General features: G+C 34.5%; 3 protein-coding genes across 5 annotated transcripts; 2 read left to right on the top strand and 1 right to left on the bottom strand.

The window, feature by feature from the left end:
- Positions 1 to 6710: 6710 nt before the first annotated feature.
- LOC122600078 (serine/arginine-rich splicing factor SR45) lies at positions 6711 to 13775 on the top strand. Of its 3 annotated transcripts, none has more exons than XM_043772735.1 (12): positions 6711 to 6952; positions 7104 to 7172; positions 8349 to 8437; positions 9352 to 9398; positions 9864 to 9944; positions 10023 to 10164; positions 10655 to 10895; positions 11321 to 11359; positions 12082 to 12201; positions 12793 to 12859; positions 12940 to 12977; positions 13483 to 13775. In XM_043772735.1, the coding sequence occupies exons 1-12, from the start codon at positions 6771 to 6773 to the stop codon at positions 13568 to 13570; spliced, it is 1203 nt and encodes a 400-aa protein (XP_043628670.1). In that variant the 5' UTR covers positions 6711 to 6770; the 3' UTR covers positions 13571 to 13775. The 3 variants fall into 3 exon arrangements, with proteins under 3 accessions (XP_043628670.1, XP_043628669.1, XP_043628672.1); XM_043772734.1 differs by having other exon boundaries at positions 10023 to 10206; XM_043772737.1 differs by having other exon boundaries at positions 6712 to 6952; positions 10023 to 10146.
- A 9648-nt stretch (positions 13776 to 23423) lies between these two features.
- On the top strand, positions 23424 to 29666 carry LOC122599211 (glucose-1-phosphate adenylyltransferase large subunit 3, chloroplastic/amyloplastic). Its single transcript, XM_043771675.1, has 15 exons — positions 23424 to 23685; positions 23810 to 23923; positions 24003 to 24176; positions 24609 to 24701; positions 24795 to 24878; positions 25284 to 25339; positions 25463 to 25556; positions 25637 to 25749; positions 26341 to 26413; positions 26640 to 26720; positions 27243 to 27329; positions 27903 to 28007; positions 28571 to 28677; positions 28768 to 28828; positions 29372 to 29666. The coding sequence occupies exons 1-15, from the start codon at positions 23488 to 23490 to the stop codon at positions 29471 to 29473; spliced, it is 1542 nt and encodes a 513-aa protein (XP_043627610.1). The 5' UTR covers positions 23424 to 23487; the 3' UTR covers positions 29474 to 29666.
- A 20281-nt stretch (positions 29667 to 49947) lies between these two features.
- LOC122602283 (serine/threonine-protein kinase PEPKR2-like) lies at positions 49948 to 56189 on the bottom strand. The gene is made up of 4 exons (XM_043774991.1): positions 55997 to 56189; positions 55085 to 55915; positions 52785 to 53081; positions 49948 to 50626 (listed from the first exon to the last, which is right to left on the bottom strand). The coding sequence occupies exons 2-4, from the start codon at positions 55881 to 55883 to the stop codon at positions 50259 to 50261; spliced, it is 1464 nt and encodes a 487-aa protein (XP_043630926.1). The 5' UTR covers positions 55884 to 55915; positions 55997 to 56189; the 3' UTR covers positions 49948 to 50258.
- Positions 56190 to 60948: the final 4759 nt, after the last annotated feature.

Genomic DNA, 60948 nt, shown 5'->3' with positions numbered 1-60948 from the left:
ATTTGTTTTTTTTACCTTGATAATTTCACAAACATTTATTGTGTTGTTCATTAAGTCTTCCTGATTCAATAGATTATTCATGCCAAAAGTTAATGTTTATCCATGTCATCACAAATATCTCGATGTCATTCGGATTTTCATTTCATGTCATAAAAAATATCACACATGACACATTCTTTAAATGGTGCCAAGGCATACAACCTTCTAAACCGAGTTGCAAGATTGTCACCATTAAGCCAATGATCATTCCAGAATCTTGTCTTACATTCATTCCCAACTGTTCTTTAATAACATCTTAAGGGGGCTAGCAATCAAGTGTGCCTCACAGAATGAGGAACATATATTTGCCCATATATTATTACCATTTGTTTTACATAGGAAAGCAAACTCGGAAACATGAATCACATGGATGATTTTGAACATCACGGCATCCATGTTTTGAACCATATGTTATATCCATTTGTACATATCAATGCTAAATTAAGAGCATTCAGACCACCAAAACCTAAACGCCCACTTTTTTACCTGACGATCGACTTACATTTCATTTTCCGAGTTCGACCCCCCTCCCCTTCCTCCCTAATCCCTCCACACAAAAAATATGAAATTGTGATATTTATCAATCGAAATAAAGAAAAATAATATATCCTAAATACTTTGAATTCCTAAGTTAGAATCCATCATAGGCAACGCATTAGTATTGATTTTAAATTTTATTCTATAAAAACTTTGCAAAATTTATGATATATAACCATGGATGGGGTCTGACTCCAATTTTGGTACTATGTAAACTTTTTTAAGGGTATTTGTAATTTTTCCTACAAAATATTAATAAATAAAGAATACATACAAATGTTGACTTTTTTGTCATAATTTTCTTTTTTGAAAGTATATCACTTAGTTTGAAACATTAGTCTTGAGATAAACCTCTCTATTGATAGAGTAAAACTTTTTAGCCTTCCACTCGATCCATACAGTTCATTTTTCGAGTTCGACTCCCTCCCCCCCCCCCCTTCCTTACCACTTCCATCGGGAAAAGAATGCAATTGTGATCTTTACCAATTGAAATAGAGAAAAATAATATATCCTAAATACTTTGAATAATAATGTAACCATCAGTCATTGTATATTTTATTTATGTTCTCGATTATTCCATACAAGCGTGGGAGTTTAATCTAGTATCTAATATAGTGAATGACATGGTTTTTCTTTTATTAGTGATTAATAAATAGTTATTTATGTTAGTTAAATAATAATTAGATAATCTAAAAGACTTGAATGTATATAATATATAATATAACTAAAAGAGAGGGTTGGGGTAGACTTAACACCCCTAATCCTCCTCCTTTAGCCTAATACTCTCTTCTTATTAATCCTTAATTTTTGTAATAGTTATTTAATAAATGGCCGACCTTTAATTAATCTTATAAACAAAATACCATGGCGCTCTATTTTTTGTTTCGTTCTTAAAATACTTCGTATTGCATTAGCCTTTTTCAAAGCATTGCACTTATTAAATCTTATAAAAAAATCTTTATTATTATTATTATTGATCCCCCTCCTTTAGCCTTTACTCTCTCCTTAGTCCTTATTAATCATTTATTTTTGTAATATTTATTTAATAAATGACCGACCTTTAATTAAAAAATCTTATAAAAAAAATTTCCATGGCGCTCTATTTTAGGTTTCATTCTTAAAATACTTCGTATTGCATTAGCCTTTTTCAAAGTATCGCAGTTATTAAATCTTATAAAAAAATCTTTATTATTGTTATTAATCCCCCTCCTTGGCCTAATACTCTTTCATCGCCACCATCTCCCCATTGCCGTCGCATTGCGGGAACATAGGTCTTAAATAATATATATATATAGCGATAATAATAAGAATAGTAATAATTAATAATAATAATATCATCTTTTATAAAACATCTTAAAAGTATAACAAAATATATATAACAATTAAAGAAACATAGTGATCCATATGTAAAAGGAGAAAGTTTTCAAAAAGTTTAAATAGTATATGTTTCTCACGACGGAAAAACAATTATAAAATATCAAATCACATTAACTTTGGATCATGTGATTTTATCTTACATACAAGATCAAAGTTTACAATTTAATTTTTATCCATAAATAGTTAGCAAATTTATGTTACCAAGTATGTCGACATATTATTTACGATTTACAATACATAATTAAGAAGGGGATTTTTTGACTAATTATATAAAGTGAAAGTATTAATGTCGTCATTCTATAAACATGAAATAATTAAATTTGATTTAATGGTAATAAATCAAAGTTGGAACTCATCCAAGGGTTTCTATTTGTTTAGGGATGAAATTAGGGCCTTATTATATATATATATAGTAGATAGAATAAACAATAAACAATTGTTTTGAAATTTTCTATCATATGTCAAAAAATTTTGCTTTTCAAACACTGATGATAACGTTTCTTCTTTTCATGTGCAGGATCTCTAGCTAGTTCTTCCTATCCCTCATTGATGTAGACAATATCTATTTACATAGCATCAAGTTTATCCTGCAACCTTACGGTTTGTCATCATCAAGGACATCAGCTTTCCTTATGCATCACCCAGGCGTTGCTGACTTGCTGCCTTCCCAGGTACACATACTAAGATACAATAATCTAAGTTGTTATAATATTAGTATTAATATATCTGGAAATTTGCCTATTTAATATGAAATTTATTATACTTGAAATCAAATTGAAGAGGTTGTTGGTATTTACATATCATCATGGACCTACTAAGGTTGGTTTGTGGAAAGATTCAATGAGTCCCTTCTAGTGGAACGAAAAGTACCTTAATTAACTTTACGTTTAGTCGATGAACGCGGTTGCCGTAAATGGGTGGCGTTCACCGGAAGTGGGTGTATTCTTTTTGTAAGTATATGTATATACTCATTGTAAAATGTTTTTTTTTTACTTTTAAAGTTAAATTGGGTTCAATCCATTACGTTATATGTTATTTGAATTTGATACGTGTAAGTTTGTAAGTGGGCAAGCAATTAAGAGACATGTTTGCTAGATTGACGTGTTGTACTTTATGCTTGTGGCCTTGTAATTTTAGCTACTGATAGTACTCACATATATATCAGAAGTTGTACATGTTGCATGAAAATATGTAAGGGGCAAGATGTAAAGCAACTAAAAGTTTGCCATGACAAATAAAAAGTCCAAAATTCACTGTACTTTTCACACGTGTAACACTATAGAACCAACTAAGAGAAACTAAGCCAACTAGAAATCCAACTAAAGTTTACTGTAGTAGTTGTAATTGGAATTGTTATATATATAATTACCAATCACTATATCATATCTTCTTTTTTTCTTAGTATATATCGATTATCGCCCCACAAGGCCACAACCGTTTACACTGTCTCTCAATCTTTAAATTTAAATCTAAAAATTAGGGAGATCGAAATCATCATCCCTTAATTAATATCGAACTTTTGAGCAAGTTATAAGCTTTTTGTTCTTCTTTTTCTTGTCATTAATTGGCCTTGTTCATGCTTAAACATTCCCACCCACGGTACTGCTGCTGTCACACCACCACCACTTCTTATCCATCTTTATTTTTTTTTTAAAATCTTTATTTTGATTCGTTATTGAGGTTGGTGCCCAGCGGTGGTGGTCAAAACTTTTAGGGAGACGAATGATTGTCAAATGTGATGCGTGGAGACCAGAGTTCCGTGGTGGTCAATGGCAGAAGTTGTTCCCGGCGGGTGTCGCTCCCGATGGTTATTTCAGATCTGGTGTATGTATATATATGTATCACGTATGTAATATATATGTCATGTAAGGATGTGTTCTTTTTTTGGTGGGCTTTTATTTCGCCATAATTTTGGTGGTAATTACGAAATTGACATGAATAAGACAGAAACACAATTTGGATTGTAATTGTAAAAGCCAAAAGTTGTACATTTAGCTTTGACAATTGTAACTTGTACTTTTAGCTTAAAAAGTTGTAAAAATCAAGTTGGTTTTTAGTATACTAGAAAGGTACCCGCGCGTTACAGCGGTAATTTCGGAAAAAAGATGGTTAAATGTGCGGTACCTTTTTATTGCGTGAATGAACAAACAAAACACATGGGTTGTATACAATAGAAATACAAAGGCGATGCGGCTAATAATCTTAATCAAACGTACATAATGTATTATTCAACATACAAAAATGCTCATTATAGAAAAGATTATACATATGTTGCATAAAAGATTCATCAGGATCAAAGTTGCTTTGCTCAATTTATTCAATAAGACCAAGATGCTTCCTTGAGAAACAACCATGAACCATCCTGCAAAGTCTTCCACCCCCATTTCATTTTCTAGACCCATGGGTGATGACGAAGGCAACTGATGTACTTTTATGACAGATTGAAATCCAACAGTCATAAGAAGAGAAGAACTTGGGTCATACAATATTACAATTATAGCCAAACTCTCTGCCTCTGCTCAACATATAAGCAAAATTGTTTACACTCTTGTTTTATCTTTAATAAGACTAAGACTATAGAAGAAGAAGACTATAAAAAATAACTTGCAAACTGTCTACATTTTATTTGAACTTACATGTGCTTTCTGATTACTCTAAGTTGAGTTCCATATCCAGTTTCAATTTCAATTTAGTTTTTCACGTGTTAGATTACTAATTTATGTAGTGACAGTTGATTATAACGAGTTACTTTATCTAATGATAAAATTGTTATTAATATTATTATGAGAAATGTCACTTTTCTTGAAGAGAAAAAACCCCTTCTTAAAAGCTACTCCAAGTTCAATATATGTGGCATAAATAATAACAAAATAATACAATCACTTTACCCAAGCAACCAAAAACTGGTTACTACTGGGTGCTTATAATCAGTGCAAACACAATAGAAGGGTGGGAGGGTGAAATACCTTTCAAGAGCATAATTGACCTCATTTATCAAATTAGGAAAAGAAAGAGTTGATGCAAACTGAGATATTTTCTACATGCCAACATTGATATGATTTGAAAAGAAATTCTGTCTCCCCGGAAGATCTGTAGTATTTGGGGTGAAACTGGGATCAAAAGCATCAAGAAATCTAAAAGGTCCATAATCAATCATGAAACCCAATACGGGCATGTTGTTGGTATTCATGGCACACACTATGCCAGCTAGAAAGTATTGAAGTAATGTTTAGCAACGTCTGCCACCCAAGCTAAAACCTTTTAAAAATTACTCTTTATGTCCTATTACACAACCCACCCCAGTTTTCTACCTAAGTGATATTGCAAACAGAAAATTTGATGAAATGAAAAAATTAATCACATTATCTCCTGCCCCATATTATGATTCAGTAACAATAACAAAAAATCACGTTACCTTATCTTGTTGACTTGTTGGTTGAAAATAACTTCCCCTGAAAGAAAAAAATGCAATGAGTAAAATGAGCACCCATATGGTAATACAGAAGACTAAATATATGACTTACAGTGGATAATAAAGCAAAAATTAAAGAGTTAATCCTTGGGGGTGAGTAACAAAATCTATTGAGATTAGAAGATGACCCTACATTATTAGGCTTACCAAAAACAAATGACGATTCAATTAAGCTACACGGAAATGACGATTCAATTAAGCTACAACTTTTAGAAAAATCATTATATCGTTAAATATGAAAGTTAAAAACAACATGAGCAAGGAAAAAGACACACTTATTAATTTCTCACATAAAGATCATTTATGAGAATTTAAATCTCACATGGCATGATTTCATTACCAAGCATATACTCATATAAAGATCATTTGATTTACTTTCAATTAGCATACACTCATGAGTCATAACTCATAACCACATATAAATATATTGATTTTCGATTTTTAGGTTTTAATCAAAATAATACATGGAATAAAATATATTAATAAAAAAATGTATTTTACCTTTAATTCATATCGATTTTCGATTTTTAGGTTCTAATCAAAACAATACATGGATTAAAATATATTAATAAAAAAGATCTATTTTACCTTTAATTCACATAGATGGTGGCTCAATCGGCGGCGGCGGTGGGGGAAGTATACGGCGGCGGCGGGGGACGTATGTGAGGCTGAAATAACAAAGAATCAATCAAGGATAATCAAAATAAAACATGGATTAAAATATTTTAATAAAAACCCCTGTTGGTGGCGATGAATCCGGTGGCAGTGGTTGGTGGTGATGAATCCGACGGCGGTAGTCGGTAGTGATGAATCCGGCGAAAGAGAGAGGGGTTGCGATTTAGTGTGTGTGTGTGTGGATTTGGTTAACATATTGGTGGCGATGAATCTGACGGTGGTTCGTGGTGATGACTCGACGGCGGAGTTTGGTGGGAGAGAGAGAGACAGTAAGAAGATGTGTGTGTGTGGAGAGTAAAAGGGATAATGAGGAAGGGATAATGAGGAACGGAAAAGGGTATACGAAAAAGGAAAATGTCCAAGGACAATATTGATATTTTAAAGGCAGAAGTTACTAAAAATAGAAAAGGGTATTTTGCTTTATTAGGTAGTAGAGATAGGGTAAATTTATTATAAATATTATCATCGTGGTTTTCATTAAAATATAAGAATCACAAAAATGGGCCTAATAAATTTCCAACAATGGGCCAATAAACCCACAGAATGAAACAATCTTTCGTAACTCCACCCTCGTATAGTCTCTCCTATCTCTTTATCAATAAAAATCCCTTTTCAAGTCTAGGGTTTTGTATTGCCTGAAAACCAAAAAAAAAAAAAAAAAAGGATAAACATGGCGAAACCAGGCCCCCGTGGTCGCCCCTCCAGGTCCGGCTCCGTCTCATCCGGCTCACGCTCACGCTCTCGCTCCCGATCAATCTCCAGCTCATCCCGCTCATCTTCTCGGTCCAGATCTTACTCTTCTTCTTCTCGCAGTGCCAGTTCTCGCAGCCGCAGTCCCCCTCCTAAAAAAAGGTTTCTTTTTTTGTCACTTATCTCACTTTTTTATTGAAAGTTTTTGTATTTAATTAAATTTAGTGGTTTTGTAGTTTTAATTTTTTAGTTATATACAAAATTGTATTTAGGGTATTTCTTGGTAATGTTTATTTGTATGAATTTGTAATAGTTCTGGTGATGGAGCGAAACGAGGCCGTTCTCCCGTGCCGCAATCGAAAAAGGCGTCGCCTCCTCCAAGGTTACTATCTATATCTTGTATTTTTGTATGTATAGAGCTACATTTTGATTAATTTGATCGAACAATGCCACAATGAAAATTTACTCGATATTATAGGTGTTAGTTATTTTTTAAAATTGTAGTAGGTTCGGTGTGATATTGAGTGAAAATTTGACCGTAGAAGTTACGTTGTTGTGTGCTACTTTGTGAAGTTGTTAGAGTAAGAGTTTGTGTTGGCCTAGCTCTTTCTTTATATTATTTTGTTCTTTCGGAAGGTAAATCAAGGAGTAAATAGCTGGTCAACTATAGGGTAACTCCGTTATATGCCCGAGGTCAAAATTCGGAAGGGTGATTTTTGAGCTCATCAATGTAGGGAGTTTTAACATTATTAAATACGTATCCTCCATTTTATGCTTCTTATATTGCGGTTTATCACTTCTAATAAAATTCTGTAAGTTGAAATATTTAGTCGTTTTAGAGAATCCCCTGCTTTCAAAACTCTTCACTCTGCTTCGTACATATATGAAAATGTAACTAAATAATTATTGGAAGTTATATATGCGAACCCCTGCATGGGTCTGGAAGGTGGGCGTACGTGACATTGCTATACATGTGTCTCGGGTTTGAACCCGGTTCCCTTCATTGGCAGTGTCACCAGCTGCTCATTATCTCTGGACAAGTGATCTTGAATGCGAGATCTAACCAAGAGATCAACCCAGATACAATAACGTGTTTTATGGATAGTCGTTGATGATGTCTAGCAAAGTAAATGAGGAATAGATTATAGTGTTGCAACAATTTTGTGAGAGTACTATGGTGAATGATGATATATCCTGTAGATTCATGAGAAATAGTTTATAATGTATAAGGATATACCGAAATAGTTTTTAATGTATAAGGATATACTCCACTTGCAGTTTCGCACCAAAAGAGATGGACATCTTTTCCTAGTTGCTTATTGTTTCATTCGCATGCCTTCATTTAGGACTTATTATTTATTCAGATACAGAGCCTATATGTCTGCAGTCCATTTTTTCTGTAGTCATATGGTTTGCGCTTCACAGGCTTACCAATAACGAAATATTGTTATTATGATCTGTTTGTTAATTTTGTTGTTATATTTGTACATGGAGCTATTGTTACTGCTGTTTGTTTATTAAGGTTCTATAGCTAATTTTCAGATTTGGTTTCTTACAGGAAAGCTTCTCCAGTGCCCGAGTCACTTGTTCTTCACATTGGTCAGCTCACTCGGAATGTGAATGAAAATCATTTGAAAGAAATTTTTGGTAATACATATGTTTTGATTACAATTTGGATTCTTATATTTTGAGTTGTTGGTTTTTGAATGTGTATACAGCCTTTTAGTGGGGCACACTGGCACAGAAAATTATGAATTTTTTTGTTTTTATATTTTACTACAGTTTTTTAGTGGGGCACACTGGCACAGAAAGTTATTTCTTAGATTAGAAGCTTGCTGTTTTGGACTTCAAGGCTGCTACTTTCTAGTTGTTTGTCTTCAGATTTCAAAAAGTATTTTTATAACCTAAAGCAAAAACTTTTGGTGTTGCATTGACTTTAATTAAAAAAGTATTAGTTTCTTTAATCATCGTTCCAGTTATTAGGGAAGCAGCTACCGGAGATTGTTTTTTCTTGTCCAGTTGGCATCTGGTCCATATAAGTTAGCACTTGTCCTGCATAGTTTCATAAGGGACTTCCCAAGTTTATATTTTGTGTTAACAGCTTGTTAGTTCTTTGAGAAATTGACTTAGAACCCAAGTTAAACCAGGATCTTTCAACGTTCTTAATGTGAAAGGAAATGCAAGTACTCATTATTGGTCACATTTTTAATTTTAGACATTTGTATTCATGCATATAAGATGCCAGACTCATTTTTAGTGTGTATCTGCTGAAATCAATGTTATTGACCAGACCTCGAACTGTTCCAGTGGTCTGCTTAAGGTTTAACCAGTCTAACTGGTTGGACCTGACCATACCAACACCAGTCATTTGGCGTGCTGGCCAGATTCATGTACTCCCAACTTGGTGGTCTATAGGTTGAATCCCATCATGGCATTTTTAAAAGTTTTAAGAAAACTAGAATATGTGTATATAAATATTCATCATAAAAGTTTGAAGTGCTGTATTGACACTGTTTTCACCTATTGTTGGTTTCATTTAACATGCTTTTTCTTTATTACAGGAAACTTTGGTGAAGTTGTACATGTACGATTGGCTATGGATCACATTGTAAGATTTTAGCTGTACTTTCTTTAGTGACTACTAGACTTGGCAGGTCAATTCTTTGAAATGCAAATTGGACATTCTGGGTTCTAGTTTATCTTTAACATATTAAAACGGATAAATTGGAAGATTTATTTAAAATGAGTGTGTCAAATGGGTCAAGCTGTTCAAGTGGGTCAAAAGTGATGAAAATAATCAAAACATAAAATATTTAAATTACTTACGATAATCAAGAAGCATAACTTACCTGCCTTAATTTGCCAATATTGCCACTTCGAAATATAGAAAGGAGTTCGTGACTTGCCCAATCTGACCCTTCTGACATGTACTAAAATGTTTGTTATCATGACGCGTTAACTTACCTGCCTTAATTTGCCAATATTGCCACTTCTAGTGGAGACACCACAGATGCAACTTTTTTGTTTTTTTCAGTTGGCTGATGACAGGTTTTTCTGATTTGATTATTCTCAGGTTAACCTTCCAAAAGGCTCTGGATATGTTGAGTTTAAGGTCCGAGCTGATGCAGAAAAAGCGCAATTATACATGGATGGGGTACGTGTGATGTTGATAAATACTTGGTTTCGGGAACTTTATTCTTCATAAACTCATGTTTCTGTGGCTATATTGCAGGCCCAGATTGATGGGAAGGTTGTTCAAGCCAAGTTTACTTTGCCTGAAAGGAAGAGGGTATCACCACCTCCCAAGCCATTGCCCACTGTTTCAAGGAGAGATGTAGCTAGAAATGATAATGCAGGTAAAAATGATAATGCAGGTATTGATGCTGAAAAAGATGAACCAAGGCGTGTAGCAGCTGGTATGCTAGATGCAGGAAATGTTTTTTTTTATGAGGAAAAGGGGTGTTTGGATTTCCGTTTCAAGCTAATTATTTGATAGTCACAATAATCAGATTTTGATGTTTGGCTAAACAAATATCTGTATTAGGTTAAAATCTATCTAGGGGTGAATAGCTAAAAAGGTTAATTAAAATTACCAAACATCTCTTAGTTTACAGGGCATTTTTTCTTTCAAAAGAATGTCCTTTCCACTGATCATTTGATTTTGATTATTAAAAACACAATCACTTTTAAAATGCTTCAAAACAGTTGATTACCAGATTATCACCACGTCGAGCAACAAAAGCATGTTCAAACGCTGTCTTTAATAGCCTGTCCTGTTATAAGTATCTTATTCTGATTATTCAAATTTATCATTATAAAGTAATATGCGTTCTTTTTGTTGGACTAACAACGCTCTCTTAACAGGGTCTCCTCGCCGCAGACCTCCATCTCCATTACGCCGCCGGTCTCCTGTAGCTCGCAGAGGGTCTCCTAGGAGAGATCTGGAATCTCCTCCCCGCCGTCGTGTAGACTCCCCTCCTAGAAGACGGCCAGAATCTCCTTACCGTCGTGGGGGTTCGCCACCTCCTCGAAGGCGGCCTGCATCACCTCCAAGAGGCCGCTCACCTTCTCCTCCTGGAAGACGTTATAATAGATCACCTCCTAGGTATAGTATTACTGTTATTTATACGATGATGGTATTACAGGTGGCATAATGGGTGGTCAGGCAGGTTGGGTGACGGGTCATAACTGTAACTTTAAATGAAGGCTGAAACTCACAAACCTATTTGACTAATTTTTTTTTTAAATTGATGCTTGCTAGTTTGGCGTCAAAAAGTGTACTAGTACAAAAATAAATGGAGCTTTTTTTAATGAAGTGGTTTTCGAGGTTTATATGCATTTGTGTATGTCGGATGACTTTCATGGCGTTCAAGCCTTTTGCCTAGTTTCTTTTAATTGTAGTCCCTGTTAACCCTCTTTAACATGTTACAAATGGTAATGGACCCATTATTAAGTAAGTTGGTTGAAATTGCCACCTCTAGCTATTATTATTTTGATATAATCAATCCTAACTAAATGTATGTTTAATAGGGGTCCAATTCGAAGGCGTTCACCCCCACCAAGACGCCGGTAATTTTATTTTTAGTATTTAGCATATGCCAGTGTTTTATTTAGTTTCAATTGTTTATGTTAAACATTTGTTTATCATAGTATATATACATACATCCAGTTCACTTGTTTCCTGCTTAAATACATTAAATCTAAATATAGGAAAAATTTATATGAGAAAATGCTTAATGCCGACCTCCTGTGTTTTGGAGTATTCCAAATTTGTGCCTTCATTAGACTTGATTATAGACAAGCTGCTTCACAACAATTGTTTCACCTTTTGCCTTGCTTGTAAGTTTTGGTACTGGGTAACAGGTAATTATTAAAAAGTTGTCAAATTCGCTGGGTTGGCTTGGGCTGATTGGGCCTTCTGATACCTCTCTTTTTCTCTGTATGGTAGATGGTTATATCATTAAATATGACTGCAAGAGTTGTACTGATAAGGTTGAACTGATAGAACAATTTAGAGTATTTCTATTTCTACTCAAGGTTTTAATTCTGAACTTTTTGATTTTTTGGTGATAAAAAAACTAACTTGACCCATTTCTAAATGAATGAGTTGACACTGCTAGTCTGCTACCTATAAGTTTAGATAGCCTTGGAAATTAGCTCTTTAATCTGATCAATCAGTTCTGTATGCTTATATATCCCGTGTTTTAAAGTTTCTGTCATGTAAATGATACACCACTTGTGGGCATATTAACTAATACACTATAATTGAGTTTTGTTGATTTTGGGTGCAGTTCACCTGGACGAGCAAGGAGTCCTCCTCCCAGAAGATCTTCGTTGAGTCGCCGACGTAGTCGCTCACCACCTATCAGAAGGCCTGGCCGTTCACGTTCTAGATCAATCTCACCAAGAAGGTAGTGATAACTTATTTCTTCTGTCTGCTCTCTTTTGAGGGTTTTTTTAAACGTAGAGGTGTTATTTTAGACCAATCTGTGGATAAACAGATCAATTTTGTTATTAATTCGAACGAGTCAGACGATTCTAAAGAATATTTGCTTTGCATTAACCTCATTGAAATTTTCATGTTCTGGAAGTTAGATCATCATTGTAACAAAGCATTTAATCTAATCATTTTAATGAATTTAAGAATTAGAAAACATACTATGATGATTGTGGGTCGATCCGTCCTGTTCTGAGTCATACTAAAGCTACGTTACCTGTTTGGCTCATTGTCCAATGCTGAATAATCCACTCATTTTCCATCTGTAGTTCAAATTTTCTGATTATTATCCATCACATTAGTAAGTTTGCAGGACATTATATATGTCTAATGTTTTTTTGTTTTTGTGTCTTTATTGGGGGTTGATTTATGTGGTTATATTGACTAAGATACCTTTATAGCTTTGTATGTGAGGAATGGCTGGAAAAGCTTGAAAGTTTACATCTTTCATTTTCAATGGTTTGTAGAATATTGAATGACAGTGTTTGATTTTATATGTAAACAGGGCACGACCTCCTGTTGGTAGGCGTGGTAGGTCATCATCTTACTCAGATTCACCAAGTCCACGAAAGGTCTGACTCTTGTATCTAGCTGCTTCTTGCTTTGCCAATTCATTTAGTTCACACAAGCTTATCTTTTTTAATTGCAACAGGTGCCAAGGAAGGTATCAAGAAGTCGCAGTCCTAAAAGGTAAAAAATTGTGTTATGAAGTTCTTTTTCTTATGGGGAACATTGAAAGTTAAGGTGGCATGTGACATTATTTGGATTTTGGTTTTTTTCAAATAGTTTGATTCTATTTAGTAATCTTACTTAGCACACAAGCTGTTCATATAACAGGGAAAAATGTTTTGGGTCAACATTGACTGCAACCTGTTATGACTATTTATTCTACGCATCCGCTTTGCTACTCTAGTTTTAACTCCTTTGAAGTGCTGTGCGACTATGTTCCTTGAAGTTGACATTAATTATGTTTCTGGCTAATTTTAAAGCCAATTGCTATTTAATTGTAGTATTGGTGTTAAAATATGTTTATATTTTTTTTAGTGGTTAGAAAGCTATCCAATTATTATTTCTAGTTGTATATGATTGGTTTTGGTGTATGATGAATGATTTACTATTTATTTAAGTTTTGGTTTCCCCTGTTGTTTCTATCTAGTAATTTGATTGATTTTTGATGTGGTTTATGGTGGTGCAGGCCCCTAAGAAGAAGAAGCAGCAGCAGCAACAGCAGCAGTAGCAGCTCACTACCACCTCCACCTCCTCCTCCTCCCCGTAAACCTTGAGTCACCATGGATGGAGTTCTTTCCGGAGCATTGATTGTGATCTTATAATGTAAGCTAATATGAAGTGGGGATTCTGTTAGGTTTGTTCAGATAGACAAAACAAGACTCTGGTAACATGTCTGTTAGAACTCATGCGCTTAAAGTCTAGACCATGTGTATACTTCTTCAATCTTTACTATCTGGATAAACATATGAAAATTCTGAATGTCTAGGTCTTGGTCAAATTCTATAACTGCCCAATCATTTTTCATATGCGATTTTAGAAACATCGGCGGGGATGTGATTGTTGATTACTCTGAGTATGGTATTGTAAGTTGCATGATATGAATTCCTCCATTTGCCTCCCCTCCCCAAAATCCAATCTATTGCCCTTCGGCAAGGATAAGTTTTATGAGTAATATGTATTTTTTTTGTAAATCCAAAAAAGTATTCAACATTTAAAAATTGAATCTTTCCACTTTAGTCATTTTTAAGTTTCAACACCCATCCTTAAATTTCAACATGATCCAATTTGGAAAGAAAATCTGGCAAACCTTCAATGGAAATTTGGAATTTCTTACAGAAGGTTTTATCCGCGCTACTTGAAAAAATTGACGGCTCGTCACTTGGTGGTTCACAACTCTGAACATCTTTTTTTTTCTTGAGCCGCTGCCCCTTTAATGAAAAGGACATGAAAATACTGGCTAATACACCCGTCAAGCTCTATGTTGAATAGGGTTTTAGTTTGACAAGCTTCCATTCTTTATTGGATAACTCATCCCGATAATTAGCCTTTAGAAAAAGTTAATTCAGTTGGTGATTGCAAGTAAATATAGGTTTACCCTCAAATCAAATTTATTTCTGCACGTTTTTAAAAAATTTGCTTTGCTTTGTAAATTTAAACTTTGAAAAGGAGAAATAGAGAAATGATATATACCGTTAAAAAGTTAGCCTAATAATCCTTTTAGCAGTTAAATGTTTGACACTTGTTAAAATTTAAAGATTAAATTAGAGAAAAAATGAGTGAATACACTTTTCATGTAGTAAGATTGTTAATATCAAAGGATAATAATCTTTCTTAAGGTTAACACTATTATGATATATGTAATTAGTGAAGGTAAACTTTAAAACGGTAGATTGACAGGAATCGTCTGATCCCATGTGCCTTTTTGGCACCCGCATAACCCCGTGTTAAGATAGCGTCAAATTTAATAACCAAATACGATTTTTCACAGCCATGGGTTTGGCGGGATTCGAACCTGTGCCCCGAGGGGAGGCAGGCCACGCAAATGGCAACACGGTGAATAAAGATTAACTTTATGATATATGTAATCCGTAAATTTTTTCCATTATCATATCTCTTGATTTTAACGGATGTAATTATCTTGATTTTAGCGGATGTAACATATTTTACTAATAGATACTAATCAACTATATTATAAAATAAATAGCCCTCTTGTTGAAAGTCACATGGGAAAATTTTCTAAAATATTTTTAACGATTAAATTACACTATTAGTCTTTTATTTTTAAAATATTCTCATTAACCCTTTACATCAACTTTTATATCAATTATCTAAACCACTTGACGCCACTTCCACCACCAATGGCTGCCCTCACCACCATATCGTCGCCGCCACAACCACTACCGAAGTGCACGGGTACCGTGCTAGTTATCTTTTAGAAGTTATAACTTTACGACACATGTTATGTTATGGTTGTCAATTGATATCATCAAAATTTTTTTTTGTTACTTTTAAAATCACAAGTTATATGTTGAAGACAATGCATTCAATTTTAAAGCTCTAAGATTAACTGGATCTGAAGATATTTATAGGCAAAGAGCTTGAAAGGTGTGAATACCTTAATAATCCTTGCCAGCTGGGTGATATATAGTATAATGCCACTATTCATTTTTTTTTTTGTCAATGAAGGTCAGTTCAGGTCAAGAACACTTATGGTTTTACTCAAGGTCTTGAGTTTGATTCTTAAGGATGTTAAAAACTTTGAGGTTTTTCTCTCTTAATACTTGTAATGGCTCATGACCAACATCTCGTTGTCTAGAGTATGTGCAAGGCTTAACCATTATACGGTGAGGTTTCTGCGATATCGTATACCAACTAAATGTTTGAGAAAAAAATGATCGTTCTATCTTCAAGATGTACTTAGTGAGATTAGAATATAAAAATCTTTATAAAATGTTAGGAGGATAACCACTTAAGGTGGTTAGTCATGGTTGTTAATCTGTTATGTGTGAATATATATAGAACTTTCAAGATTTTGAATGTTACACAAATGACAATGACAAAGATTGTAAGTATAATGATAGTGTTGCATTCAAGTCCGTATGCAATGATAAAGCTAAAGCAACGTAGCCACCATGTTAAATTGTTGAGTCTTTATTCATAGAGTCCTATGGAGATATTTAATGCATTAAGACGCAGTGCTACATTTAGACTATGAGAGTATGAGGCGCAAAGTTCTTTTATTTTCTTTTCACGAGGGCATCTCCATGTGGTATCTTAGTTATTATGGAGCTTTCCATCTTATTTACTTGCAGCAAGGTCTTCAAAAATAAAAACTTTTCCTAAATTTTTTTTATTTTTATTTTTCTTTTTGTTTTTATGTTTGACTTTTTTTTTTTGGTGCACCCACGGCTCTTTTTCTTCTTCAAATGTAGAGTCCATTTTCACACGCCCTCCCCATCTTTTTGACATAGAAACCCCTCGGGGTAATGTTTCGGACGTTCTGGAGCAAAAAAAGTGAAAAAAAACCTTACTCCGAATAGTCTTATTTTTACGATTTATTTCTATTTTATCTTCGATGGTGACATGTATACAAACTCGTCTCTCACTTCATCTCATCTTTATATTATGAGACATATCATGATTATATGAATAGAGAAGAAATATCAATATATCAATTCTCTTAAAACACATCTATAATATAACTAAAAGAGGGGTTGGGGTACACTTGACACTCCTAATCCCTCTCCTTTAGTCTAATCCTCCATCCATATTAATCATCTAGTTTTTTAATATTAATTTAAATTAATTTACACTTTTTGGTTTTCCATCACCAATTTACACTTCAACCCCAATCTAAAACAATTAATTTATACTTTTTGGTTTCCCATCACCAATTTACACTTTAACCCAATTTAAAAATAATTAACTTACACTTTTTGGTTTCCCATCATCAATTTACACTTTAACCCAACTTAAAAATAATTAATTATACTTTTTGGTTTTCCATCACCAATTTCCACTAATTAATTTACACTTTTTGGTTTTTCATCACAAAATTTATAATTTCACCCAATTTAAAAATAATTAATTTACACTTTTTTGTTTTGTTGGTAATCTATAATATAACTCACGTACGACAATAAGAAAAGAAGCTATGATTAACTACAAAAGGTTTTTTTCTTTTTATATACTTTGCACATAATTAATCATCATTATTATTTTTTAACATTGAATTCTTATGTTATTGTTATTATTATTAATTCTTTTAATTTAGTTTGAAGTTCGTTATAACTTTTTATTCAACAACAAAAAATATGACCACATTAGTTCATCTTGAAGATCTTAAACCAACACATGTTAACCATCATTTACGACTCCGTGTTGTGCATGTATGGACTGTTTCAGAGTGGAACAACCCGAAGAAAATCAAAACGTTTGAGATGATCTTTATTGATGAATTGATATGTGTTTTTCAAATTATATAGTTTACACTTTTAGAATATAAGAAACTGTAAATTTTTTATTTAACTAAAGTTGAAAAAATGGGTAAATTGGAATCAATATTTATATGAAGTTAATTTTCATATGTTTCTTCTTTAGTTTTCGCATTGATTAAGTTGTGATATATGACTTAACTAATCTAAATATTATATATTAAATTTTGTATTTGTAACCTATATTAACTCTTAGGATTTATGATTATTTCTTTCTATAACCTTTTAGATATAAATTCTAAATTTGCTATGAGTAGGTTTTCGATTACTTTAATATATTGACTTTGATTATTTTGATATCGTTTTGAAAGTAGCTCATTAATGGTGCATACTTAAGATTTACGATTATATCTTTTTATAAGCTTTTAGAGAAAAAGTTAAATTTTGCTATGAGTAAGATTATGATTATTTTAATATATCAACTATGATTATTTTGAATCTGTTTTGAAACTAGCTCATTAATGGTGTAATTTTTTAGCCGCTGTTATTCTATCAGGGGAAAATGCTACATATTGAGATGGTGTTGAATGTTTTAGTATGATTATTTAACATGGTGGAACAATTCATCATTTTAGTTTGTGTATGCCAGATATACTTCGGATCTTATGAAAAACATGATATCAATTTTAAATAATTCCTTTTAATAAAATCCTTTGATCCACGTTATGTTTAGGATTTAACACAACGGCTTTGCCAGGTTTTTGGCTCGAGTCCTTTTTTTTATCAACAATTTGTTTCCCTATCTTTCTTGTATTAGCCGATAAAATCATTTGATCGACGTTTGGAATGTCCTTGGTTGGGTTCCTTTTTTATCCAGAATAACTTTCCTGGATCTGTATGCAAAAATGTTTATTCGATTCTTACGGTTAATTTGTTTGGGGTTTATTTTTTAAAATTGGATTAAATACATGAAAACACAGTAACAGAACTTACCAATTTTTTCCATGTATTTTTTGCTATTTGCAGGGCACTATCATACATGGCTCGACCAATGGTGAATGGACGGAAAATTTTAGGAGTATTTTGACCGATGGAGTGGCTATTCAGCTAGCAAATTTCCATGTTAATTTCGGTATATCTATTTAATATATTTGAATTTCAATTTTTTAGTTTTTGATTAATATATTTTGAGACCACCCGTCCATTGGACGACCCTGAACACTAGTATAAAGATATTGTACATTGTACATTAAATATAAGGAAAATGATTAATCAACCTAATTGGTGTGCCTAAAAATATGCCTAAAACCTTAAGAATTTGATATGTGGATTCCACTAATTCTCTTTTCTAGTCTTGCCCCCTGTTTTTCCACATGTCATCATCTTACAATTAAGCACATCTTTAGGCACACCATTTAGGTTGATTTATCATTATCCTAAGTATAATAATACATGAGATGAGAATTTCATTCAAGTACGACATATTTTTGAATAACTTAAACAAAATATCACTATAATTTGGAATAACATAAACTAAGTATCACTTGTCACACGCCTGCGTGGTGACAGCTGTGACAACAAGTGTAACATCCCGAAACTTTTATTCCACGGTTGACTTGAGTCGTTAAGTCAACATCGCGTGTCCATTAAGTCTCTAGGAGATTTAATGATTATATGTGTGTAATGTGCTATATGTGTAAGGCTTTAATGCCTTAATGATTGATGTAATTATGTGTTTAAGGTGTATTTTAAATGCCTTAGAGGTGCTTCAAGTGTTTAATGTGTTGTAAGTATTCCTAATAGGTCATTTTAGCCTAATATCAGTCATAAGGAAGTTTAGGGACTAGTTTTGACATATGTAAAAACTAAAAAACGGGATTAGGGCTTACTAATCAGATCATTAGCCCCAAAATCAGATCTCACTCTCCTACTTTGAACCCTAGAACCGCCCCCCTTTCTCTTGAGCAATCATAGTACGTTTCTTGCGATTTCGGGTGGATTTATGATCAATCGATGCACGTATTCGATCCATTAATCATCCTCCAAGGTATAGATCAAAGTCTTTGCTGAAAATCAGCCAATTCCATCCATATATTTCATCCATACCTGGAGTTGTTGAGTTTTGATTGATAGGAAACGTTTTTGTTGTTAGATTTGACGATTTCGGGTCATTCGGTGATTGTTATTCCAATCAATTGGTATCTTGAGATTTCCTACATGTATGAAATTGTTGTCAATTCCATTTTTATGTACCAATAGAACCAATATAGGGTTCACATCTGGTCTTAAAGTTTGATTCGGATTCGATTGCGTTTGTGAGCCGATTTAGGTCAAATCGGGTGTCAAATCAATTGTATACTGTGTGTAATGAATCTATAAATCAATTGATGATTTCATAAAGTAAAATGATTCATATTTTGGTATTTATGAACTGTAAAAGTCGTGGTTATCAGCCATGGATGTTTGATGGTCGATATTGCTTTCAAAACGAATTGGATTTCAGGCCTGAAACCGTTGTCATGTTGAAAAATTCATATCTTTCTTATATGAACTAGTTGTGAGATGAATATTATATTTTTGAAAAGGTCTATGTGTCCTCTTGAGTCGATGTGAATAAAGATTGTGGTGATTTTGCCCATAGACAGGTGAAAAGTGTCGATTTTCAAAAGTGGCCGAATTTCGGACGATTTATGCAAGCCTATCTTGTAAACGTCATAAATTATTCATTAGAGAACTTAAAGAGTCAAAATTTATATTTATGGAAAGGTCTTTGAATTCCCTACATTTCTTAAGAACTAAGTTTTTACTCATTTGGTCGTCTTGAGGTCGAAAAGTCGCCTGCAATTGAAGGGCGCGAGTCAGTCTTTTGACCAGCACCCCATATGCGGCGCATATAACTTATGTGCGGCACATATCGGGGCCTGGGAGGGTTCTGGGTCATTTTTGAAGCAAATATGCGACGCATATTCAAAGCATGCGCCGCATAAAGTGTCTGTGAGTCCGTTTGAGGTCCGAAACAAGCGTTTAAGGGTCCTATAAGTGTACTTAAGTTAATGTATGGTTTTATAACCTTATTAGGATGGATTTATACAAGCTTAATGACTATGAACTCGATATAGGTAGTCGGGATCACAAACAAGATACCTTAACGTTGCTTGTTGATCGTTGTGCTGGTCGCGAGGTAAGATACACTATTTTGTCACGCTGAGGGTTCAACAAAAACATAGTTTTCATATAATAACTTCCCCGAATGATATTTTGTTTTCTTATGGGTATTCAAGATTATATTGGAGGTAATATGGACTATGTAGATAGATAATGAAGCCTGAAATGCTACCCCAATGATATGAGATGATATGTATTGTTATGTAATGACTTGAGATGATATGTATTGTTATGATATGCTATGATATGATATGTTTTTAGATGAGATGCCATGAGATGCTATGATATGCTATGTAATGTCTTGAGATGAATTGAAATGTGATATATGTTTGATGATATGTGAAATGTGCATGATTACATGGCTTGTTCATCTAGTTCACTGGACTTATTAAGTTGCCATGACACGTGCACGTTTAAGGGCCCAAACGTAAAAGATGATTATGTGATGATGTTTAGGTAATGTGGACACCGAAACTATATGAGATGTGAAATCGAGCTCGTAATTTAGATGTGAGAGTGTTAAGCTTAACCCGTACTTGCCCTTGCCCGGTGGGTGCGTAGATGTGGTTGCTTGGGTGGCTCTTTGCAACATGGTCAAAGATGTGAAGAGTAATACGAGAGGTCTGACCCACCCCACTTGTCTTGAACATATGGATTACTCCGGGATTGGCTTGTCATTCCTTAACGACACTGATGTACAACCGTAAGGTTTGTCCATCTAGTCGGGTGTGACTTATGTCACACTTAATGATATGTATATGCTATATGATGTGTGTGACTTATGTCACAATTCCAAAGATGTTATATGATATGAGTGACTTATGTCACAACTACAAAGATGATTAGATGTTATATGTGAAGATGCAAAAGATGACTAGGCACATTTAGGATGACCTATCCTATATGAAGATGTTTGATGTGATGATATGTTATGTGAGATGTATTGTATGATGTGATTTGTGCCTTAACAATTCAAATGACTTCTCTATAAAGTTTTAAATGGACAAATGTTTTATTAATGATGTGTTATCTTACTTGGCTAATTTGTTAGCTAACATTTGCTCTTTTGAAATGTGTTGTGCTCTCAGGTCCAACATTAGTGAGCAGGTAGATGTGAGAAGTTGTGAGACATGGGTAGATGATCTTGAAGTTGGCTATAGTTACCCATAATGGCTGCTCGCATTAGACATTGATATATGATTAGACGTTTATGATTTGCATTTACTATGTTGTCAGTTGTTTAATGTTGGAAAACCGACGGATTTCCATTTAAACTTGTTTTGATGATGTGGCTAGTAACACCAATTATTAAATGAACCAAACAGATTTCTTAGTTTGGACTTTTAAAGTTTAATTCCGCTTTCTTTTAACACCGTTGGGCGAAATTTTTAGAAATCCATATTTTTAAACGACGGGTGTTACAACAAGTGTTAACAGCGATGGGAGAAGGTACGTTAGCGGCGGTGACGGTAGCGTTGTTGTTATTAAATATAATTGATATAAAAATGGTAGTATAGTTATTTTAAGAGTTGATATATGTATTCTGTAAATCATCTTTCAAACCAACTCGTTTGATGGGTTTGAAAAAACATGCATGTTACAACAAGTGTTAACAGCGATGGGTGAAGGTACGTTAGCGGCGGTGACAGTAGCGTTGTTATTAATGTAAATATAATTGATATAAAAAGGATAGTATAATTATTTTAAGAGTTGATATATGTATTCTGTAAATGATCTTTCAAACCAACTCCTTTGATGGGTTTGAAAAAACATGCATTTCACCTATGGTTTCAAACCCATTTATAATTCCAATTTTAACAAACAAAAAATTATGGATGACGCGCGTAAAGTCGATATGCTTTAAGTTCGAGACTAATTTGTTTTTATTATTATTTTTATTGAATTTCAATAAACAATACCTCTTAACTTTTTGTCATATTTGAATGATTTAATGATTTATATTAACTTTTCAAAAAGATGATTTTCACTTTAAATCATATAAAAGGCTAGAACATATTGATATTTTAGTTTAATTGGATTAATTTATCATTTTAATCATAATAATACATCATATAAGTTTGGTGGTGCGGAGTGCACACTTATATGAATTTCTTATGACCTTAGGGGCGAATGACGAGGGTCTTGGGGAAACGCTTCTGGGAGCGGGGTCCAAGGGGCAGATCCCTGGATGGGGTCGAGCTACTAGGTCAGCTTGGAAATTTTTTATTTTCATTAAAATTGCTATGGCAAAAACGTTTCAGAAAATTTATTTTCGGAATTTGAAGGGCTAATTTTACCAATCCTGCAAACTCGGATTTCAACTGAGGCAGTTAAACGCCATGGATCCTCATTCTGTTGTTACGAATACTTATAGAATTCTCCCTGATTCATCAAATTCTCTCAAACACAAGCATACAAAACGTTCTCTAATATCTTATTGTATCCGATTGAGTAATTTGGGATGAACCACCGAATTGATTCAATCTGACAATACTACACGCATTCAGATATTGAATAGATATATCCTGATTTGTTCGTTATTTACTATATATCCCCAACAGAACAATAATTTGTATTGTATTAGTTTGAAGTTGAAGTTTTTCACCAAATACCGTATAATAATGTAGTACAAATATTATATTATACATGGGGATATACTAGCTGCATTCAACTACACATTTATGGCTGCAGTTTGAGAGAGATATACATAAAATTACTATTATACCCTTTAAAAATTTTGATATTTAAAAAACTAACCCTCCATTTTCAACACAACTTCACCTATCATAGATTTAGTCAAATGCATACTTTATTTTTTCATTATACATACATATAAATCACATAACAATGAACAAGACAAAATGTTCACGAGAATATTCGTTAAATATAATACAAAAATGTATAAAGTTATATTTGTACATAAGATAAGGATGGCTGCATCACACATATTTTCCAAAGAGAAATGTACTTGTGGATACAGATTTATATGGATAACATAGCTGACCACACATACCATGCAATGCAACTACATGTAAATAACATAACATTTTCATTGACTTAAAAACTTAAAACTTACAGACTTAAAGAACATTATGGCTGTGTCACTCTCTGCGACCGGTGTCCGGCAGTTACGTGGCGGCTCGGGATTGGGTCCAAGGGACTGGAGGTCTGTTAATGGAGATTTAATGGGAAAAAAACTAAATTTGACTCAAAGTGTCCAAAAGAAAAACAATGTTGTTAAGTCAAGTATATGCATGACCCTTACTACTTTTGTTGCAGGGGAGGCAAAGGTGAGTTGCTAATCTCATTTTTCACAAAAAAAAAACTGAAAGTTTAGAAAAGCCAAAGTTGATATATGGTGTATATCAGTATATCAAAATTATATGATGACTAGATGAATATATATATGTGTAGCTGAGGGACTTGGAGATGGAAAAAAGGGACCCAAGAACCGTTGTGGCGGTTATATTGGGAGGTGGAGCCGGTACACGCCTTTTTCCTCTCACAAAGCGACGTGCAAAACCTGCAGTATGCATTTTTTGGTTAAATTTTATTGAAATTTAGCGATTTGTGACAAATGTGGTTAGTTGATGTATGGTGATTATAGGTACCGATAGGAGGAGCATATAGGCTGATTGATGTACCAATGAGTAACTGCATCAATAGTGGGATCAATAAAGTCTACATTTTGACTCAGTTTAATTCGGCATCCCTTAACAGACACTTGGCTCGCGCTTATAACTTTGGCAATGGCGTTACCTTTGGAGATGGCTTTGTTGAGGTACTTATGATTTTATTAGAAGTGGCAAATTGGGCCTATGGCAGGGTGGATAGTGGGTTATATACGGAACCTTTTGGTGACGATGAAATGGGTCAGCTTGTGTTGACTTTCCAAATGTCTTAAAGCTTCATAATGAGTATAAAAATTTGGTGTGTCAAATATGAAGTTGAATTATTCCAACAAATAGTTTAGTTTTGAGTATTTAGCGGGTCATAAAACTAGAATGTAGGTGAAATTCGACTCATTTAGTTATGTTCTTCTTACTCTAACCTGAATCAACCTATTTAGCCCGTTTCTTTTTACTTTAATTTTGAGTATCTAACTATATGGTACTTTACCAATTTGGCCAGTTAAGCGTCAGCCGAATCAAATCATCAGTAGTACATGTTTTGATATTGCCATCTCTAATGCTTAGTAATTTTATGATCATAGGCACTATCGGCAACTCAAACACCAGGTGAAGAAGGTAAAAGGTGGTTCCAGGGTACTGCAGATGCTGTTCGACAATTTCATTGGCTCTTTGAGGTACCCGACACTTTTATAAACATCTACATTAATATATGTTAACCAGAAAACTTTAAAATATACCATTACTATAATTAATATTTGGCTTTTAAGGATGCAAGAAGCAAGGATATTGAGGATGTTCTCATTCTATCAGGAGATCACTTGTACCGAATGGACTACATGGACTTTCTACAGGTGGAATGATAAAATAGTTTGCAAATTTTATGCTCTTACAAATGAAGTACTGCTAGAAAATCATAGAAGTGGAAAATGGGTGGACGTTGTACGGGTCAAAATATGTTAGAGTCGAAATAGCTAAAGTTGACCCATAACACTTCACATTTCTAAACAAATTATAAGCACTTAGCTAGTCAAGTAGTATGTTTTTAACTTAAGTTATTCGAGTTAATAGAACAATTAAGGAGGTATTTTTTGTTATGCATTAAAAATACACTTTGGGTAATTCATTTGACCCGTTTCCTTTTAAGGCATTTTTACCTGTTGTATAAAACATAAGTAAATTGTTTGAATTTCTCTACCTCTACATATACACATCTAACAAGTTCATATAGATTTACGTGTTAAATGTATTTCCTGTAGAGTCACCGGCAAAGTGGTGCAGATATCTCAATTTCCTCTGTGCCCATGGATGACAGGTTATCTTAACTATAAATTAACTAAACTACGAGTCTACCATATTAGCATTTACATTTATATATCCTCACAACCTACAAAACCGATGTTTAAATTGATATGATGAATGATCCAATTTATGACAGCCGTGCCTCAGATTTTGGATTGATGAAGATTGATGCCAAAGGAAGAGTCATTTCTTTCAGTGAAAAGCCGAAAGGGAAAGACTTAAAAGCAATGGTAAGGTAGAGTTTATTTTGAGATAGCACAAAATTAGCATCATATGTACACATTTCTAACATCATAATTTACTTCCATAGGCAGTAGATACAACTGTTTTGGGATTGTCTAAAGAAGAGGCTGAAAAGAAACCATACATTGCTTCCATGGGAGTATATATTTTCAAGAAGGAGATCCTTTTGAACCTTTTAAGGTACATACGTTTGACAAAGTATATCATTATACGACTTCAAGATAATGCGGGATAGCCACTCATGCATAGGCAAGAATCAACTGAGCCTGACAAATTATTGAACTATAAGGTAAAGACTAGAAAACCTAGAAAGGGCCTTTGTAAAACTTTAAATTACGAATAAAATAGATTTCAGGAGAGTTCCACTCATGGTTAACTCATTCAACAGATATCTGTTTGGCTAAAGTTTTTGGTTGGACTCATTTGAGATAAAATTCATAAAACACAACCCAAATTGATGCATTCATTAGTAAAAATGTGTCATTGTGGGATTACCCCACTTGGTAGAGGCTCTTGCCTCTTGAAGTAAATACCAAGGTTCAAATCTTGGCATGAGATAGACGGGTCACGGGTAGTTTAGAATTATTTGGGGTATTTAATTGTAATATTTGCTGTTAGAAAGTAAAGGTCAAAATGGCTACCTCTAACTTAAAGCTAAACAGTAGGAGATTATAAGACCTGACAAGAAATACAAGCACCAAGGTCTATATCATCTATCTTTTCACAGGAGCTTATTACCGCACATGATAAACCGAGTTAAATATTTTACAGATGGCGTTTTCCAACAGCAAATGACTTTGGATCTGAGATTATCCCGGCTTCAGCCTCAGAATATAACATAAAGGTTTGTTGAACATAATTCGAATGTTAAAAGCACAAACTTTTCACTTTTCTTCTTAGATACAAGTACAGTTTAGTAGCATACCCATAAGACAAACCATGTGCAGCTGTGTGTGTGTGCATGCATGCATTGTAGGGTTCGATGCTGAAAAAAAATGAAGTTCATATTAAGCCGAAATATAATTAAACATATGTCTATTACTATTTAAGGCACAAAATTTCTTCTGCAGGCATTCTTATTTAATGATTACTGGGAGGACATCGGTACAATCAAATCTTTCTTTGAAGCAAATCTTGCACTTACTGAACATGTGAGTAGCATTCCTTCTACCATGTGTTTTAACCTTAATTTTTCTGTTAATCTGGCAAGTTGAAAAAAATACACAGCTTACATTTATACCCTCTGAATAACTCAAAAGTAAGAGCCATTGTGTTTAGTCCCTCTTCTGAAAGCCACGACTATGTTTGCAAATACCTTTGCAAAATTTTAAATTGTAAACCATACACTATTAGTATAATAATACATATTTTGTATCATATTCATCTACCAGCTTATCTTTTTACAAAATGGATGGAAAATGTTTGAGTTCTGACTAACCCGCATTAAAACTGCCCACTTTTACTTGAATCTGTTTTGGCCTGTTATCCAACCACCCACTTTGCCGATTATATATCTTTTAATACGTAAATTGAGAAGCATAAATAGATATCCCATATTCAACAACTTATGACCCGTTTGATATTGATACTTTCTACATCTACACACATCAATACCAGTCATCTTGAATTTAGACTGTGTATAACTATGTCTCACATTTAATTTTGAAATACAGCCATCACGATTTAGCTTCTATAACGCAACAAAGCCAATGTATACCTCTAGAAGGAATCTGCCACCATCAAACATTGACAACTGCAAGGTTAGTAGAAGGCAACATTCAAGATTCTTCATATGCTTCCAACATATGTATTGTTTTTATTCCAGCTGAATCAGTTCATAAAATTTAAATATAGTTAGCATAGGAAATTAGGAATACAATCACTGTTTCTACTTTCTACACTGCTTTAAGCTTATATCCAAAACTACTTCGTAACTAGTAGAGGTGACAAGACGGACTGGCAACATGTCGGGACAAGTCCTATTTTATAATTTAACCACGGCTCAAAACACGCCGGGTATGGTTGACTGAGTGCTTTTTTTATAATAAGTAAATAATGGATTAAATACTATTACAAAACTATCATTACAAGTATAGTCTAAATCATTTAATAACATGATTTGGGAGGTTTTATGCTTTAAAATTACATTTTAGATAGCTTATAAAACATTTGACGCATTCCATATTTAGCTGAAGTTTTTCATTTACACTTTTGTGAAAGTGACATCAACTCATTCATTTAAGTCGAAATTGCCTCTATCATGTAGCCGCAAACTAGTTCATATGTGCCTGATCGAGTAGGTTCTCATTCTCTTCCCTCACATTGCTATGCAGATCGTTGACTCAATCATATCACATGGTAGCTTCCTGACCGATAGCTTTATTGAACACAGCGTTGTTGGGATTCGATCCAGAATTAGTTCTAATGTTCACTTAAAGGTTTGTTTTTGCATTCAAATTGGTACTTTTGATCTCCTAAAGTATGCTTGCATTAGCTAGAGGGGGATATCCTCTGAGCTGTAAAATTTGGACTTCTCATTCTAAAGGAGTAAAGGGTGTACAGATTTGCATTTTTTGGAAGTAACTATCTGATCACTGTGACATGTAGGCGCAATTATAAGATTATAATATAATGTATGGATACACAGATTGTGTTACTAACTATATATTAGTGGGGGTAAGATTATCAGTTTCAAACAGTTTATTTCTTATCAGCTTCCCCTTCTTTTAATTCAAGTCAAGTTACTCCCATCTCTCAGCTATTGTCATTAGTATTCAGATACTTGAATCCAAAATTTAATCCAAACCTAATCAGCCATAAGTCACTAACTAGTTTTGCTACAGTTGGAATTTCTGAAAATTCAAAATCACAAAATACTTACCGTGTCCAATATACTTTCTTATGTGCTTCAATAGATACTAATCAACTAATGTGGTAGTTTTTGCTTACTTGTTTGAGCAACAGTGTGACTTTCCTCATGCTTGATTAGTAAACAATGCAGGACACTGTGATGCTTGGTGCTGACTACTATGAAACAGACGCTGAAGCTAAATCATTGTTGGCTGAAGGCCGTGTTCCTATTGGAATAGGAGAAAACACAAAGATCACGTAAAAAAATCCCAAGTCTATGTCGATTCAGCTAAGTTAATAAATTTTTATTGTGTCAAAATAATAACTTATACCTGTTGTATTTTGTAGAACCTGCATCATTGACAAAAATGCCAGAATTGGGAAGAATGTGGTCATTGCAAATTCAGAGGTAAGCCCATCAAAGATTTCGTATATATTAAGTGAAAGACTAGTGGTTGACACAAAACATTAACAGACCATGTCACGCACAACCAATGTGTGCTTGTCTTCGCGTAAAAGAGCATATCAGATCACTATATATATTATATGAGCATAATAAGAGAAATATCCTTATAATTTTAGAATACCTCTAAAGAGCATAATAAGAGAAATAATATTAGTCTCAATCCATTTACTTATAAATGGATGATCAGATAATCTTTTATCTCTATTGGGTAAAAGTAAAATGTATAAACTCAGTTAAAAATGTAATAGGTTAAAATCTTTCACATTGGTTTTATAAGCATAGTTTTTCGAAATACATGTTTCAAATCAATACAACCTAGCCCGAACCATTTTGCGCAGTACAAACAACCGAATTGACCTTAACTCCTTTTGACACGTTACTTGCCAAACCCATTTTGCCACATCTGCTACTTTCTGGATTGAAAAGAATCTAAAGTCCATTGTAGAAGGCTATGAACTAAACAAAGTTTCATGCATGAAATTACAGGGTATACAGGAGGCTGACAGATCTTCAGAAGGGTTTTACATTCGCTCAGGGATTACAATCCTTTTAAAGAATTCAACAATTAAGGACGGATTAGTGATATAATTCATTTTGTTTTTTTTGTTCTTCGGCATGAAGATAAAAATTAAGAATGTGAAAGATGAACATCTCAATATGTAGAGAAGTATCAACAGGCTAATATCATGCCAAGCTTTGTACATGTGAATACATTTCAATTTTCTAATCTTTGCGATAAATAAATTTTGGTCGACTTACTAGAATTGTCGATTTTGAACCATTTACGTATGAATGTGTCTTTTTGAGTTGTGTTTTCGCATGCACGGACCAAATCAAAATGTCCAGGGGAAGTCAGATGGATCGAAAGTCGCCCAAAGTCTATGTTGAACGCATACAACCTCGTAAATCGTTTTCTTTTTATAAGTATTCATAGAGGTACAATTCTCTTTTGGAATTTTGTAAAGGAGTTAGGTAAATTACATTACATTATATTACAACTTTCTATGAAGAGAAAATTTTATTACATCGTCCTGTGGTTTGTCATTTTTTCAAGTTTCATCCCCGTATTTTTTTTTTATTATTACATCACCCTGTAATGACTTTTTGTATCATTAGACACCCCTCCATCTAACGTCCGTTTAATTGTTTAATGTTATCCGTCAACCCTCATGTGCATTGCACATGAGGGTACATTAGTCTTTTTTATCTCTAAACATTGAACTCGAGAACTGAGCATAACACTGTGTCCTTAAGTTAACTTAAGGAAAGAAAGGAAAAAGAAAGGAGAGGAGAGTAGAGGGAAGAGAAGTTTTCCTTCCTAATCACCTAAAAAATAAGGGGAAAACTTTTGATACAAAAAACAACTAAATTTCTCTCTAATCCTTTCCACTCCTTCCCTTTTCACACTTAAAAAAAACTTAAGAATGCATTTTATAATTTTTTTCTCTCCTCTCCTCTCTTTTCCATTCTTAAAAAAAACTAAACAATACAGTATAAGATTGAAAGTAGCAAAGTTCCTTTCTTTCGAATATTCATACGTGAGTTTGACTCCTTATAAGGTTTTTTTTAATTAATATTTTTGATTTTGTTTTGTGTTTTAAATCTGGGTTGTTGTTGTTGTTGATGCTGATGAAGATACATAAATGAAGTTAGTAGCAGGTTAGAGAAGAAGGCAAAAGAAAGGGAGAAGAACATCTGGTGTTTTAGTGATAAAAAGACAATAATACTCTCATGTGCATAAGCTAACGGAGTCATAATAACATCTGTTAGGATAAGGGTTGTCTAATGAAGCAAAAAGTCACCATAGGGTGATCTAACAATAAGAAAAAAACATAGAGCGAAAAATGATAAAATGACAAATGACAGTGTGATATGTAATGAAATTTTCTCATCTATCAAATATGAAATAGAAACATCAAGCAAAATACATGACCACTAGGTTACTATCATGAGGAAAAAAGATGTATTATTTAATTTGGAGTTAATTACAGAAATCGTTCCTGTCGTGGTACTCAGCTTGCAGGTTTCATCCCTAACTTTTAAAAATTATAGTTTTAGTCCAAAAAACTTTGCTCCGTCAACAGTTTTAGTCCTGGCCATAAACGTCCGTTTAAAACCAAGTCATGTGATTCACACGTGATGGGTAATCTTGTAAATTGGCTTAATAATACCCAGAGTTAATTACAGAAATCGTCCTTGTTGTAGACGGTCACTTGCAACTTTCATCCCTAACTTTCAAAAAATTACAGTTTTGGTCCAAAATTTTTATCCTCAATTTATATGAAAAGAAACATTTAGACACACAAGAAAAAAATCCTAATTATCCAACTTCTTCTATTTTTATCAGATATAAATTCACAAACAATCCTAACTCACACCCTACTCTCTTTTTGAAAACTAGAGATTCAGACTCTCTTATATTTAAGTGTTTATGGGTTTTAAGTAATTGATATATATATTTTTTTTACTTAGTTTATTTTTGTTTTGAGAACTTATAAAAACAGAGGAACAACTTAGAATAATAAAGATGGTGGGATTTTTCTAAGATTTTCTTGTTTGTGAGTTAATTGTATATAAAGAATAGATCTAATATATATATATATATAATTATATATTATGTTTGTATATGTTATGCATTAGAAATCCAAATGATTTTGTATTTAATTTTATTTTGAATTTTTGACCAAAACTGTAATTTTTTTAAAGTTAGGGATGAAAGTTGCAAGTGACCGCCCACAACAGGGACGATTTTTGTAATTAACTCTGGGTATTATTAAGCCAATTTACAAGATTACTCATCACGTACGAATCATGTGACCTGATTTTAAACGGACATTTATGGCCAGGACTAAAACTGTTGACGGAGCAAAGTTTTTTGTACTAAAACTGTAATTTTTGAAAGTTAGGGATGAAACCTGCAAGCTGGGTACCACGACAGGGATGATTTCTGTAATTAACTCTTTAAATTGAGATACTGTACACATATTACAAAAGTCAGCTTTAGATACAGATCTCACGAATCAAAAGCTATCTTTTCAAACAATAAATAACTAATTATCCAAGCACAATACTAATAGTCATGCAATAGAAGTATAAAAAATATATACTATACTAATATTCATGCAATAGAAGTACAAAAAATATAAAAGAAAATTACATTTTTAGTACTTCAATTTGGCAACTTTTGCACTTTTAGTCTTCAACTAAAAAAATAGCAGTTTTCATACCTAAAGTTTTGTGTTTTTTTAACTTTTGGTACCACATTCATACGGCGTTAATTTTTGTCGTTAACTCCCTCACGTGAAGGGTATTTTAGTCTTTTCAACCCCTCCTTTTGAGAACATTACACTTTTAATACCTCAAGTTGTTAATTTTTTCATTTTTGGTACCTCAAGTAGACAACATATTTTTATTACACTCTCCAATTTCCATCTCACATATTAGCATCTGTCAAACAACACACTCAAAAATCAACACACATGATTTTTTATTTTTTATTTTTTTTTACCTTTTTTTTACGGCTCTTAAAAAAAACACCCAATGTTATGTATCCATTCTTGAATATTATATGTTGATGGTGTAATTACGGGTGATGGTGGAGGAACTGAATGCATTGGTGAATCGATGGCCGGAAAAAACTCATGTTGCCGGAAAACGCACCCACCATCGATCTCTTTTCTTCATATTATTGAACACCCTCTCACCCCTAAATTACCCTCTTCTTCGATCGGAAATGAAACTTGAGCGGAATATGCTACAAACGAGATCTGAACGGAATCTGTTACAGATGAATATATTTGCTACAAACGAGATTAGATCGCAATTTGTGTTGATTTTTGAGTTTGTGTTGTTTGATAGATGCTAATATCTGAGATGGAAATTGGAGAGTGTATTAAAAATATGTTGTCTACTTGAGGTACCAAAAGTGAAAAAATTGACAACTTGATGTATTAAAAGTGTAATTTTTCAGAAAGAGGGGTTCAAAAGACTAAAATACCCTTCACGTGTTTGTCACGTGAGGGAGTTAACTGCAAAAATTAACGCCGTATGAACGTGGTACCAAAAGTGAAAAAAACCACAAAACTTTAGGTATGATAACTGCTATTTTCTGAGTTGGAGACTAAAAGTCAAAAGTTGCCAATTTGAGGTACCAAAAATATAATTTTCTCAAAAATATACTATATAAAATGATATATTTTCTACCGAACCGAACCCGAGAAAACGGTTCAAAATTTTCAACTAACCGAACCGAACCAGACCGTTTATAGCCCTAACTAACATAATGCTGTTGGAATAAATATGGTTTGGTTCAAGGGAAAATACTTACCAGATGATCCTGTGAAACCTGTAAAGGCATTTAACATGTTTGCCATTGATTTCGGGTTCCCCAAACAAGGTGATTGATTAATAATGGGATGATAGAATTCGGCTGTAAGTGATGTACGAATTTGAGAGGAGAAAACACACGAAATTAGGGAGAAATTATGTGTAGGGATTCACCTAAACTTAGGGTTAGTTATCTCTATTTATAATGAGAGTAATTACACATTCTACCCTAAGAGTAATTACACATTGAACCTCTTTGGTGTTTAATGTGTGTACAATTAGTCCTCTTAGTTAATGAGAAACCCTATACTACGTCTTTAAGAGTAAATACATCTATCATATATTTACTTAGACATAGGGATTTCATTATCGTCAATTATCATATCATGAATGATAAACAATCAGTGACGGTCACACTACGTGGTTCCAACATTCTCCCACTTAACCGAGCGATATTTATCTATGAGTATTCAAATAAGTTCCGGAATAATACTCATTTAGTTTTAAACAGAAATCATAGCCAATAAGTACAGTCGTAGAGAAGAACATCAACTCAAGACCCCCACTAGTCAAACTATGATTCAAATTTATAACTAATAAGTAATGATCAATTGACTAAGACAAATTTTGTTACAATAATGTCAATACACTAATAGGAGTACTCAAAGTGTAATTAATAGACAAACAAGGTGAATACAAGGTGCACATTTGATCAAGAATCCATGCCTCCACACAATTATAATCCATGCCTCCACATAATTGTATAACGGATGATAATTCATGCCTCCACACAATTATAAACTTCAAAATTACACATAAGTTATTCAGAAAACAATCAAAAAATAATTTTCATGTAAAAAATAATCATCGGTTGGGCTTGGTTTGAAAAGTTCTCAAAGGTTCTCGCAAAAAAAAGGTTCTCAAAATAACTTTTCAAAATATATATATATATATATATATATATATGTTTTAAGGTGGCAACACTTGTGGCTAGTTGTATGCATTTGAGCAAACCCAGGCTCAGGCTTGCTTACTCGGCTAATCCTGTCAACATTTATAGGAGTATTGAACATTTCCAAACTAGGCATAAACCAAAAAGAAAATCTACTTGAGAATATGAGTCCAATTGTAACATGCAAAATATCAAGTAGTCAAGTATGTATTGAGGCAAGTAACGCAAAACCAAGGGACTCAAATTTTGTTGAGCCTTTTAAATTGAAAGCAACTATCGAATTCAGCTATGCTTGCCTAGAGCTTTAGCTCATGTGGTATGTGTGATGCCTCATCTATCCATAGGTTGTGGGTTGTAGTTTTACTGTGGACATTTTGTAAATATGTATGAAACTTATGTGAATTTATCTTGATGTTTAAATTTTTTTTATCTTGGTTTTTAAACTTTATGGACATGAATGTACCACATATATGCATGTATATGAATTCTGAAGTGACATACATAAAGGCCATGGTCTGAACTCTACAGTTGATCCATTATCCATATGTATGTATGGACATAAATTTCAAGTTGCTGTTAATTCACACATGTATGCATTGACTCCAGTTTTTATCTCTGATAGGCAGGCTAACCATTTAGTTGTCTTTACAGAGTTTAACGGACAAACTTTTGAATCATGCAACAAGTGGGTTTTGTGAAATGAGACAAATGACTTCCACTGAGATATACAATTTTCAATTTAGTGATTCTAGTTGGTTTAAAACAGGGATGCACACCACAGCTCCTAACCCGTAATAAAGCTTTACCCGAAATCCCATGGTCTCAAGTAACAGTTACACTATATAACCGATGATATCAATATCGCCAACATCAAATGACGACCAAAGATACAAAGCAAAAGCCATATCCTTACCAGACTTAATGGACACCAACCATTCCATGGGACCAGACCTTTGCCGACGTGGTATGAAATAACAAATAAAAGCCTGGATTAGCGTCAAGTATCCCTACTGATAAGAGAGAAGATTTAGAGAGAGGGAGAGATGTGAATTCACACACAAAATTGATTTCCATATATGTAAAATATGAGATACAACGGCTATATATAAAACGGTTATACCAAACTAACCGACCTAACAACCCAATTTTCATTTTGACAATTTTAACCCCTCAACTTCTAATATTGACACAAATAGTCCTAATGACTTATTACACATAACAATACTCCCCCCTTAAAGATTGTTTGTCCCCAAACAATTGCAAGAAAATAAAAATAAAAACAGAACAACACACAAAAACACACAAAGGAAACAATTTCCCAACTGCAATGAGTCACACTACAAAGTCAGGGAATCTCAACTGAAAATCATCCACATCCTCCCAAGAGGCCTCTTCCAAAGGTAGACCCTCCCAATGAACCAGCAATTTCACTGAAGCACCATCACCTTTCTTGACCAATTTCCTGTCAATAATTACCCTTGGCTGCAGAAGAAATCTGGGGCCTTGTGGAAGTGGAGTTATCACTGACACAGGACCAGATGCTTTTTTGAGTAAAGAAACATGAAAAGTGTGATGCATCTGAGCTTCTTTTGGCAAATCAAGCTGATAAGCCACCTGACCAATGCACTTAAGTATCTTGAAAGGGCCAAAGTATTTAGGAGATAACTTCCTGTTGTGGTGTTGTTTCAAAGAACTTGAGCAAATGGGTGAAATTTTACCAGAACCCAATCTTCCACTTGAAAAATCCTGTCAGTTCTGTGAGAATCTGCATGCTGCTTCATTCTATTTCTAGCCACCTCCAAACGATGTTTCGACTGAGTAATCATGGCCTCCCTATCTCTGTGAAAGTCCTCAACAGCCCCTATGTCAGTGCTATTAGGAAAATATGGCCATAGGACAGAAGGTTTGACCCCAAACAAAGCTTCATAAGGTGTCATTTTGATACTAGAATGCCAGGTGGTATTATACCACCATTGAGCTAATGGTACTCACTTAACCCATGCCAGAGGTTGATCCATACACATGCTTCACAAATAAGCCTCCAAACACCTGTTTAAAACCTCAGTCTGACCATCACTTTGAGGGTGATAGGCTGAAGAGTATGCCAGTTGGACCCCTTGCAATTTCATAAATTCCTTCCAAAATGAACTGAGGAAAATCGGATCCCTATTAGAGACTTTTGTTTCAGGACAGCCATGAATTTTAAAGATTTCATCCATAAAAACTCTTGCAACAGTAGCAGTTGTATATGGGTGAGATAGGATCAAGAAGTGACCATACTTAGAAAATCGATCAACCACCACCAAAATAGTATCTTTGCCATTCACTTTAGGCAGCCCAGAGATGAAATCCATAGAGATATCAGAAAAGAGAGATTTAGGAACAGGCAAAGGTTGTAACAACCCAAGAGATGCAACTCTCTCATACTTGGATTTCTGGTATACCAAACAATTGTTGATAAAACTTTGAACTTCCTTGTGACACCCTTTCCTGTAGAACAATTCTTGAATCTTATGCAGAGTTGGTGTAATGCCAGAGTGACCACCTACTGAAAAAGAGTGAAATATCTTAATTATTTTCTTCCTTAAATCATCATTTTTGACAATGATGATTTTGTTTTTCCTTTTCAGTAAGGTACCATCCCAAGTGGTATGTGGAATAACTACACCTTGTTCCAACTGTTGAATAACGTTTTTGGAGTTTTCATCATGTTTCCAAGAATCCACAATTTGCTTCCACAAATCAGAATTTATGGAACTAATGCCCATTTCCAATAATGCTAACCCTGGCATTCTAGATAATGCATCAGCAGTTGTGTTATCCAATCCCTGCTTATAAGAAATCTCATAATCAAATCAAAGTAATTTTGAAAGCCATTTTTGCTGCAGTGGAGTGATAATTTTCTGCTCCAACAAATATTTAAGACTCTGGTGATCAATCTTTATCACAAAATGAGTGTTCATCAAATAATGTTGCCATTGCTTGACTGCTATTATGACTGCTAAGAGTTCTTTCTCATACATAGACAAAGCTTGTTGTTTGAAAGATAGGGCCTTACTCACAAAGCCTAGTGGATGTCCATCTTGCATAAGTACAGCTCCCAAGCCTTTAGAAGAGGCATCAGTTTCAATGACAACAGTTTTTGAAAAATCTGGCAATGAAAGAACTGTTGGTGTACTTAATGCTTCTTTAAAGAGCTGAAATGCTCTCAATGCATCTTCAGACCAATGGAATCCTTCTTTCTTTAATAATGCAGTTAAGGGCTTAGCAATGCTTCCAAAATTCTTAATAAACCTTCTATAGTACCCAGCTAATCCCCAAAACCCTCTCAACTGTTTCACTGTGGTAGGAATAGGTCAATCTTGTATGCACTTTATTTTAGCAGGATCAGTGGCCACACCTTCTTTAGAAATAATATGACCTAGATATTCCACCTTATTTCCAGCAAAAGTGCATTTTGATCTCTTGGCTTTCAATTAATTTTTTCTCATTATCTCTAAAACTACCACCAAGTCACTTAAATGCTGCTGCCAATCACCACTATAGACTAGTATATCATCAAAGAAAACCAATGCAGTTTTCCTCAATACTCCCTTGAACGTAGTGTTCATCAAAGATTGGAAAGTGGCAGGAGCATTGGTAAGGCCAAAGGGAAGTACCAAAAATTCATAGTGCCCCATATGTGTTTTGAAAGTTGTTTTATGGATATCTTGCTCACTCATCCTAACTTGATGGTATCCAGATCTTAAGTCCATTTTTGAAAACAGTACAGCTCCTTGTAACTCATCCAAAAGGTCCTCAATCAAGGGTATAGGAAATACATCTTTGACTATTGCCTCATTTAACTTTCTATAGTCCACACACATTCGCCATGTGCCTTCGTTCTTCTTAACAAGTACAACTGGAGCTGCAAAGGCACTAGTACTATCCATAATCACCCCTGTATCCAATAATTCCTTAGTCATCTCCTCTATCACATCCTTTTGGTGTTTTGGATACCTATAGGGTTTCAAATTGAGGTTTGGTGCATCTGGTTTGAGAATGATCTTGTGGTCAATGGATCTAGAGGGAAGCAGCCCTCTGGGAGCCTCAAACACATCAATATATTTTCTCAATAAATCTCCCAATTCCTTATTTGAATCGATACCTCCAATCACTGGCTCGTATAATGGCCTCTCACCCTCAATTGGCTGTAACACAAATAACTCAGCTTGTGCTACTCCTTTTTCCTTGTGTAAAATGGAAGTGATTTTTTCCATGGAACAAGAACTAACACTATTGTCTCTTTGTTCCTTTAAGTACAAAATTCTGACCTCCCACAGAAAACCTCATTGTTAATTCCTTAAAATTCCAAATAAAATCATTTAAGGTCTCCAACCACTGTACTCCCAACACAATATCATAATTGGTAAGCTTAATGATCTACATGTCTGCTGTGAAATAATTCCCATGCATAGTCCACTTAAAATCTTTGCACAACCTTGCACAATTAGTATCATTTCTAGAAGCTACAGCCACCTTTACGTTAGGAATTCCACTTGTAATGCATCTCACCTTATTTGGTACTAAATCACTCATGAAGTTGTGTGTAGAACCACTCTTCACTAAAATATGTAACACTTGGTTCCTACAGTACCTACCACTTGCATAGTGGAATAAGAAGGTATGCCTAGCATAGAATTTAAAGAAATCTTTGGTTCTCCTTGTATTAACAATCCAGAATCCAATTCTACAATCTCCAAAGAATCATTTTCCTCACCGTTATCCTCTATTTCTACCAAAAACAACTGTTTCTTCCCCTTACAAACTCTATTATGCCCTGTCGCAAACTTCTCATCACAATAAAAACACTCTCCTCTAGCTCTCTTATCCTCCAACACCTTATTACTTATTTTATTAGGTACAATAGCAGTAGATGTGGAAGGTATAGCAGTGATAGGATTGGGCAATAAAGGCTGTTTAGAGCTTCCAGTAAATGTGGAAGATCTACCTATATTAGACCTATAACTAGAGGAATATCCAACACCAGAGAGCCTTCCCAAAGCCTTATTGGCTTGGTCCTGCATCTTAGCTAAGGAAATGGTCTCTTGCATAGTTTTAGGTCTAAACATTCTAATATGACATTTCAATTCTGTTGGGGAATTTCAAGTTACAAGGGTAAGAAATCAATAACCGGATATCTCTTTATATCGTGATATCACTTTCCGAAAACAACAATTCGACCCTATCTGCCTGGGTTACACGAATTTTGTTTTGGGATAATACAAAGAGTAATGTTCAAGATTTTGACAGAAATCAAGAATCCGTTCGCTAAAGAGTATTTCGTGTTTTGTATATATTTTCTCATGTATCAATTCTTTCTAAGACACCCAAAAGATTGTAATAATAGAGAGAACACAACAATGCACGTATATTCTCTGTGTTTTCTATATCTTCATGCAACTCTGCATGGATATATTTATAGTTGAAAAGCTCACATGTTAAAACTAGATCACATAATATAATATCATGAAATATGACTTTTCCATGACAGCATGAGAAAATGATTTTGGCTTTTCCACCATGAGTGTGATTGTGAATAAGAGAAAACAATTGTCCACAGTTGCTAGCCTACAATTGCTATTCATTTTCAAAATTACTGCACATATTGCTCTTCCATGTTTTACGCAATTCATTTTCAAACTTATCATGCTTGTAAATTTCACACGTAGATTTCATTGAAAAACGTTTTTATTATGTGATCAAATATTGTCAATCCGATATTACAAAATCAATATTAGTCATTATTACAATGTTTTTGAGTCAAGATGTCATTCACTTAATGGGTGTACACTCCGTACCTCCAAACCCATTTTCAAGTATCATAACCATATCCCTCAATTACACTAAATTAATAACAATCCTCCCCAATTTAGTGCAATTCCGATACATGAGAAAATATTCAAAACAAAACTAATGCGTAAATGAAAATGTCTTAAAGATTGAATTTTCATCTTAGTATATTACACATTCCAAATATTCGAGAATCGGGGTGTTCTAAGAATTGAACCCTTCAACCCATTTGAATACCTGAAGATAATATACACATAAGCTTTCAAACACTATAAAGCTATCATGACGCTATACAAGCCATGCGTCCATATCCATTCATGAATGTATCCAAAGTTAAAAGTCCAAAACTTTCTTGAAGCGGCAAAACTTCACATTCATATAGGTAGTTCTACTTTATTCATGCACCTGCTATTGCACTTTTTCAAAGGAACTATTAAGAAGCTATACTTCAGCCTAACCATCTGCAGATCTGAGCACATACCTTGGGATGATATGTAAAACATGCGCTCCAATTTCTAAGTGTAAGCTTTCCACATTGAATTCAACTTCTGATTAATATCAAAAGGGAATTGGGTATCTCACAATTAGAAATTTAGGTGGACTTTAAACCCATCCCTTCAGCAGACTTATTAACCAAGTCTCTAGCTAATCCCTTCGTTAAGTGATCAGCTAAATTTTGTTGAGATCTTACAAACTCTATAGAAATCACCCCATTCGTGATAAGTTCACGAATCACGCTATGTCTAACACCTAAGTGTCTAGACTTTCCATTATACATCTGGCTGTAAGCCTTTGCCAATGTAGCGGCACTATCACAATGGATAGAAATGGGTGCTATAGGTTTAGGCCACAATGGAATCTCATAAATCAAGTTTCTTAGCCATTCTGCTTCTTTACCAGCAGCAGCTAATGCAACAAACTCAGATTCCATTATTGAGTTGGTAATACAAGTTTGCTTCTTGGAAGCCCATGAGATAGCACCTCCCCCAAGCAAAAATACCCAACCAGATGTAGAAGAATGATCTTCGACATTGGTTATCCAACTCGCATCAGTATACCCTTCTAAAACCGAAGGAAACCCAGTATAAGATAAACTATAATCCATAGTTCTCTTCAAATACTTTAGTACCCGCCTAATTGCTTGCCAATGATGAGTACCAGGATTACTAGTATACCTACTCAATTTTCCCACAGCAAATGCAATGTCAGGCCTTGTACAAGTCATGGCATACATCAAGCAGCCAATCACCTTAGAATACTCAAGTTGTGATACAGCTTCACCTTTGTTAGGCATCAGCTTCATACTTGGATCCATAGGTGTACTCACCAGAGTACAGTCAAAACAATTGAATTTCTTTAGCACCTTTTCAATGTAGTGAGATTGAGAAATTAAAATTCCTTTGTTTTCACGTTTGATCCTTATACCAAGGATAACGTCAGCCTCCCCCATATCTTTCATGGAGAACTTTGATGACAAAAATTCTTTTGTTAAGTCAACCTGATTATGGTCAGTTCCAAATATCAACATGTCATCAACATATAGACAAATGATGACTCCTTTACCAAAATCATCAAATTTGCTATATACACATTTGTCAGCTTGGTTTAAATGATAACCATTTGACAAAACCACTTCGTCAAACTTTTGATGCCATTGTTTAGGTGCTTGTTTTAATCCATATAAGGATTTAACAAGTCTGCAAACCTTGTTTTCATTTCCTGGCATGACGAAGCCTTGAGGTTGGTTCATATAAACCTCCTCATCCAGGTCACCATTCAAGAATGTTGTCTTCACATCCATCTGGTGAATGACCAGATTGTGAATTGTTGACAAAGCAATCAGCAGTCTAATGGTAGAGATACGAGCCACTGGAGCGTAAGTATCAAAATAGTCAATTCCAGACTTTTGTCAAAAGCCTTGAATGACCAACCTTGCCTTGAACTTTTCAATAGTTCCATCTACCTTCATCTTCTTTTTGAAAATCCATTTGCAACCCAATGGTTTGCAACCAGGAGGTAGATCAGCCAACACCCAGGTGTTGTTGCCCATGATGGATTCCATCTCATCATCAATTGCTTCTTTCCAGAAGGCAACATCCTGAGACTTCATTGCTTCATCAAATGTTTTTGGATCATCCTCAACATTGAAGCAATATGAATATTGGGTAAAAGCATCATCTTTGGAACCTTCAATTAAGTATAACTGAAAATCTGGTCCAAATGATTTAGGTTTCCTTTCTCTTTTGCTTTTCCAAAGCTCAAGTGACTGATCAACAGCCTTTTCAGAGACTTCAACATTACAATCCTTATCGGTTCCATTGGAGCTAGAAACCATATCCTTTGGTCTAGGTATAGATGAGAAACGATTCTCATCAAAGATTGCATCCCTTGAATCAATTACGGAATGAACCGCATATGAATCATTAGGTTCAATAACATAGAACCTATAAGCCTTGGAATGTTCAACATATCCAATAAATATGCAATCTATACCTCTTTCACCTAAACTTTTCTTCTTGGGATCAAACAATTTTACAATAGCCCTACAACCCCACACCCGAAGATAATTCAAGTTTGGTTTCTTTTTATTCCAAAGTTCATAAGGTGTAATCTTGTTCCTTTTGTTAGGAACTCTATTAAGCAAATAACAAGCTGTAAGCACAGCTTCCCCCCAAAATCCATTACTTAAACCTGAATAGGATAACATGGAATTAACCATTTCTTTAAGAACCCTATTCTTTCTTTCTGATATACCATTTTGTTGTGGTGTATACGGAGCCGTAGTCTCATGGATTATCCCAACGGATTGGAAATATGTTTGATCAATATATTCACCTCCCCTATCCGTTCTAAGCCTTTTTATCAAAGTCTTTTGTTACAATTCTACTTCAGCTTTAAATATTTTAAATTTATCTAATGCTTCATCCTTAGTGTGTAATAAATAAACATAACAATATCTTGAAGCATCATCAATAAATGTCACAAAATATTTATTATTCCCTAAAGTAGGAGTTGCATGCAAATCACATAAATCACTATGTATTAATTCCAAAATTTCAAAATCACGTTTCACATTTTAAAATGGTTTCTTAGTGATCTTTGTCAACATACATGTTTTACACTTTTCATCGTTTATGTCAAAGGCCGGTATTAATCCATCTTTAGACATTTCTTGCATTCTTTTAAAGTGTACATGTCCTAGTCTAGCATGCCAAAGAGTAGAATCATTTATGCTATAAGTTGACATAAAAGCAAAGTTGACATTCATGTGATTAATGTTAAGTCTAAACATTCCATTGCACAAATAACCAAAACCAACAAACATGCCATGTTTTGACAAAACAAATTTATCAGATTCAATAACTTGTTTATAACCACAATTATTTAAAACACTACTTGAAACCAAGTTCTTACGAATTTGTGGTACATGCAAAACATTAAATAAAGAAACAACTTTTCCAGAACTAAAACTCAAATCCACACTTCCACGTCCAAGTATTGGGGCTGTTGACTCATTTCCCATATGAAGAACTGATCCATCAGTCACTGACTCGTAAGTCTTGAATCAACATCTATCCTTGCACACATGGGTATTAGCACCCGAGTCAACCCACTACGCAACATCATCATCCTGCACAAAATAAGCCTCAGTTATATATGAAACATAATAATTCTCAAATGAATCATTATATATATACTGACCTTTCGAGTTTTGGTTGTTAAAACCATTTCCCGAACCGCTTGTGCCAGATCCATTGGTATTTTTATTACCAATATTAACTCTGCAATCCCGTTTCAAGTGTCCGGATTTGCCACACTTCCAACAAGCCAAGCTAGACTTCTTGTTGAGACCAGCTTTGTTAGCTTCTTGATGTTTACGTTTCCCCTTCTTGTCATTATATCCGGTGGATTTTTTATGTTCCACCATATTGACTGAAGACGTACCAGCAACATTGTTGCCTTTTGATTTGTCAATATCATGCGCCCTGAGAGATTCCTCAATACGCAAATGACTACCCAACTCAACAAAAGTTAACTCCTCCTTCTTAGGTTTCAAAGAATGCTTAAATTCTTTCCATGACGGAGGGAGTTTATCAATGATACTAGAGACTTGAATAGTCTCATCCATATTCATTTTATGTTGTGTGAATTGACCAAGTATGCGAATGAGCTCATTGTATTGTTCCATGACCGGTCTAGAATTGACTATCTTGTAATTATTAAAATTACTCACAAGGAACGTTTTACTAGAGGCATCCTCAGTCATATACTTGGTCTCTAAAGAGTCCCATAGTCCTTTAGCAAAAGCATGGTTTTGGTAAATATCAAAAAGAGCATCAGACATACCATTGAGGATTAATCCTCTAGCAATGTAGTCATCATTCTCCCATTTGCTCCTTTTCCGAATTTGATCAACAGTAGCATCATCACCATCTTCTGGACAAGGAGTGCTCAGCACATAAACCACCTTCATGGTGGTGAGAAGAAAGTGCATCTTCCTTTGCCATCTACGAAAATCCATTTCTTCAAACTTATCAAGCTTGGAGAAATTAGTAGTCATATGCTTCATCGTAGCCGCCATTGATTTCACCAAGATTGTTGTTTTCGATTGTTGGGGAATTTCAAGTTACAAGGGTAAGAAATCAATAACCGGATATCTCTTTATATCGTGATATCACTTTCCGAAAACAACAATTCGACCCTATCTGCCTGGGTTACACGAATTTTGTTTTGGGATAATACAAAGAGTAATGTTCAAGATTTTGACAGAAATCAAGAACCCGTTCGCTAAAGAGTATTTCGTGTTTTGTATATATTTTCTCATGTATCAATTCTTTCTAAGACACCCAAAAGATTGTAATAATAGAAAGAACACAACAATGCACGTATATTCTCTGTGTTTTCTATATCTTCATGCAACTCTGCATGGATATATTTATAAGTTGAAAAGCTCACATGTTAAAACTAGATCACATAGTATAATATCATGAAATATGACTTTTCCATGACAGCATGAGAAAATGATTTTGGCTTTTCCACCATGAGTGTGATTGTGAATAAGAGAAAACAATTGTCCACAGTTGCTAGCCTACAATTGCTATTCATTTTCAAAATTACTGCACATATTGCTCTTCCATGTTTTACGCAATTCATTTTCGAACTTGTCATGCTTGTAAATTTCACACGTAGATTTCATTGAAAAACGTTTTTATTATGTGATCAAATATTGTCAATCCGATATTACAAAATCAATATTAGTCATTATTACAATGTTTTTGGGTCAAGATGTCATTCACTTAATGGGTGTACACTCCGTACCTCCAAACCCATTTTCAAGTATCATAACCATATCCCTCAATTACACTAAATTAATATTTTCTCATGTATCGGAATTGCACTAAATTGGGGAGGATTGTTATTAATTTAGTGTAATTGAGGATATGGTTATGATACTTGGAAATGGGTTTGGAGGTACGGAGTGTACACCCATTAAGTGAATGACATCTTGACCTTCCGGTGAGTACACCTATGGATCCAAGTATGAAGCTGATGCCTAACAAAGGTGAAGCTGTATCACAACTTGAGTATTCTAAGGTGATTGGCTGCTTGATGTATGCCATGACTTGTACAAGGCCTGACATTGCATTTGCTGTGGGAAAATTGAGTAGGTATACCTTGGGAGGAGTATTCTAGAGCAGTTGCTGCCAGATTTAGCTCGACTGCAGTAGATAATGCCATGGGAGCTCTTAAAGCTCTTACTCAAACTGGAGAGCTTGATAGTTACTGTGATGAATTTGATCGGCTCTTAAACAAGGTTAACATATGTGAAGAATATTCTGTTAGCTTGTTTATTGAGGGATTAAAAGGCTGTTTAGAGCTTCCAGTAAATGTGGAAGATCTACCTATATTAGACCTATAACTAGAGGAATATCCAACACCAAAGAGCCTTCCCAAAGCCTTATTGGCTTGGTCCTGCATCTTAGCTAAGGAAATGGTCTCTTGCATAGTTTTAGGTCTAAACATTCTAATATGACATTTCAATTCAGGCTTTAATCCCTCAATAAACAAGCTAACAGAATATTCTTCACATATGCTAACCTTGTTTAAGAGCCGATCAAATTCATCACAGTAACTGTCAAGCTCTCCAGTTTGAGTAAGAGCTTTAAGAGCTCCCATGGCATTATCTACTGCAGTCGAGCTAAATCTGGCAGCAACTGCTCTAGAATACTCCTCCCAAGGTATCTCCTCCATTTCTCTACCAGCAGAGGTCATGAAAGCTTGGTGCCATGACAAAGCTCTGCCTCACATATGTATAGCAGCATATCTAACCTTACTAGCCTCCGGTGTATCATCAATACTGAAATAATGAGTGCATTTGTACATCCAGGCTTCCACATCATCACCGTCAAACTTAGGGAACTCTAAACGAGTCAATTTGCCTGAACTTGACTCGGCGTGATACACACGCGCCACCACGGACCTCTGTTTCAATAATTTCTCCATATCGAGTTTCATAGCATCAACTATGGCATTCAAATTAACGATTACTTGATTCTGATCCTTAATCTCCTTCTTTTGATCGCTAATTTCCTTCTGAAGTTTTTCCATATCCTAATTTCATGTTGATGTCATGGTTTTGAAAATTAGGATTTAGAATTGGGGATTTTCGATGAAATTAATCAATTACAATTGAATTTGATGAATTAACACTATAGTAATGAAGAATTAGGGTTCCAATTGAAGAATTTGTGATTTGAATGAATTTTGAGTATTATTTTCGATTTTTTTTATTCTGATAGGTTCACCGGAGATGAGATATCGCCGGAGAAGAAGAACGGAATGGAGTCGCCGGAGAGAAGAAGCAGTCAAGCTCTGATACGAAATGATAAGAGAGAAGATTCAGAGAGAGAGAGAAATGTGAATTCACTATTCACACACATAATTGATTTCCATATATGTAAAATATGAGATACAACGGCTATATATAAAACTGTTATAACAAACTAACCGACTTAACAACCCAAGTTTCATTTTGACAACTTTAACCCCTCAACTTCTAATATTGACACAAACAGTCCTAATGACTTATTACACGTAACACCTACCATATCATTCAAATTTATAAAATTTCTATATTCGGCTAAAGGGTTACCGAGTTAAAATTTTATACAAACAACAAACAATAACATTTAGTACAAGTAATGTAACTAATCATCACATTAGTTCATATGTAGGACATGTCGTATGCCCGTATATATGTAATCAAGCTATTCTGGCACAACCACATAAATTTAAATCATCATTTAAAATCAAACCTGGCACTATGTGAATTTAAAAGACAAGATAGAGTGCCCTGGAACATCTTATTTCGCCAGCACCTTTGGCATATTCCACTCTTCAAGCACGCACACCACATTTTGATTTTTGAGTTTCATAGTAACAAGTTTCACCCGTATTATATCAACATTTGTATCTCTAACTTGGGTTGCGGTACTGCATCATTAGAGAACATGCGCTCATTCCTTACTTGCCCAAATATAATTAGTAGCAGCAGCCACGAGAATCCTCCCAAGTACACTATTAATCGATCTTTTCTTGGACATAAGAATTAACCAATCGATAATATCATCCCGTCTGGCAGATAGGTGTTGCATATCCACCACTGGTCCTACCATACACTATACGTGAGAATCAAAAGGACATTAAGAAAAATAAATGGTCGTGTGAATCTAAGCCTGGCTAATACTCAAACTAGATTGTAAGGGAATCGGTGTAGCAAGAATATATGATGCTCTCAAAGGCGGTATCAGGTCAGGGTTTGTAATGCTAAAAGATTTTATCCATGTCCATTTCTTCTACACCTCAAAAAATAAAAGTTTTGTGCAAAATATGAATAAGAAACATCAATTAAAATGTATTTCAAATATTGCCGTTCAATAAAAAAAAAACATCAACTAAAAGTTGATTTCCTCCACCCCACACTTTTTTTTTATTTTTTGAGTAATTTACACTTTTCGTCCCTGAAGTTGGTACGTTTTTCACTTTTCGTCCCTATGTGAAAAAATTACAATTTTGACCTTAAAGTTGGCAGATTTTTTCGATCATCGCCCCTCGCCAAACGTCGTTAAGTTTCAGCCGTTAAGTCGGACACGTGCAACACACGTGAGGGACTGAAACTGCAAAAAATGACAAGTTCAGGGACGAAAACTAAAATTTACTTTTCTGTTGTCATCGTCTTCATCTTCTCCGGCTGACTTTCGTCGAAAAACTTAAAATGCCGATATCTCACTCGTTTCTTCGAATTAGACCACGAAACCACCACCAAACTTCTCAAAATTAATTTCCGCACGAATCATAACCAAAAAAAATCTTTAAATGTCAATATTTCATTAAATGTAAATGAAAAGCATCGTAAATGAAATTGTAACCAAGACCCAGTTGACCAAAAAAATTAACAAACTAGCATGGAACTTGTACGAACTGGCAATTTTAAGTGCGAATAACTTGTAACCGAAAACGAGATCCAATGAATCGGTTGTCACACTCGAATTCTTTGTACCTCAATCTACTAATCTAACTATTGTAACAACTTAATAACCTTGACGATTGACCAATAAACTATATCGAAAACCTTACGATGAAACTAACATCTAACTAAATCGCCAAAAATGAAAGGTAACGAATCGCTATAAAACTTAACACAATACTAGATGCATCAATAGTAAACTTGTAACAACTTTCAAAATGAGATTTCGACGTAAGGATTTCACGAACAACGGCTTTAAAGTTTCTATACAAAATATAGAACAAGAGCTATAATCAACTAAATGACGAACTCTAAATTGCTTTGAACTTCTATTACATAAACTAAGAATCAGGTGACGATGATCGGAATTTTTGATTTGAAATATTTGAGTTGAAGGGACTTGTCAGGCCTCCTGGTCCTTTCGTCCCTCTTTGCTTCCTCTTTATATATATTTCTAATTTTTCGATCTTATGTCTTTGTCTCAATGACAAAAACCGAACCCACATGAAGGTCTCTCCCCATTTTGTACTTTTCTTTTTGGTGTAGAGCTTATGGAATAATAGATGAGGCACACCATTAGTGTCTTAGTGAGGAGCACGTACACCTAATCCATCATGGATTTATTTGCGAAAACAGAAATATTGCATTCTTGGAACAAGCTAAATCGTACAGAATTATTGCTCAAAATCCATGTTATGGGTATTTTGAGTTTTCCGGCAAGTGTTGAATCTGAAATCTTTTGGTTAAGATTCGTGCAGAAATTAATTTTGAGAAATTTGGTGGTGGTTTCGTGGTCTAATTCGAAGAAACGAGTGAGATATCGGCATTTTAAGTTTCCCGGCGAATTTTCCAACGAAAGTCAGCCGGAGAAGAAGAAGATGATGACAACAGAAAGTAAATTTCAGTTTTCGTCCCTGAACTTGTTATTTTTTGCAGTTTCAGTCCCTCACTTGTGTTGCACGTGTCTGACTTAACGGCTGAAACTTAACGACGTTTGGCGAGGGACGATGATTGAAAAAATCTGCCTACTTTAAGGTCAAAATTGTAATTTTTTCACTTAAAAGACGAAAAGTGAAAAACGTGCTAACTTCAGGGACGAAAAGTGTAATTTACTCTTTTTTTTGATTTAATAATTATTTTGTAAGCTTGATATACCAACACATGGCTGAAAAGTCTTGACTAAGAAACTAAGTTGGTTAATCTGGCTAACCTCTATATACAACGTCAATGCATGCAAATGTTAACTTAAATCTTTGGAAATTACAGAGAGTAAAATGTAGAAACATCTATCAAAAATGCTTATCAATACACAAAAACCTACCGTTAAAAAAAAAATACACAGAAACCTAAAGAAAGTACTTCATAGCTGCTAATCTGCTATACTACCATTCCACATTTAGAGGCTCAAAGAAAATCCATGATCAATGTAAAACTCATTATGAAATTTTATTCATAGCTTCTGCTACAGTTTCCAGATTTATAAAAGCTGAATTCAAACCATAGTCACGAAGATATAGCAGGCAAACATCATAGCGTTTATTTGCCTACCAAAACCAATGTACTTAAATCACCATCATTCAACATTCACTATCTACTCATTATATTTACATTCACTATACACCTGTTTCTCACCATTTCTCAGCACTTCGTTAGCCTTCTGTTACATCATGGGTCAAAGTCAATTCTGATCATCAGCACTAGTAAAGAGTAGTAGAGTCAAAGTCAGCAGTCAGAGGTCAGCATGCTTTGCAAAGGTTATTAGACGTAACATTAGAAGAACATTGCTCTCTGATTGGACTTGTAGATACACATAACCGGCTCCTTTTAGGTTCAGAAATTCTTACATTGGAGATAGCAACAGCAAGTGCATCAACCAAACCAGAATCATCATATTCTTCTGAGTTATCATGGCTTAGACTTCGAGATGTTAAAACTGGAGATGAATATTTGATTACAGAACCGTTAATGGTCAACCTTTTAGTTAACTCAAGTACAGATGTCGTTGCTGCTGTTTGTGAAGATTGTCCAGCTTGATGTTTTGACTTTGACTTGAACGATAGAGATTTTAAATTGCGTTCTGTGTAGAACATAATCCATGGATGACCTGAAATAACCAGAGGACGCATTGTCAGTAAGCTTGAGTAACAGGCAATAAAATAGTTTCTGGTGGCTGTTTATATATATAAAGCAACACACGAATATGTGGTTGTTGAGCCAATAAGGAAACAAGGGAGGTTATTACAACCTACTAGAATTTCAATTATTGCGTAGGGGAAGTCAAATTCGCTCAACTAGTCAACTGATCATGGATAAGGATGACAATCTAGGTCTTTTACTGATTCTGTAGTCATATTGTAATTTGATTCAAGCTGATACGATGTAGTATATATAAGTTATTACAATATAATTTGTTTAACTGCATATTTAATATTCAGTTCTCTTCATTTTCTCCATGCATCTATTATATGTTTTTGATAATCATAAGGTGTCTCTTCTTATTATTCCATTATCAGAACTAGAGATTTATCTATTGGATCATCCTATACTCCACAAACATGAGATTATTGTTGCCAAGTCTTGGGATTGCATCGCCTTCCCAAAAAAGTCTTGGGATTGCATAACTATTACTTATTAAAGATGCTCTCTAATTTCTATGATTACTAATTTATTAGACACTCTATCAACAGTGTTTTGCATCATCTCCACTCAAAAAACTTTAAAAAGTTTAGCATATTTGGAGCAGCCACTGAGCGTTACAGGATACTATTAGCAAGCAAAGACGGGATAAGGTCTTCTAGTTTCAATACATATGTTTGAAGTCAAAACCACTTTAAGTGGTATTTTAACAGAGCGATACTTCTTATTGTGCCTCGTTTGTTTATGGTAATCCCCCACATCAACCATTCTATATCTTTATATCGATCAATGGCTAAATAATCTCCGGATAGCAAGTACACATCATGTCTCTTCCAAATTACAGGCAGGAAAATCACATTATCACAGATATAATTGGTTTCTGATGAAACTTGAACATTGTTCAAGAATACCTTTAGTCTACAGTAAGTTTATAAATTTGTTGAGGGTTATATCATAACTTAATTCTATGTTTCTCTTGCAAGACATGACACATTTAATAACACCATATATACTTTCACTCGCTCCAGAACAAACAGATCAACTATCATGAGTGGTGTTCTCAGCTAACTGTAGTGTGATAAATGACACGGTTCCTTGCAACAAGTTTGCTTAAAAAAAGTTTTCAAGGGTTTGGAAGATACACTAATACTGATTTATCTGAAGGGCTTCTATAAGAGTGTGCTTCCAAATCACAACTGCTTTCAGATGGTAGAACCTGGTGACTAGACATGTTACTTTAATCTACTGTAAATCTCTTTATCCTGGTTCTGAATCTTATCAGGTTCTATACTTCTATGTGCTTGTGGTCTTGTGGATGCTTGTATCAGTAATACCTGGCATGCTACTTAGGGTAAGCTCCTTTCTTTTCTGCATTTAATCTTTCCTGGTTCCAGTAGATAAGCTTTTATGAGGATTTAAAATTGCAGAAGAAAAATATATAGGAATCAGGTGTGCTTTATTGGTGAGACCGTGAATTAGCTTTCTAGTAGCCATTTGGCCCTTTTCTGATACATTTACCTCGATTTTAAGTTTAAATATAAATGTACAAAGTGCAGTAGGCGAGGGGTAAATGCCTGAGATCTCCACAGGAGGCCTCAGGCTCAAACTTCGTCAGCTTCAAGTTCATGGATGGGGTGACTGGGTGAATCTATACTTCATGTCAGATAACTCGCTACTTCTCTTTCAAGTCAAATAACTGGCCGCTGCTTTTTGTTCTTTTTGGCTGGAAATATAGGTGTAAGCAGAGTGAAGCATGTGCGCAGGTAAATATCGGCAGGTCCGTCAGGTAGAGTAACGAGCCAACATGGGTTACAGTCAAAGGGGTAACTTTTTAACACGGTTCGATTCGGTTGGGCTGGGTTGGGTGCTCAGGTGATACTTTTTTGTGCAGATAAATGACCAATGTATCACACATCAATAAAAGAGCTATATCATCTGTTTCAATAAAGTAAATTTAGGAGGTTCAAATTATTCAAATACCACTATAGGCAACTTCTAACCAGACAGATGTCACACATAAAGCATATGTAGTGCATACAAGGTGAATGAGTTAAAATTGCCACCTCAATGGGAAACAATTTATAAGCTAATAGTCCAAGTTATTATATTCAAAATAAGTAACTTACTCAATACTTCCTCGGCCGTTATTCTAGAGCTGGCATTCCTTGTAAGAATATGCTCGAGCAAATCACGTGCAGGTTTGGAAACAGATTCCCATACTCCCGTGTGGAAATCAAGTTTCACAGTCTTGATCGCCTCAAAAACATCCTCCAATGAGTCTCCTTGAAAAGGCAAAACGCCAACCAATAGAGCATGTAAAAGAATACCAGCACTCCATACATCCGCTTTCTCCGTATAATTCCCTGTTATAACTTCTGGAGAAACATAAGCTGGACTTCCAGCCAAACCAGCTAAGCTCTGACCTGTTCGATAACATGCAAATCTTAGTAAGCGAAAGTAAAGTAGCATCATTCACCTCTAAGTTACTTTCAAAGTGGTTATTAGCATAATGTATACTACAATACAAGCAATACACAAAAAAAGTCTGTTCTCCCAAAAGAATCAGGATAAGCTAAACATTAAGCATACAAAACTTACAGTACAGGAGTAATTTTCTTGACCATGATGTCATTCAGTTTCATTTTATGGAATAACCCTACAGTGTGCACCACTTAGCAAAGCTAAGGCATGCTGCCCTAATTTTAATACTTGTTCTTTGACTGTTTACTTCATATTTGATTAGATACTTGCCACGTTTTAATGAACCATATGTTTTGCATACTGCCCTAGTTTTTAATACCTGTTCTTTGACTGTTTACTTCATATTTGCTTGGATACTCGCCATGTTTTAATTAACCATTTGGTCTCTACTTTCTAAATTACAATAGAAATGATTTTTTCATGTCTGTTGTGTTGACATTAGAGCATAGTTTTTTTTATCTCGTACTCTCGTAGAAAGATTACAAGCTATCAACTAATATTAGCAATTAGCTATCTGTAAGCATCACTAATGTCAAATAAAATACACAGTTAGCCGAGCTGCATTATCACTAGCAGTTTTAGGCCAATGAAGGCCATAGTTTCAAAACAGTTGGGATAAACCACGCAAAAATGCATCGTTGAAGTACTCCTACTGATACTTTGATTTCTTGGAGGTTTGCAATATAAAAAGAAGCATAACATGTATACATCTTTATTTTGTTTTGTTAGTGAAGCATAAAAAGCAACTTCTTTTTAAACCTATCAGGCTAGGCATATAAATTATTGGCAAAATATAACATAATCAAGACAATTATTATGTCTGTCATGGATTGCTATACTGAAAGTTAGTGACACCTCCAATGAAATTCTCTCTGACTCTTGGACCAACTTAAGAATCACTAAAATCTCACGCTGACTTAACAGCTTTTTGTAATTAAGATAGTAGCTTCCATTATTACTAGTCCCCATATAACACCACTCAATGTGTGCATACATGTTTGAGATGTGTGCTTTATATTCATTAGTTACAAATGCAAGATGAAAGTGATACATCCATCTCCAGAAATAACTAGCAGGCCCACTAAATTTGTCAACTTGAGCTAGTAGGACCTTGATTGTGCAGTAAACAACATTTCAATCAAAAGACCAGTTTAATGTGTGCTATTATCGCATAGGAGAAAAGAGTGAGGGCACATGCAGTGTAAAAGAAGACCCACTAAACCATTATACAGAAGCACATTCATCTTGTGTACAAGAACCAGGGATGGGAGTTTGGTTGGTTATTCCATTTGGTTATGAGTAGTTAATAGAAAGATTTTAACCAGTACTAGTATAATATTAAATGGATGGTGAAGAGAAACTCTAGTTTCGTTGTTATGTCTAAAAGTCTAGTGAACATAATTATTGATGATACTGACGACTAAATTAGAGTTATTATTGTCATATTTATAACTCAATAATATTAACTTTCCCGTGTCGACTTAAGAATTCAATAACCAGAAGTGCACAATGGATGATACACATTCAGACATAGTTATTAATTCACTAAAGAAACAGTCAAGATAATGCTTTTAGACTCCAGAATCTACCTCTCAACATTTAGAAGTAGTCTCAGACGTATGCCATTATTCACCTAACAAAGAAATGGAATAATGCAGTAAATGTATTGGACAGAACGATGAGCAAACGAAAAATGGCGGAATATCAATATGGGGGTGAAAAAGAGGTACTCCATGCCACTAAAAGAAGGAAGAACAGTAGTAACTAGCCAGTCTCGCACACTTGACTACGATACAACTCCTATCGACATAGATTCTACTTTTTACAGTATAAACTACACGTACACGCAGTTCTAACTTATTTATCAACTTAAATGGTGCATGCATCGGAAAGCAAGGAAATATATAACGATAATTAAACAAAGGCAGAAAGAAAAGACTGATACCCTTAGTGATCCTCAATGCCAAGCCAAAATCTGCAAGCTTTATTTTTCCCGAGCTCGTCAAAAGAATATTCTCTGGCTTAACATCCCGATGCACAACTCCCATATCATGACAGTACTTAATGACCATCATCAACTCTTTAAATATACTGGCAGCCCGTTGCTCAGAATACCTCCCTTCTTTACTCATCTGATCAATCAACCTTCCACCCGAACACAACTCCATAACCAAATGAAAACTCTCCTGATCCTCATAAACCGCCTTCAATGTCACAACACCAGGATGCCCCGACAAATGCTGCATAATCTCAACCTCCCTATGCACCGTCTCTTCCCCTTTCACCAACGTCTTACACGCATACTCAACCCCTGTAGCCCTACACCTACACAACCAAACCGACCCAAACTTCCCTTTCCCTATACTATCACCTTTCACATAATCCTCAACAATCTTATTCTTCCTACCCATTTGCGTCGCTACATCTATACACCCGATCTTCCTCTTAACCCCTCTACCCGACGAAACCAACGACGACGTCGCACGCACAGGCGCAGTCGCCGCAACACGCCTATTCTTAAACGATCCGTTACCATCATCATCACTACTATCACCACAAACTACCTCATTTCCTTTACAACATCTCTTTTTTAACCTAAGGTAATCTTCTAAAGAGTAATGACACTTAATATTTTTTGATAATAACGATTCTGAATCACCCGTAGATTCCACAATTTCCTTTTCCTTATTATCCTTATTATCAGTGCCTAATAATAAATCACTGCCTTTCCTTTTCTTCCTCATTAAGAAAAAGTATGAATTTTTTGTAATTAAACCTAGAATAGATATAAAAAATGTAAGTAATAATAATTGGACAGAATCAAAATAATGTAGAGATTAGGGCAAAAAAACCGAACCTTGGAAGAGGGCGATCAGTGTGTGTGTGAGAGAGAGTGTGTATAGATTTAAGGGGTTATAGAGATAGAAATATGTATGTATAATTATATAATTGTTACACAGAAGATTAGAATTAGAAGGAGATATGATTGAATGAATGAATGAAAAGGATCTGATATGTGTGTGAGACAGAAATTTGGAGGGGAGGGGGGGTTTTAGGGGAAAACAAAAAGCACGCTGGTTTTTATACACAAGTGTGATTGGGGATGGGAATGACGTGTATCGATTTGCTAACTACTCGGATATAGGCGTTTTTCTTTCTTTTTTTTTTCTTTTTTTTTTCCTTAGCAATGGCGTTACAATTTGCTAACTAAGATCGGTCCATGGGGTTTACACATTTAGTATTGTTGTATTGAGGTTTTTGTTTTGAGAAATTTTTTAAAAATTGGTCCTTACCATTAATAGATGTCGTCAGTTTTACAATGGGATCATCACATGCAGAGTAAATATCGTCTTTTCATACAATTCTTTACTATTAATGAACTTGAAAAGAGACCCTTATTGTTAAAATGAACAAACCATAAGGACCAATCTTACAATTAATTCAAAGACTTAATTGCACGATTGATTTCTTTTGTTTTATTATTTTAGCAATGAGGTTAGCTTACTAACGATGGGTATTCTGTGTTATATGAAATGACAATTATGTTAAAAAAGGATCAATCTTGCAAAATTTCTCAAAATGGAAACTTGCATTGCAATGATATACGGAAATGAAGCCTCATTGTTATAATAGAAAAACCACAAGGACCAATTTTACAAGTAACTCTTTTTCTTAACATTCATATATCTCCATCTCGTCTCATCTTACTCCCTTCACGGTCCAAGAACTGGACCAAACCGGTGGCTTAGAGGACCGGACTGAGAACCGCAAATGTCAAAAATGTAGAAACGGGGACCAGACCACGTAAGACAGTTCGGTCCATGTTCGGGTCCTAGTTGGTTTTCGGTTTTAAATGGATGGACCGAGGTCCTTGAGCATTAGCTCAATGGTTGAAAGACCATCCCCCCATATATGAGGTCTTGTGTTCAAGTCTTGGGGAGGACATAAGGAAGTCCCTTTATGAGGGTTTGGCTTGGATTTACCCAGGTTCAAGTCTGGAGGGGCAGGGTTTACTCCTATTAATCGCCGTGCCTTCGGGTGGATTAGTAGGGGCTTTTCCTCCTATCGGGTATTTGAAATAGGCATTTCTACTTCGAGGGAGCTCTCTAATGTGGATCCGGTTAAGACAACGTATGCTAGACCTCTCGCTGTCGAATCGCGACATGAAATTTTCAGCGAAATTTACCTTTAAAAAAATTGGATGGACCGAGACCTAATGAAAACTTATAGGATCTCCCACAACACGTCTGCACCTCCCTAACCCATTCAACAACCGCATTTTGAAACTTGAATCACATACGTTGTTATAGATTTAATATTAATTTGCCTATTATTTTCACCATCTACTCTTATAGTCTTACTTAAATCAAAAAATTTATACTAATTGATGAATCTCACTTCAACGAATAAAGATACACATAACTATAGTGATTTTGTTTAAGTTTTTTACGTTAAGATGTTTCTTTTGACCAAAAATTATAGTAATAAGTACTATATTTAATGGAATTATGTAAAGTTAAATAAGACAATTTGACTTTTTGAAAATCAAGCATAAAACACGAATTCAGAAGCTTATTACTCCATTCTTTCAATATTAAAATATATGTATATATATATTTTGTTTTTCTTTAACAAATGAATGATGAATTAATTAGAGATTGATAATAAAAGATATGAAAGTATAAAATTAAAAAAAAAAAAATTAAAAATCTTATGAATGTTTGATATCAGCATATATACCAACTATGTTTGTTACTCGCGCGATGCGCGGTTGTTAAAAAATCATTTACTAAAAATTTGATACAAACATTTTTTACGCATTTCTTTCTAATTACTATTGTACTTTAATATCTTGTCTTTTAAAGTACATGGAAAATAATAAAATAAAGATAAAATACAGAGTTAATTACCGAAATGGTACCTAACGTTTGCGCAATATTTATAGTTTCGTACCTTTCTTTCGAAATTTTGCTGATCATACCCAACGTTTCAAAAACTCCACTCGAACCATACTAGAGGCAAACGCCGTTAGCTGACCGTCAAAACCTCCCCACGTGACTTGCACGTGAGGGGTAAAAACGTATTTTCATGTTTCTTAATTACATAAATGGTACCTAACGTTTAGTTACTATTTTCTTTTTTTTAAAAGTGAATTTCGCTTGAAGCTACTTGTCGCGATTTAATAACGGGGGGTCGAGCATACATTGTCTTAACCGGATCCACGCTTGAATGGTGAATTTCGCTTGAAATTTCGTGTCGCGATCAGATAGCGGGAGCTCTAGCATACGGTGTCTTAACGAGGTCCGCGCTATAGAACTCTTTCAAAGCAAAAATATCTATTTTAAATACCCGATTGAGAAAAAACCCCTTGCCAATTCGCCCGAACCTATAAGTGGTTAAAAATTGACTAAAACCGAAAAAGACCCAAATCGAAAAACCAAAACCCAATGGTTTTAGATTTTAAAAAACGAGTTATAGCGATTTGGTTTTCTGTTTTAGTCAAAAACTGACCCAATTTGAACTGTACTCACCCCTAGAACTCTCTAGCGTGGATCCGGTTAAAACAACGTATGCTAGACCCCCCGTTGTCGAATCGTGACAAGTAGCTTCAAGCAAAATTCACTTTAAAAAAAATAATTTAACTAAACGTTAGGTATGAAACCAACAATACCGAGCAAACGTTAGGTACCATTTATGTAATTAAGAAACATGAAAACACGTTTTTACCCCTCACGTGCAAGTCACGTGGGGGGGTTTTGACGGTCAGCTAACAACGTTTGCCTCCGGTATGGTCCGAGTGGAGTTTTTGAAACATTGGGTATGATCAGCATAATTTCGAAAGGAAAGGTATGAAACCAGCAATATCGCGTAAACATTAAGTACCATTTCATTAATTAATTTTAACATCTATAATACATATATCTTGAAGCTACCCCATTTGAAGACTAATTAAACTAGGTGAAGTATTTTCGTCCTGAGCACGACAACAATCGATTGGAATAGTTTAGAATCTCTTCCATCAAAATGAAAAGAAGGAAAAATAAAACAAACGAAAACATATAACTTGTTTTCTTTTCACTCTCATTCTTACACAAACTCATGCATTCTTTTTATAAATGGCTGCGTGTATTCCAGGCTTAAACCCTGCCAAAACCCTAAAACCCATTAATTCGCCATCTTCAATCAACAAATGTCTACATTTTTCATCATTATCACCAAGACCCACTTTCAAATTCGATCAGAGATTGCCCAAGATATCAATGGTAATGGCAACAAAACAAGAAAATCAGGGATTGAATTTGAATTTGGATGTTTTGACCGAAAGTGAAAGGAGAAATGAGGTTATGAATGCTGCGAAAAACTCGATATCGAATTGTCTTTCGGAGACGAATCTTCATCTTACTATTCCTTCTCTCAAGTCCAAAACTAGAGGAAAGGTATACAAAAAAGCCCTTCTTTTTTGTTATATATATATATATATATATATATTATAGTTAGGCCAGGTTATTAAGAGTGAATTCATAGATATATCATAGAGTGGTCAAATCGGCTAATACCGATGCTTAAGAAGGAAATGGCCGGGTTTTGGAAGGTTCACTGATTATGGGTTTTGGAAATTTTGAGTGTATAAGATAACGGGGTTTGGAAATAGTCTGAAAAAAGGTGAAAATATGTGCATTTTTATTTAGAGAAAATGTGATTTTGAAAGCCCTGTTTGAGAAACGGTTATATGGTTAATGTGTTATTGAAAGTTTGATGCAAACTTAATCCTACGTTGTCATGAATCCCCAATAGTTGTTTTCTTTTGATTTTATAAATACATTTTATTTAAAACTAAAAACACTAATTAATATAGGTCAATTTAGTTTTTTTTTATAATAAGATATAATATTAAGTGGAAGATATATATTGTATATTTAAATAAAGTTTTAATGCAACATTGTAAAGTATATTATGTAACATTCGTGAAATTTGATTTTTGTTGACCCGTTAGTTTTGTGTACATTCGATTAATTAACATTAATTAATTAGTATGTGATCGAGTTACTTGTGATATAATTGTGTTCAAGGTATTATGTGAATTGATAATCGTTGTGATTAATTTACGTTCGTGGGCTAGTCAAGGTTATTGGTTGATTTAAATTAAATGTTAAATTGTTAGTTGAGGGATAACTAGATTAAATTAAATGAATGGATTACCTATGGGTTGACCCAAACCCATATCATTGACCAACCCCACCTAACCTTATCCCCTCCTATTCTTCCACCCTTTCCATTAAGGATGTTGATCGGTACTCGGGTCCTATTCTTCCAGCCTTGTATTCTTCTAATTTTGTCTATAAATGAAAATTTAATAACTAATATATACTTTAAACAAATTCGACATTTTATATTAGCATATATAAAACAAATGAATAACTTATTCGGGTCATTTGAGTTGACCCAAATAATAAATTTTTCACCCATAACCCAAACCAGTTAAGCTTTGGGTTATTCGGGTTAACCCAAATAACGACCCATAAACCGAATAACCCAACCCGTTTCACCCAAATCCATTTGGGTTGGGTCGGGTTATTTGGGTTTGGTTATTTTCAACGCCTCTACTTTCCATCCATTCATCTCATTCCATCTTTCTCCCTCTCTCTAAAATCGAAGAATATATATAAAAAAAACACACACACATCTTCACTTTCTCTCTCTAAATTCTAGCATTATTAATTGTTGCTTGAACAAGATTTGTAGTAGCAACATCATCATTATCATCATTTTTAACACATATCAAAAGTTTGGATCTTCAAAGTGCAAGGA

Source organism: Erigeron canadensis, chromosome 5 (assembly GCF_010389155.1).
Source record: "Erigeron canadensis isolate Cc75 chromosome 5, C_canadensis_v1, whole genome shotgun sequence".
Lineage (NCBI taxonomy): Eukaryota > Viridiplantae > Streptophyta > Magnoliopsida > Asterales > Asteraceae > Erigeron > Erigeron canadensis.
This window is presented reverse-complemented; position numbering and strand designations above follow the sequence as displayed.

What these genes read in the sequence shown, in the direction of transcription:
- LOC122600078 (XM_043772734.1), top strand. Translation starts at nt 6,771, where the DNA reads ATGGCGAAACCAGGCCCCCGTGGTCGCCCCTCCAGGTCCGGCTCCGTC. An exon ending in AAGGCGTCGCCTCCTCCAAG is followed by an intron (nt 7,173 to 8,348) that starts GTTACTATCTAT and finishes GGTTTCTTACAG; the next exon opens with GAAAGCTTCTCCAGTGCCCG. An exon ending in GATTGGCTATGGATCACATT is followed by an intron (nt 9,399 to 9,863) that starts GTAAGATTTTAG and finishes GATTATTCTCAG; the next exon opens with GTTAACCTTCCAAAAGGCTC.
- LOC122599211 (XM_043771675.1), top strand. Translation starts at nt 23,488, where the DNA reads ATGGCTGTGTCACTCTCTGCGACCGGTGTCCGGCAGTTACGTGGCGGC. An exon ending in GGAGAAAACACAAAGATCAC is followed by an intron (nt 28,678 to 28,767) that starts GTAAAAAAATCC and finishes TGTATTTTGTAG; the next exon opens with AACCTGCATCATTGACAAAA. An exon ending in TGGTCATTGCAAATTCAGAG is followed by an intron (nt 28,829 to 29,371) that starts GTAAGCCCATCA and finishes ATGAAATTACAG; the next exon opens with GGTATACAGGAGGCTGACAG.
- LOC122602283 (XM_043774991.1), bottom strand. Translation starts at nt 55,883, where the DNA reads ATGAGGAAGAAAAGGAAAGGCAGTGATTTATTATTAGGCACTGATAAT. An exon ending in GGCATTGAGGATCACTAAGG is followed by an intron (nt 53,082 to 55,084) that starts GTATCAGTCTTT and finishes GTTATCGAACAG; the next exon opens with GTCAGAGCTTAGCTGGTTTG. An exon ending in AACGGCCGAGGAAGTATTGA is followed by an intron (nt 50,627 to 52,784) that starts GTAAGTTACTTA and finishes TGGTTATTTCAG; the next exon opens with GTCATCCATGGATTATGTTC.